General features: G+C 37.7%; 2 protein-coding genes across 3 annotated transcripts; one reads left to right on the plus strand and one right to left on the minus strand.

Moving 5' to 3' along the window:
* The first annotated feature begins 26145 nt into the window (after nucleotides 1-26145).
* LOC146526460 (uncharacterized) lies at nucleotides 26146-47480 on the plus strand. 2 transcript variants are annotated; one of them, XM_085207106.1, is made up of 2 exons: nucleotides 26146-37161; nucleotides 46129-47480. In XM_085207106.1, the coding sequence occupies exons 1-2, from the start codon at nucleotides 36912-36914 to the stop codon at nucleotides 46182-46184; spliced, it is 306 nt and encodes a 101-aa protein (XP_085063232.1). In that variant the 5' UTR covers nucleotides 26146-36911; the 3' UTR covers nucleotides 46185-47480. The 2 variants fall into 2 exon arrangements, with proteins under 2 accessions (XP_085063232.1, XP_085063233.1); XM_085207107.1 differs by having other exon boundaries at nucleotides 26146-37141.
* A 22364-nt stretch (nucleotides 47481-69844) lies between these two features.
* LOC146526461 (uncharacterized) lies at nucleotides 69845-71893 on the minus strand. The gene has a single exon (XM_085207108.1). The coding sequence runs from the start codon at nucleotides 71268-71270 to the stop codon at nucleotides 69867-69869; it is 1404 nt and encodes a 467-aa protein (XP_085063234.1). The 5' UTR covers nucleotides 71271-71893; the 3' UTR covers nucleotides 69845-69866.
* Nucleotides 71894-72089: the final 196 nt, after the last annotated feature.

Genomic DNA, 72089 nt, shown 5'->3' on the forward strand with positions numbered 1-72089 from the left:
ATTATTCAGTGCAGGTGCACTCATCATTTTATTACAATATAAAAAGTACAAGAAAACTATTGCAAAGAATGAAGAAAGCTTGGAAAATGGAGATAACCCAGAAGATCCTAAGGAAGCGAGTACTCCGGCAACTTTTTCACTCAACATTCTCAAATAGTTGCCTCTCTAGGGGTGGAGGAGTTACGGAACCCTAACCCTACGAATATGCTGACGTACCAAAGTGACTCGCCTGATCTCGGGCGACCACCCAGCGATTTCTTCGAATTGTCCAATGCACCTGTGTTTTAATTCTCGTAATTATAATATCTTATTAGAAGTTAAAAACACTCTTTATTCTCACTTCGATTAAAGCAGTCGTTAGTTTTAAGAATAATTGTATTAATATATAATTAATAAATAATTAATAATTATTTGGGTTTTTTTAATCCCTCGACTGCCGCAAACGAAATTCATGTTGGGTTGATTGTTTTGTTTCAACGGCCACTTTAGTTACAATACAAATTAAATATAGATATGAGAGTGTATTGAAATTGTAGTTATCTTTAGATTTTTTTAATTGTAAATCTGTACTTTTCCTTGAAAATAAATAAAGTAAAAAATATAATTTTATATTCAAGAGAAAATAAAGCTAAATAAATCATCAAGTTAGAGAACAAAAAACCCAATCACATACAAGCAATCTGTGCCCAAAAACGATAGTTTGCAATAGACAACAAATCAACATCCACGAGCCTCGAACCTGAACCTACCCATTCAGTTTAAACCAATGTAGAACAAAGTTTGACAACCACAGAAATACTTTGTAATAAGAAAAAACTTATTTTTCTTCTCCTATATATAGATTTTTTTAGTTCTCTGCGCGGGGAACGCGGAGAACTTAGTGCTCCACACACTTTTCTCAATTTGGTTGACTTATTTATTAGCCTTTCGAATTTTTTCTAACATTTTAAGTAAAATTCATTCATTCATTCATTGATATTAACAATAATAGAATTTAAGACCAAATAATAGACAATAAAAAACCTCACCTTTCAATTTAATCAAAGAAATAACTAAAAGAAGACAACCACTAGACTAAAAACAAAACAACAAATTTATACTTCCAATCACTTTCTGCTTTATCCAAAATAGCAACTAGACAAGACTAGTGTCATAACACTCCAATTTATTCCGCTTTAAAGATGGCGGATGGTGCAACTTAACGCTGCGGTATAATCTATTCCTTTGATAATAAGAATGGAACCTACAATCTTGAAATATTACTTAAAAGGAATCTGCCATAATCTATATATATAAAAGGACTTGTCCTCACTGACTGAGGTAAGACGCACGCACAGCCGTAACCGCTGTGCGTAGAAACGTTAAATTTGGACAAAAGTTTACTTTCGTAATCTGGACATCCACTAAGAAGGGATTTTGAAAAATTTTAACCCTAAAGGGGTGAAATAGGGGTTCAAAGTTTGTATGGAATAAAATTTAAATCGGCACCGATTTTTATAAAATTTGAAATTTAGATTTTTAAAAGTATTTCATTGAATACATGTTTCATGGGTTATTAGAATTCACCCTTAAATACGCAAGCGAAGCTGCGCGCGTCCGCTAGTGTATTCATATGCCTGCCTAACAGTCATTGTTTAATTTTTATTTTTTTAATACTTATTCTGCTATTCCGGACACCGGCTCAGCTAGTAAGATAAAAAAAGAAAAAATAAAGTGGGTAAGTCAACCATCACATTATGTTAATTTTTTTTTAAATCATTTAACATTCTTTCAAAGTATTGAGATCATGCGACATACGAATAGTTCCAAAAATTAAGCTTCTTTCATTATTTACGAGCAAGCGCGTACTTGAGACCGCTTAGCTTGCATTTCCTTTATATGACCTAAATTACGCAATCCCAATATTGTAGTACCGCGCGTGGCTCAATTTATTTTTGCATTTAGTTCATTATACTTTTAGATGCATTTAATATTATATATTTGTTAAAGAAAACTGTTTTATTTATAAACACACATATTGGTCCTCCGAACCTACATAACAACGGAACCCTAGTACATCCGCGTGTGTGCGGTTCTGTATACCGGTGTACTTGTAGAGATACAGTGCATTAACTATAATAAGTGACTTTCGTGTACTACCTGTACCTACGTTAAGAGTTCCAGTGAAAATCGCCTGAACGCTAAGGATTCAGGCGCGCAGATTCCAAGTAAGATCTGTCCATTTATTTTATATTATTTCTCTCTCAACGATGTCTTCGGTGGCGGATATTTTGGATAACCTAAAGCAGGTGGCATCGGCCATAGAAAGGGTATATACAAATTTTAAGAAAGTCGGCGCAAGTAGATACATAAATATAAGATGTTGGTCCTTCTAGACAGCTATTGGTTTGCATATGAGAGTAACTTTTCGAGACTGTTGATTAAGGAGTTAGAGAGGTTCACACTGATGAAATGGGATGATGAAAGAGAGGTATGATACTATTAAGACTCATATCCAGAGCTGTGATATTACAGCCGGAGAGAAACCACAATCTCCCCTCGGCAAACCTCCCACGTTCACACTACTGGGAGCTAGACAGCGAGCTGAACGGATCAAACGAGGAGTACGAGTGTACATTCTCAGCGTATGAATATAAGTACCAGGCCGTCAGAAAGGCCATTAATAAAAAGATGGAAATTCCTACGTTTAGCGGAAACTACAATAACTGGGTTTTATTCAAAGACTTGTCCAGTGAGACTATTCATAAAAATAATAACATGTCTGACGCACAGAAGATGCAGTATTATCATAAACCGTCCTTTATTAATAGTAAAGTAATTTCACCAGTTCTTAACAATTCGCAATAGACTCGCGCATCGACGGAAGGCGGTCATAGCGGTGAGGGCAACTCTGCTTATACAAGGGAAAATGCCAGCGCAGAAAAACAACTTCCACGTAACTCATACGTGTCAGTTCAGGAGGATCCAAACGAGATCTTACTTCCTACTACAAAAAGGCACGATGACGGTCGATACGAAGTTACGTTGCCACTGAAACCCGAGTACCAGGAGAAATTAGGGAATTCAAAACCAAAAGCAATAGCTCAATTTTATAATTTAGAAAGACGACTTCAATTAAATAAACCAATTAAAAATGATTATTCGCAATTCATTCAAGAATTTTGTCGCTCGGACATATGACACCAGCGGCGGTCGACCGTAATGCATTCCAGCAGATGTTATTTACCTCCCCATTGTGTCACCCGAAACTTTTTTACTTTAATTACTTCAACAAGAATTATGGATCTCATTCTGAAGTTGTGACAATTTAAATATGCATTTACTGCCGATATCGAAAAAATGTTTAGGCAAATATGGGTTAGTAATAAAGATCAGAATTTGCAAATGATTCTTTAACCCATTTAGACCCATAGCCAAACTAGCAGTAAATAAAAGGTTTTTTAGGTAATAATTGCTAGATATCGATGTAAGAAAATAAAAAACGTAAAAAAAATTTTTTTTTTTTTTTATTTAAATATAAAAAAAATGCCGTCCTTAAATGGGGCCAATGGGCACATTAGTAGTAGTATCTAAATTTTCGAAACTATTTTTGCGACATGAAATGTTTTATAACACTTTTTACACTATCAACGCGTTTTTAGGCAGGCATATGAATACATTATGGCAGATTCCTTTTAAGTAATATTTCAAGATTGTAGGTTCCATTCTTATTATCAAAAGAATAGATTATACCGCAGCGTTAAGTTGCACCATCCGCCATCTTTAAAGCGGAATAAATTGGAGTGTTATGACACTAGTCTTGTCTAGTTGCTATTTTGGATAAAGCAGAAAGTGATTGGAAGTATAAATTTGTTGTTTTGTTTTTAGTCTAGTGGTTGTCTTCTTTTAGTTATTTCTTTGATTAAATTGAAAGGTGAGGTTTTTTATTGTCTATTATTTGGTCTTAAATTCTATTATTGTTAATATCAATGAATGAATGAATGAATTTTACTTAAAATGTTGGAAAAAATTCGAAAGGCTAATAAATAAGTCAACCAAATTGAGAAAAGTGTGTGGAGCACTAAGTTCTCCGCGTTCCCCGCGCAGAGAACTAAAAAAATCTATATATAGGAGAAGAAAAATAAGTTTTTTCTTATTACAAAGTATTTCTGTGGTTGTCAAACTTTGTTCTACATTGGTTTAAACTGAATGGGTAGGTTCAGGTTCGAGGCTCGTGGATGTTGATTTGTTGTCTATTGCAAACTATCGTTTTTGGGCACAGATTGCTTGTATGTGATTGGGTTTTTTGTTCTCTAACTTGATGATTTATTTAGCTTTATTTTCTCTTGAATATAAAATTATATTTTTTACTTTATTTATTTTCAAGGAAAAGTACAGATTTACAATTAAAAAAATCTAAAGATAACTACAATTTCAATACACTCTCATATCTATATTTAATTTGTATTGTAACTAAAGTGGCCGTTGAAACAAAACAATCAACCCAACATGAATTACACACGGTAGCCCTTGCCCACTTGTCGCAGGTGTAGGGCGATGTGCCTGCGCTTCGTTTTGCGGCGACGCCCTAGCCGTACCCAGTCTTGTGTTTCGTTGTCGGTCCATTTAAGTGGCGGTTGGCGGTTTTTAAATGGAGCGACTGCCGTCTGACCTCCAAAACCTCTTCGTGGGGAAAAACCGAAGGGAGAGGAAAATAGAAGGGGTAGGATAGGTAAAAGGAGGCAGCTAAGGAAAAGAGGAGGGGAAGGGGGGGGGGAGTTAGGACACCATTCTTACGGACTGGATGAGGATGTAAGAGTGGCGGCTCGAGGATCCGGGGTCGCGTACCCGTATGTCCACAAACAAATATCGGACAGATATTAGTCAGGACATCCTCTGGATTGTTCGTCCATAAATTTGTCTATAGTAGCTATAATCCCCCGGCACTGGCGGCGGTGGTCCGCCTTCTGTTCATATAGATTTTTGTGGGCGTCGACGAGAATGCTGACTAATTTTTTATTTGAATCATGCTGTGTTTCGACGTGCGTAGTGTCCAATTTCTCCTTAATATGTTTGAAGAGATCCCTCAGTAACTGTATTTCCGTGGGTTTTTCGCGATCGTTTCGGCTAAGCCAATCTTGTATATTAGAACTGATTACAGAACCAATATTTTCAATATTACTTCTGCTATCCACTTTTCGAGTTGGCAGCCATTTTCTAATTTCATCCGATGATGATTCTATTGTTATTAGTGTCTCCGGTGAATTATTATTTATTTTTTGTATTAATTTTCTTTGTGTGTAAATTATTAGACATAATGTCAGAATAAATTGCAATGTCAGTCTGCTCAATAGAAGCAGTTGAAGTAGTAGCCATGAACTGACGTATCATAATTAAAATATTGGTATTGAGTAATTTAGGTCATATAAATAAATGCTAGCTAAGCGCGACATGTACGCGCTTGCTCGTACATATTCCCGGGCGGGAAAGATGAGGGTTAGTAGAAGAGATGATATGCTGCGATGATAACAAGGTAGGTGATTATTACAAAATTGCTTAACTGCCATGAACTCCGTGATTAGTAATAATGATAACTAGATGATTACATTTTTTCTTAACATCTAACTTATACTGAAGAAGTGTTCAAATATCCCTCGGGAACACTTAGTCTAGGTGTCTCTTTCACTAAGACATTTGCACTTGTAGACTGAGTCGACGGGGGCGCCTCTCGGGTCGGGGCCGCCTGTGGTCCTCGCTCCGGCGCCCATTACGCTCGCCTGCTGCTGCAATTGTAAACCTATACTGCTCCACCGAGGCCCACTAAAGCGAATAACATGTATATCGCAGCATAGTGGTGGACGTCGTGAAAATACATTTCTGCTAAGGGTTCGGTATTTTTCATTAATTCGATATTTCTCAGTGCGTTTTATTAAATTAAACTCTGCTTCTACCACCGACGTCTGATTCTTCCATAGCTTACAGTGACGTCACCTCATGCCGTAGCTGCAATGTGATCGTGATTGTATTTTTTCACAAATATTTTCCAGGTACTTATGTATTTCCCAAATAGCCTTAATGCCTTCTGAATACGGTTGAGTATCGTAATACACTACTAGCCGCCAGTCGTCTCTAATTATTTGCATGTCTTTAATGTGGTCGAAATAAATACTATTGTTACTTGGTAAGGGATTTATATTATAAAAGGACTGACCTAGTGGGATATTTATAAAAAATAATAAAGAAAGTGCTACGGAGGCAAAGTTAACAGTTTTATTTTCCGTTACAGATTTAATAGAATTTTGTTCGTTATTTTCGGGAAGCCTACATAATTTTATAACTGGCCTTTTCATGAACCCGTCTTTAGGTCTAAGTTGAATTTGTCCTATTACGACTCTTCTTTTCTAATCAAATGTAATTATATTACATAGAATACTAAGTACTTAAGTATGTTTTGTACCAAAAGAAATGTATTTAGAAGAAAAAATTAAAAATAAATATACTTACATTTTGCCTTCACAGATTTCGTGAAACAGCTTTACAAAAGGCACGAAATGAACGATTGTAAAAAAATTTTAATTGGATTTTACGGCTACAACATAAGTATATACTACTTATCTTTTCAATCCTAGACATAAACTGCATAAAAATAAAAATATAAAAAAAACAAGGGTACTATTGTAGGTGTACCCATTTGGGCACGGCGGGTCTATATGGGTTAATCATCTCTTATAATGGAGAGATAATCCAAATAAAATATTGCTTGAATATTACTTAGCTACAATTTCATATGAAACTAAAGCGGCTCCATTCCTTGCAATGATGACGCTTCAACGATTAGCTCACGACGAGAGGCCGAACTTTCAAGATAGTTTAGCGCCTAGCGTACTAGAAGAATCCTTTTACTTGGTTGACCTCATTCATGATGCCCACTCGCTTCAAGCTGCCAAACAGCTACAAACAGACATGACTAACTTAATGAAGAAGGGTGGTTTTCACTTAAGAAAATGGAATAGGTGGCCCCAGGAATATTTAACTTCACTTACCGCTCGTAGTAAATAAAGGGAGCCTAAATCAAATGTAAAATGAGACGATATTGTCATCAGTAAGTAAGGAAGACAATCTCCCGCCGGGGAAATGGGCCTTAGGTCGCGTACTAGAGCTACACCCCGGTAGCGACGGCTACGTAAAAGTTGTGACGCTTAGACCTAAAGACGGGTTCATGAAAAGGCCAGTTATAAAATTATGTAGGCTTCCCGAAAATAACGAACAAAATTCTATTAAATCTGTAACGGAAAATAAAACCGTTAACTTTGCCTCCGTAGCACTTTCTTTATTATTTTTTATAAATATCCCACTAGGTCAGTCCTTTTATAATATAAATCCCTTACCAAGTAACAATAGTATTTATTTCGACCACATTAAAGACATGCAAATAATTAGAGACGACTGGCGGCTAGTAGTGTATTACGATACTCAACCGTATTCAGAAGGCATTAAGGCTATTTGGGAAATACATAAGTACCTGGAAAATATTTGTGAAAAAATACAATCACGATCACATTGCAGCTACGGCATGAGGTGACGTCACTGGAAGCTATGGAAGAATCAGACGTCGGTGGTAGAAGCAGAGTTTAATTTAATAAAACGCACTGAGAAATATCGAATTAATGAAAAATACCGAACCCTTAGCAGAAATGTATTTTCACGACGTCCACCACTATGCTGCGATATACATGTTATTCGCTTTAGTGGGCCTCGGTGGAGCAGTATAGGTTTACAATTGCAGCAGCAGGCGAGCGTAATGGGCGCCGGAGCGAGGACCACAGGCGGCCCCGACCCGAGAGGCGCCCCCGTCGACTCAGTCTACAAGTGCAAATGTCTTAGTGAAAGAGACACCTAGACTAAGTGTTCCCGAGGGATATTTGAACACTTCTTCAGTATAAGTTAGATGTTAAGAAAAAATGTACTCATCTAGTTATCATTATTACTAATCACGGAGTTCATGGCAGTTAAGCAATTTTGTAATAATCACCTACCTTGTTATCATCGCAGCATATCATCTCTTCTACTAACCCTCATCTTTCCCGCCCGGGAATATGTACGAGCAAGCGCGTACATGTCGCGCTTAGCTAGCATTTATTTATATGACCTAAATTACTCAATACCAATATTTTAATTATGATACGTCAGTTCATGGCTACTACTTCAACTGCTTCTATTGAGCAGACTGACATTGCAATTTATTCTGACATTATGTCTAATAATTTACACACAAAGAAAATTAATACAAAAAATAAATAATAATTCACCGGAGACACTAATAACAATAGAATCATCATCGGATGAAATTAGAAAATGGCTGCCAACTCGAAAAGTGGATAGCAGAAGTAATATTGAAAATATTGGTTCTGTAATCAGTTCTAATATACAAGATTGGCTTAGCCGAAACGATCGCGAAAAACCCACGGAAATACAGTTACTGAGGGATCTCTTCAAACATATTAAGGAGAAATTGGACACTACGCACGTCGAAACACAGCATGATTCAAATAAAAAATTAGTCAGCATTCTCGTCGACGCCCACAAAAATCTATATGAACAGAAGGCGGACCACCGCCGCCAGTGCCGGGGGATTATAGCTACTATAGACAAATTTATGGACGAACAATCCAGAGGATGTCCTGACTAATATCTGTCCGATATTTGTTTGTGGACATACGGGTACGCGACCCCGGATCCTCGAGCCGCCACTCTTACATCCTCATCCAGTCCGTAAGAATGGTGTCCTAACTCCCCCCCCCCTTCCCCTCCTCTTTTCCTTAGCTGCCTCCTTTTACCTATCCTACCCCTTCTATTTTCCTCTCCCTTCGGTTTTTCCCCACGAAGGGGTTTTGGAGGTCAGACGGCAGTCGCTCCATTTAAAAACCGCCAACCGCCACTTAAATGGACCGACAACGAAACACAAGACTGGGTACGGCTAGGGCGTCGCCGCAAAACGAAGCGCAGGCACATCGCCCTACACCTGCGACAAGTGGGCAAGGGCTACCGTGTCATGTACGGGCACGACCAAAGACGCTAGTACCCAGAAAGAAACTCCGCTTTGCAACGTGGAATATTGGCTCTCTGACCGGACGATGCAGGGAACTCGCAGATGTACTCATGAGACGTCGGGTCCAGTGTGCTTTCCTCCAGGAAACACGCTGGAAGGGCAATAAGTTCCGTAACATCGGACAGAGTTACCGGCTTATCTACACTGGGTCACCTTCGGGTAGAAACGGTGTAGCGGTAGTGCTTTCTGAAGAGCTTCAGAATGGGCTCCTTGAAGTTGACCGTCGCTCCGACCGCTTGATGCGAGTGAGGGTACTGATTGAGGGCGTTATCACAAACTTAATCAGTGCCTATGCTCCCCAGGCGGGATGTAGCGCGGCCGAAAAGGAGACATTCTGGGAGCAGTATGAAGGGGTGCTACTTGCTGTGCCGTCTACCGAAGTGGTCTTAGTTGGGGGGGACTTGAACGGGCACGTCGGTAGGGCTGCTGAGCCGTATGAACGTGTTCACGGGGGTTTTGGGCACGGTCTTCGCAATGCAGAGGGAGAAAACATTCTGAGAACCTGTATTGCGTCTGATCTGGCCGTCGTGAATACGTTCTTCCAAAAGAATTCTCAGCACCTTATCACGTATAAGTGCGGGTCCCACTCAACTCAAATAGACTACTTATTGACCAGACGGTGTCATATGGGCAGGGTAACTAACTGTAAGGTCATTCCAGGCGAAAGCCTAACGGCCCAACATCGACTTCTTGTCATGGACTTTAACGTCACTCCGAAGAAGAAAGTAGCCGAGAAACGTAGGCCTCGGATCAAGTGGTGGTTGCTGAATGGACCGATGCAGACCGACTTCCTGGCAGAGGTGAAAAGTCATAATCTTTCGACTGACACCGAGACTGCTCAGGATGCTTGGGATCGGGCTCAGTCGGCAATCATTGCGGCGGGCAGGCGAGTTCTTGGCGTTTCTAGGGGACGACGTGTCATCGACAAGGAGACATGGTGGTGGAATGACGAGTTCCAGGAGGTGACTCGTGAAAAGAAGGCTGCCTTTAAGAAGTGGCAGGAATCCAACTCTCCTGAAGACAGACTGGAGTACACAGTAGCTAAACGTGTCAGTAAAAGAGCTGTAGCCAGAGCCCGCAGTGAGAGTTTGTCACCATTGTATGATAAACTTGAAACTGTGGAGGGGCAGAAGCTCATTTAAAAACTGGCACGTTCCGGGGATAAAGTGACGCAAGATATCGCAAAATGTCTTTGCGTCAGAGATTCCCAGGGCACGCTGCTCTGTAATCATGACTCTGTGAAGGAGAGGTGGCGAAGCTACTTCCAGGAGTTGCTGAATACTCAGCATCCATGCAGTCTTCATCACGACCCACCGCCTAACCTCGGACTTATTGCCCCAATAACCCTTGACGAAACACGTAATTGCCTTCGACGCATGAAGAACGGAAAAGCGGTGGGACCTGACGACATTCCGATCGAAGCGTGGAAATCGTTGGGCTCTCTTGGTGTGCTCATGCTTACTGACCTTTTTAACCATATCTTGAACACTGGTAAGATGCCGCATCAGTGGCGGCTTAGCTTTATTACCCCTATTTACAAGGGAAGGGGCAGTGTTCAAGATTGTGGTAGTTATAGGGGCATTAAGCTTATGAGTCATATCATGAAGCTCTTCGAGCGCATGATCGACCTCAGGCTCCGCCGAGAGTGTACTGTCTCTGAGTCTCAATATGGATTTCAGCCAGGATCGGGCACCATGGACGCCATTTTCGCCCTCAGAACTTTGATGGAGGCATACAGGGAAAAAAGGAGAGCTCTGCACGTGGCCTTTTTAGATCTGCAGAAGGCCTTTGACTGTGTGCCTCGTCAGTGTATCTGGTGGGCATTGCGATCCAAAGGGATCCCTGAGGCCTATATTGAGATTATCAGAGACATGTACCACGATTCCGCTTCTATGGTTAGGACTGCTGTTGGCGACACTAGACCCTTCCCGATTACAGTGGGGGTTCACCAGGGCTCGGCTCTTATGCCGTTCTTATTCAATGTAGTGCTCGATACTGTCTCGGCTCACATCCAGGACCAGCCTCCATGGCTGATGATGTATGCCGACGACATAGCACTCATTGCCGAGAACCGACTGACGCTGGAGCGTAAAGTGAACCTCTTCTAAGTCTTAAACTAAATGTGTCGAAGACAGAGTACATGGCCTGCGGGAGCCGGGACTCGAGCACCATCCTTATAGGTCCTGAGCCAGCCGTTAAGTCGGAGAAGTTCAGGTACCTTGGATCTGTTATGCACGAGTCTGGAGGCATCGACCACGATGTCCATGGCCGGATAAGCGCTGCCTGGGCCAAATGGCGGGAGGACCACTGGTGTGGTCTGCGACCGCAGAATACCGCCCAAGCTCAAGGGGCTGATGTACAAGAGCATCGTCCGACCGGTTCTTTTATACGGCAGCGAATGTTGGCCAGCACTATCTCGGCACACTCAGGAGCTTCACGTCACGGAAATGAAGATGCTGAGGTGGATGTGCGGCGTAACGCGGTCTGACCGCATGCGCAACACATTCATTCGAGGTAGTCTTGGGGTCCGTGACGTAGCGGATAAGCTCCAAGAGCGTCGCTTGAGATGGTTTGGCCACGTTACGCGCCGGCCTAAGAACTATGTCGGACGCAAGTGCCTTGCTATACCAGTTCCTGGGGCGCGACCTCCCGGACGCCCAAGGAAGCGCTGGTTGGATGTCGTGATGCAGGACATGAGAGCCAATGGTCTAACCACCGAGGACGCAAAAGATCGTGCAAAGTGGAGTAGGTTAAGTAGGAAGGCAGACCCTGGTAATAGCCGGGATTAATGCCAGGAAGAAGAAGAAGAATTTACACTCTGTTGACATTTCTCAACATTTAAATTAATTTCTCAGACAACAGAGGTAGCAACCTCTAGCTCTAATTTATTATTAAATATCCCTTTGAGCTCTTCCCTCCAGCTAGCTTTACAATTAAATTACAACAATAATAACGCACACTGCACATCATCACAATATCCATGCAAAAATAATAATAAAAATGTTAAGTCTATTAGATTAGTTCATCAGAACATCCGTTGCTTGACGGGGGGCAAGCAGCTAGAGCTGGAATTATTCATGAACTCGGAGGAAATTAGTATTTTGTGTATTACTGAACATTGGTTAAAGGTAAACCAGCTCATGTTTAATTTCAGAAACCACCGGGTAGGAAGCTCATTCTGCAGAATCAACACAATACACGGGGGGTCGCTTATTATATTAAACAAGAACCTTAAGTTCAAGGAACGGAAAGATATTGTGTCCCTTTCTGTAGAATGTTCTATCGAATTAGCGTGTGTTCAACTAGAGCAATTCATTGTTATATGTGTATACAGACCTCCCTCTGCCAATTTAAAATTATTTTTAGAAGTAATGGATGAGGCCTTAAGCAAACTTACCAAGTCGGGTAAGCCTTTGTTAGTGTGTGGGGACTTTAATGTTAATATTTTGGAAAGTTTAAGCCCCACCATAAATTTATTAAGTCTTTTTAAGTCACACAATTTACTTAATTTATTTATGGAGCCAACCAGAATAACTCCTACGACTAGTACTTGTATAGATAACATATTTACTGACATTATTCCATGCTACAAAAGCATTATTAATAAATTGGATTCTGACCACTCTGGTCAGCTAGTAGAATTCTCTAGTAAGAAAAAACAGGTGGCTAAGAGAAAAATTGCTTTTGTACCTGTCACAGCTAGTCGTTTGGAACGTATGAGAGTTAGTTTACTAACTAATTTACCAGTTTTAGATATAACTTTACCTCCCAATTCTTTGTACAATTCTTTTTTTACTCTTTTATTAATAAATTTCATTCAATATTTACTCCCAAAGAGATTACAATTACCGATAGTCCTATCTTTGGTGACTGGGCCACAGCAGGTATTTATAAGAGTAGGGAGACACTGTATATGTTATATTATGAAAAACAGTTTAATAGTGGTGAAGAGTTTAAAGAGTACTTAAAATCTTGCTCTAAAATTTTCAAAAGTGTTTGCAAAATTGCAAAATCTTTATTTATTAAACAAAATCTGAAATAGTAATAATAAAATTGAAGCCACTTGGAAGGTTGTTAATGCCGAGACTGGGAGAACTAGGGTGAAAGATTCTAATTTTAAACTTAGTATTGACGGTCACATTGTTGATTCCGATTTGGAAGTGGCCATTGCATTTGAAAAGTTTTTCTCTACTTTCCCAGTCAGTCTAACAAACGATTTAGGTTCTTCTACCACTATTGCAGAATCGTTAATTAAAGACAATGTTCCCGAATTTTATAATGGTTTCGTTTTCCGTCATGTAAATTATTCAGACATTAGTGTAGCTTTCAAATCAATTAGTATGAAAAAGACAGCCGACTTGCGGGGTGTCTCAGTTAATATCATAAATTCTTTAATTGATATTTTCATTCCTGATTTAGTTACAATTTTTAATAGATGTATTGATTGTGGAGTGTTTCCTGATTTGATGAAATATAGTAAAATAACTTCATTGTTTAAATCAGGTAGTACGCAAGACCCTACAAATTTCAGACCGATTTCAGTACTACCTACGTTTAGTAAAATTTTTGAAAAGCTGATACTCAGTCAGCTTCTTACTTATTTTAATAAAAAATAAATTACTGCACACAGGTCAATTTGGTTTCACTCGTGGAAGGTCAACATCTGATGCTGGGGTCAAATTATTAGAGAGTGTATTCGCGGCTTGGGAGGAGTCACGTGATGCCTTTGGGGTGTTTTGTGACTTGTCCAAAGCATTTGATTGTGTGCAGCATAAAACTCTTATCAGGAAGCTACACCACTATGGTATAAGAGGCATTGCTTTGGATCTTCTCACTTCTTATTTAAGTGATAGGATTCAAAAAGTAAATGTCAACGGGAAACTATCACACGGGTCACCTGTAGCATTGGGGGTGCCACAAGGCTCTATTCTGGGTCCGTTTTTGTTCCTTTTGTACATTAATGACTTACCTCACCTTATGAGAGATATCTGAGAAATAGTGTTGTTTGCAGATGATACATCTTTAGTTTTTAAGGTTAATAGACGGCAATTGGAAATTGACGATGTAAACAGTGCTCTTTCTAGGATATTACACTGGTTTAGTGCCAATAACTTGCTTTTAAATAGTAGTAAAACTAAATGTATCAGGTTCTTTGATAAGACAAAGAATGTGCAACAAGCAGAAACCAGGGTTTTGATGAAATGAGTTGCTCTATTTCTAAGTTAAAATTGTTAATTGTAATTTGTAACAAATGTTGGCATTTAAAAAGAGTGGCCATGAGTTTTCATTTATAAACACTCATCCCGTACTACATATTAATATAATATGACGTTCAAAGTAGAAAATATAAAAACATATTCATTTCAATAGAGATTTCTAACATAAAAATGTTGTAACACATTAAAAAGTAAAACATGTCTACTAGACTTCTAAGACGACGACGACGACGACTACTACTACTACTACTACTACTACTACTACTACTACTACTACTACTACATACATCATACCTATAAATAATAAAAAATAATGTTAAAAACTTCTATAGTTCTAAGAGGTGCGGGACTCAACAACAGGAAAATTAAATAATAGTTATTTCTCGTATATGGGAATTATATCTAAAGATGTCTTTAAAAAAAATCTGTTTTTTTTAATACTTTAATTCCTTCATAAAAAAAAATTACAGTATAATAATACTTAGGTATAAAAGTTGCATTTCATTATTTACTAATAATTAAAGATTATAGAAATTGCAAATGGGAACACAACCCACAACCGACTTACAAATTTATATTAACACTAGAAGTGCCGAAGATTGAACCGCCGTCGTGTCAAATTTGTCCGATTCTACTTATTATGTTAATTGTTGGTATAATACAAAAAATATTATAAAAATAATTCGTAAAATATGTAGACCATCTTTAATAATCAATTCTTATTATTTAACCAAGAAAGAATAAAATATTTCTAATACGTTCTAAGGTCGTGACAACTAACTGAATAACTCTTACAAAATTATAAATTATTGAAATTACTTAATATTATTAGTAGGCCAAGTAATGCATTAATATATTCTTCATCAGTGATACATCACAGATGATTTATAATATTGCGTGGTAACGCCTCCAGAATTCGGCGGAAAATGCCAGCGGAGTGCATAGCACTAGGTTCCCAGGTTCCCTCTACCTACCCTACAATTGCCCACATTTGGTATCAAGTGTTTTTCTGAAATTGAAGCCTAGCTTAGTCATCCTTTCATCTAATACCTCACATGGACTAGCGGCAAAATTTTGTATTGACACCAATTTCACCCCACTTTTTAGGCTATTATTTTTTAAGATTTATACATAAATGTATAGTTTTCAGATTTTTTCCTGTACTAGTACTACATGTAGATGCTAGCTGCCAAGTTTCATAATTCTAAGTTAACTGAAAGTACCTTATTAATTTGATTCCCTTTATAGTGTCGAAATACACGTTTTTTACTATATAAATGGCCATATGTTTTTTTAAGGGCGCTTTTTCAGGAAATCAAGGGACTGTAGATCGTCATATAGTTGATATTCATATACTCATATCAATATCAACTCGATTTCTCCAAGCATTCCTGAGATAAAGGCACAGACAGACGGATGGACAAAAAAATGATCTTATAAGGGTTTTTTTTTCCTTAAAAGCTACAGAACCCTAAAAACTTAGGCATTGACTGCTAAAACTACTGATGTGTTGGCATTACTAGGTAAACGCAATTGTGCATAGCCAGTCTTGCAATAAACGTTAATTGGGAAGCACGTCTTTGATTTACTAGTGGCGACGAGGACAAACCGGTTTAATATATTAAAAATGTCGGTCGGTAAAATCAGTGAATTTAATTTAACAACCGGGAACTGGTTAGCATATACAGAAAGAATGGAAATGTATTTTGTGGCAAACAATATTAAGGAGGAATTAAAATTACCAACGCTTATATCGTTAATGGGCGAGGCAGCCTACGAGCTGTTGTCGAGTTTAGCGTGTCCGTTAAAACCATCAGCGTTAAAATATTCGGAAGCTATAAATCTTCTGCAAGAACATTTACAGCCGAAGCCTTCAGTAATGGCGGAGAGGTATAGATTTAGACAACGGAGACAGTTGACGGGGGAGTCCATTGCGGAGTACGTGGAAAAAATTATTAGAAAATTCTCAACAAGCGAGGCAGGCCGTGCAATTAACGGAAAAATCATTTCTTTTAAAAAATAAGAACGTTTTAACGCCACGTGGAGAATGGCGGGACAGCGCGGGGAGCCGCGGCGGGCGGGGTGACGCCAGCGCACGTGGTCGTGGAGGCCATTCGTATGGCAGGTCGGCCAGTACCTACTGGGTGACGCAATCTGAGGATGACTCGTTGAAGATGCATGCAGCGTCAGAAAAGGTAGGACGGAGTCACTATAGGGCACAGAGTAGTGACCTTCAATTCTGTGAAGAAGGTGACGAGCCAATGTATCAAATGTCGCTAACGCAATACAAGCCGGTACATATCACTATTTTAGTTAATGATATTTTTTAAAAAATGGAAATAGATACGGGAGCTCCGTTGTCGTGTATTAGTTTTGATATTTATAATAAACATTTTAATAATATTATGATAAAACCGTGCCGTATCAAATTGAGTTTTTACGACGGATCCCTTGTAAAACCATTAGTTTATATAGAAGTAAATGTGAAGTATAAAAATGTAACGAAAATGTTAGATTTGTACATTTTTATTAATGGAACAACTAATTTACTAGGGCGGCAATGGCTAGCCGAGTTAGGTATTGAAATACCTAAATTGTGTGTAAATTCTCTAAAAACAAATGTTTATGATAAAGATAAAATTATTAATTCTATAATTTCCAGACATAAAGCATTATTTGATGACACGTTGGGGCGGTTCAATGGTGGAACGGTGAGCCTATGTGTGCGGGCGGGAGCGCAACCCGTATACTGTCGCGCGCGAGCGCTGCCGTACGCGGTGCGCGACCGGGTCGACACCGAGTTAGATGGCATGCTGGCCGCCAACGTCATCGAGCCGGTTGACCACTCCGACTGGGCCACGCCTCTAGTCATAGCTCGTAAGGCGGACGGGGGCATTAGCATATGCGCCGACTATAAGGTAACGCTCAATCGTGTTTTAATGGTTGACAGGTACCCGGTTCCAAAATTAGATGATTTATTTAGCGAACTGTCGGGGCAAGTTTGGTATACAAAGCTAGATCTCTCACAAGCGTATAATCAGCTGGAGCTCGATGAGTCATCTAGGGATTATACGGTCATAAACACGCATCGTGGATTATTTAAATATAAACGTTTGGTATACGGGCTATCTTCGAGTCCCGGTATTTTTCAAAAATTCATGTCAAATCTTTTAAAAAATATACCTAACACGCTTATATTTTATGACGATATTTTAATTACAAATAAGGACTTGAAAACGCATTTAGAAACCATAGATAAGGTATTGCACATTTTAGAAACTAACGGGTTGAAAATTAAGCGCAATAAGTGTAAATTTCTTGCAAATGATGTCAAGTATTTAGGTTTTATAATAAGTAAAAACGGACTTGAAGTCGATAAAGACAAAATAGAAGCTATTGTTTCAATGCCGCCTCCTACTAACATTAGTGAACTTAAATCTTTTTTAGGGATGGTCAATTTTTAAGGTAAATTTTTAAAAAATCTGAGTTCGTATTTAAGTCCATTGTATGGGTTGCTCAAAAAGGGGAAACATTTCATATGGGGTAAAAGTCAGAATATAGCTTTTGAACGAGTTAAGAAAATGTTATGTAGCACCGAAGTATTGGCACACTATGACATGAATTTAGAAACAATTCTCACATGCGACGCGAGCGAACACGGCATTGGTGCCATTCTAGCACTGCGTGAATCGGGAGGACGGGAACGAGTCGTTGCGTATGCGTCACGAGTCCTCACATGCGCGGAAAAACATTACAGTCAAATACATAAAGAGGCGTTAGCTATTATATTTGCGGTGGATAAGTTTCATCAATATCTATACGGTCGTAAATTTACCCTACAGACCGATCACAAGCCGTTAGTGAGCATATTTGGACCTAACATGGGTATCCCGAGTACAGCTGCGAGTCGTTTACAGAGGTGGGCAATTAAATTGTCAGCGTATGATTTTAAAATAGAATTTGTGAATACGAGTAGGAATGTAGCTGATGTACTCTCACGTTTGATTAGATCGCATAAGGAGAACACAGTAAATACTGAAGAATTACCAGAACAGACATACCTTCATTTTGCAACCGTAGCTCTTCTGTTAGATTATAGACTTTTAAAAAAAGAGACTTCCTCCAATCCGATTTTGAGTCGTGTTTTGAGTTTTATTCAAGACGGGTGGCCACACGAAGTAGACATAAGAGAATTAAAACCGTTTTTTAATCGTAAAGAAGAATTATATACCGAGTTAGGGTGTATTTTATGGGGACATAGAATAGTAATACCTTCTAACTGCAGGGACAGAGTTCTGAGGGAATTACACGAACCCCACATGGGAATAGTGAAAACTGAAGCGTTAGCTAGGAGTTATGTTTGGTGGCCGGGAGTGGATGAACAGGTGGAGGCAGTGTGCCGTGCTTGCGAAGTATGCGCCACCGCGGCGGAGGCACCGCGCCAACAGGCACCACACTCCTGGCCTTACCCTAACCGACCCTGGTCAAGATTACACTTAGATTTTTTAGGTCCTATAGCGGGTTTAAATTATTTAATCATTGTTGATTCTTGTTCTAAGTGGATCGAAGCTATAAATATGACACGGACAACTTCGCATGCCGTGATAGCCGTATTAAGAAACATATGGGCGAGATTCGGTCTTCCCCGTCAAGTAGTCAGCGATAACGCTACCGTATTCTCGAGTGATGAATTTCGAACATTCCTACGTAGTAATGGTATTGAACAATTATTCTCCGCACCTTATCATCCAGCTTCTAACGGAGCTGCAGAAAATGCCGTAAAAATTTGCAAACGTGTTATTAAAAAAGCTCTGTTACAGAAATTAAATCCTGATACAGCTTTGTGTAGATTCTTGTTATCTTATCGGAATACAGAGCACTATACAACGGGTGAGAGTCCTGCAAAGATTTTACTAGGTAGGAAATTAAGAATGAGATTAGACGTGTTAAAACCGGATCGGGAAGCGCGTGTTCAGACTCAACAGGCTCGAATTGAGAACGCATTAGGCGGAGCGCACCGACAGATGGCACCAGATGATGCAGTATGGTACAGAAATTATAGGGGTCCTAACAAATGGGTGGCAGGACGGGTAGAGAGCAAATTAGGTAGTTCGGATTACACAATTAGATCGGAATTTGGAACCGACGTACATAGGCATGTTGATCAATTGAAGCGCAGATATGAGCTGCCGGTAGCAAGGCAATCACGGGTAAGTAGCTTTGGGGGGTGCTGTGACTAGAGAGGTGGTGTCGGAAGGCGGCACGGCCGACAGTCAAGTGGTGCACGAACAAAATGAGGTTCAGTCGTCGGACTCGCCCGGTTCGGATGATAAGAACCAATCGGTGGAATTACCAACACCGAGCCCCGATGCATCATGTAATAAAAATAGTAGCGATATTCCTCAATGTTCACGGGAATCACCTAAGGCCATTAGAAACCGTAAACCTCCCCAACGTTACGGCTTTGAATTGATTAATATCTCTAATTAATTTAAGTATTTATTAAGTATTAATTAAGTATTAGTTGTAATTTAAGTAAGTATTAATTTAAGTATTCATTGTTATATGTCTTTAATTTAGGGTGAAGGTGATGTGTTGGCATAACTAGGTAAACGCAATTGTGCATAGCCAGTCTTGCAATAAACGTTAATTGGGAAGCACGTCTTTGATTTACTAACTACTATTCAATTTTTTCCCGCCCCCGCATTGCCTCCCTCAAATAATAAAATCAATTATACCCTCAAATAATAAAATAATAATGGCGGGACAAAAATGACCCAGCGGCAGCTCTAGGTAATCTCATTTTTTTTCAAAAAGTATGACTGCTATAAAATTATTTATATTTTTAATTAAATAAAGGTGTAAAAATGGTAATAGTAAAAAAATTTCATCTTCATAAATTAACAAATAAAAAAGTTATATACAATCAACCTTGCGTTTGGGTCAAAAATGGGACGGCGGCGCTTCTAGTGTTAATGATAATAATACTATTTATAACTATAACTAAAATACGATTACTAGTACGTTTAATTAATTAATCATAATAGAACAATCTCAGTAATCTAAATAAAAAATGTAAGTTATTCCAACTCAAGCAAAGGTTAAGTTAAAAATAATATATTTCTTAAATTAATGACATAAGAGAAAACAATAAAGAAATGTTCACTGGTGAAAGTTATTAGGCTCTAGCCAACAGCCTACTTCCATAAACAGACTATTCATAAAGTAGTTCCTGGGATTACTGAGATTGTACTACATGTGCTATAAATAATTGTTAATATATTTTTTACATCTTATCTTGGTTATATCTTCAGAGGCGCCTCTCGTACAACGCCGCATATCTTTAATATAAATAATAAACAAACATTATTATTTATGAAAAACTGATTAATTATCAGTATCACGCTGTATCCCGCACACAGCAGGTAGGCAAAAGGAACCTAGTGTTAAGACACTCCCTTCCCTACTTTCTGCCAAATTGTACAGATATTGCGAGTTAGTGCTTTGCCTCGATACCAGGGCGAAGAAGTGGTTGGTGGTTTTTTCAGGAAATCAAATTTAAATTTCAACTCTATATTTCCAAGCATTTCTGAGATAAAGACTCTTGACAAAAAGACAGACAGACAACAAAGTGATCTTTATAAGATCACTTTGTTCCTTTTTTCCTTTAAATATACGAAACCTTAAAAAACAACATTTACACGAACATATCTGTTCAAAGCTGAAGTCCAGGCCAGAAAATATTTTCCAGATACTCTACTAATAGCACAGTAGCTAAGGGAGGGCAACTTCATTTATCATGCACCATTTTATTTTCAATACATAACTATCAAACCGATAAATATAATACCGTATTTAATGAAACATCCACATAATATAATAAGAGAAAGTAATTATGAATAAGCTTACCAGATGTTCGCGGCGGTCCCTTCTCCCCTCGCCCGCTCCCGTCCTCGTCGCTCTCTGTAATTAGGAACCAGGAAAAAATACAATCTGTAATCTCAAATTGTATTTTTTCCTGTAATAACGTTAAATAAGCATTTATTACTTTTCGGTTGAGGGGGTGGACAGCCTCAATCCAATGTTTTTATCAAAAAATTTTAGGTAATTAAATATATATATATATATGCACAATGCATACATGAACTTACAAAATATGAATACATGGAACTCAACTTTTTGTTAAGCTGAGTTCCCAGGTTCTCTTGCCACCCTGTTGAGTGTGGGAACACTCAACACACACTGAAAGTAAAAAGACATTTTATATACCTTTCACAGTTCCTTTTGTTCCTTCGCACATCAGAATCACTGTGAAGAACTATTTTTGTCAACTTTTTTGAAGATTTTTGATAGTTTCGACATTTGACATAGACATATTAGATGCAGGAAGCAGCCGGTACGATGAGTCGCGAGCAGCGCCGGACAATAGCATTTGTATGCTTCAATACACTCTCCGTCACCGCCAACTGCAAAACGTATGTGTTTAATTTTTAATTTTAATTTATAACCATGATTACACAGTTCTAGCACCACTTTCTGTTCCAATGTAAGATATTTCACATTAAGTGGCAAATCTTGTCCCCGCTCCCTCCAGGTTACCCGAGCAAGAAAATTTAAACAATCCATCACCAGAAGTAGGAATCAAACCCATGACCATCACATATCAGACTGTACTACTACACCACTTGATTAGAATGCAGCTAATAATATAGAAATTAGTCATTAGTTTTTATAGGCATTCTTTGCTTACATTATTAGTAGGAAGTATAAAGGTAATAGGGTCCCGTTGTACTCCTTCTAAGTCAAATAATTTTATTTACAATGTAAATTAACCAATGTTGATTAATTTACCACTCTTTCAATAGTTGCTGTCTAAGAACTGAGAAGAAACAGCACAGGAAATTCAAAGGGAAGTCAAGTTATAAATAATAATGGAGTGAGCATTTAATTTCAAAGTAATTCTATCATTTATGAAATAATTCGTTTAGAAATAACACTAAATACACGTCGTCAGCTTGGATGGCTTCCTATCAGACATCGCCGTAACTTCCGGATGCTTACTCTCCTCTATTCAATCCTTTATAATCCTCTCTATCCTGCTTATTTAAAAAATCGTTTCTGCTTCCGCGGCTCCGATTCTAGCCTACGCCTTGAACTTAGGTCCAGGAGCGATAATATTCTTAAATTTCCAACTTGCCGTACCCAATTCTATTCCAATTCCTTCACTGTAAAATCTGCTATTCTCTGGAATGAACTTCCTTCCGAAATACGTCATTCTAAATCGCTTAATATTTTTAAGAATCGGTTAAAAAAGTATCTTTTCAAAATATAACTAGTTTATCTTTAGTCGTTATATATATATATATATATAACGACTAAAGATATATATATATATATATACATATAATATATATATTAAAAAAATACTGTATTTTTTTTGCACTATAACATTATTCACATTTCTTTATTTTTAGTCCTTTATTTTACAAGGGTTGCCTGGAAGAGATTGCTTGAAGCAATAAGGCCGCCTTTGCAATACATTTTATAAAAATATATTGTTTCTTTTTATGTTATATGTATTTTTGTGTGCAATAAAGTTTTTTTCTATTCTATTCTTTCTAAATACATATACATCTTTTTCCAACTCTTAAATTGTGATATAGAACATTCTCTTCACTCAAATCACTCACTTCAAATTCAAAATATTCTTTATTCAAATAAACTATAAAAGCACTTTTGAATCGTTGAATGTACATGTCAACTAAAAGCTACCAACGGTTTGAAGGTAGTTCTGCTGAGAAGAGCCGGCAAGAAACTCAACAGTTACAACAGGTAAAAGCATACATATTGTCCCATACAAGAATTATGGACTTTATGCAATCCAATTACAAGTGTGATAAGTTTAAGCCTATTTCTAGTACCGATTAATATTATGTACACCACCCATTTTGATAAAATTATTAATATTTCTTAACATACATAACATTTTCAAATTGGTAAATTTTAGGGCTTAAGTTATATGGAGATAGCATGAATCCCTTGCTTTTGCAAGACAAAATGCAATTGATGTAATAATATATAATTAATACCATAAATAGGTCAAAGTAGCCAAAAGAAGAAAGGCAAGCTGTTTCCACAGCAGCAGCAGTGATAGACAACAATATCAAATATCTTTTAATGGAAAAACGTCACTATACTTAACAATGAGTTAAAAGTTATGTTTTGGTTTTCTCCATACCTACACGAGGTCTTCATGTATGTATTTCTATCTTTGAGTCCACTTGAGACATGTAGTGTTGGGCTATAAGACCACAACATCCCACAAAAAGTGAGAAGCTCATATACAAACCAGTAATTGTTTCCAATTGACCAAGCGGACAAAATAAAAACTACTATTAAATTTATTTACTCTCACTAGTTTTCAATATTCTAGTTCGACATTAATGTAGCTGAATGACAATCATTTTAAAGTCAGCAATATAAAGATGGGATGTAATATTGTTTATATAATTTTATAAACTATATATATAATAACACAGTGAAAATATTTTGTCTGTACATTTAATATTTTTGACTGAAATGGATAGAGGAACACTTAAAGAGCAAAAATATTTTTTTTAATTTCTTGTCTGTCTGTCTGTATGTATTACGGTAATGCGATAACTAACTCAACATTAAAGTTTGTTTCATCTAAATCTGTTCATTAAAAAAAGTTATCGGCATTTGAATGAACTCCAAGGCATGAGTTTGTCTGCAAATATAAAGCAATCCATATCCATACTTATATTTATAATAAATCTGTATTTTAAACCATCTTTTAAAGCAAGGAGGAGGAGGAAATATTTTGAATTGAAAATATTTCCTAGGTTCCTTAGGTTCATTAAATTATTTGGAATTTGATTTTGATATTGGATTATTTGATTCAATCAATAACATTACATTTAAGGCTGTTTCTGAACGAGTTACTTAAATTAGTCATTGACATCAACACATATGGCTGTCAGTCGATTCTGTTTTTCAAAGCTTTTATTTAACTTGCAATGTAATTTAAACGAATAATCAATCATCTAGTAGATTAATGTTATTTCTTGTTTTAGTAAAAGTAAGCCAAAAGATTTTCCAAAGTAACTATGGAATTTATACCACCATTATAAACCAAATAGAATTGCAAATTAAATAAGAATAGTTGAGAAACTATTCTAAAAATTCAATGAACTTGAGGAATAATCAAGTGACAAATTTCCCCATAGGGTTACATGTCTCCTTTAACGGGGTAATGCTGAGCGCCTGCTATAGATACCGGTCAGGTCATTAATGCAACTATAATTGAGTTTAGAAAACAATTGATGCTCGCTTCGCTCAACATGTGAACACTACCGCAGCGAGTCAACATTGAGGTCCGATTCGCGCCCCCTAGTTAATGTTATTATAACAGCTTAAAATTACCCTTTATACCCAAATAAAACTGTCACACTGTGCCCCTGCGCCAGATTGGCCTCAATCATTAATTTCTTATTTCTTAAAATATCATAAATAATAAAATACTCACTTTAGAAACTGCTCGAATGTGCTTACACTTACTTTTAGAAGACTGACGACACAGCATGACAGCACGTGGCGGCGATACATTTTGAAATTACAACTGGAAATGAAATAAGTAATTGTCAAACACTAATATGGAATAAGCTAGAGAATATTTAAGTATTTGTAGCTAAGTTATGATAACTTGAAATCTTAACAATTGCAATGAGCATAGTCCGCCATTACCGTAGGTAGGTACTATTAAAATAAATATAATATATTGTATTGCTGAACTAATTTTATTAGCTTCGTTTGTAATAATTACTTTAAATATTTATATAAATGTAATTAAAGATCACATTTCAAAACTGACACGACAAACACTAAAGTTTTTTTCGTCGCCATCTTTATAAATTGAAATTTACGAAATAATTATTCATAACTTATACAATAACACAAAGCAACGTGAAATTACCAAATAAAGTAAATACACAAACAAATGAAGTTAAATTTATGTTTTAAATGAATATAAAAAAAAAAAGTACATTACATTACCCGTTAGCGTCGTTCAGAGGACACAGGGAAAGGTAGAAACAAGAAGATATTCAAGATTACTGATGACGATTGTCCGCACAGATAATTAATGCTTCAATATAAGCATATTATCACAGGTTATAAATCATTTATCTAAAATATTATTGTATCATTATTTTTTTTACCTAAAATAGTGAATATTTCAAAGATTAATTTGTTAAAATTTGTATGTAATATTTATAAATTTATACGCTTAAAACCTTTTTTGAATATTATTATAATATGTGCTTCATACGCTTGTGATGGCTCGGCAAATGCTTACAAACTCCTAGGCTTCACAAACGTTTAGCCTTCATTTATGGCAAAGAGTTAAGTAATACATAATGTACAGATAAAACATACTTGCTAAAAGTAAAGAACCGATTCCAAAATCAGCACAAACAAATCCGAAGGTGTTTTTAAAATTTTCAACATTGAAGTAGTCTCCTAGACGAGAAATGATTTTTAATACTCCCATACAATATCAAAGATCCTACAGGCCAACTATCAGTTATACACCGCGTAAATATAATGCGAATTTTGTATTGTCTCTCAATCATTCTATAATGGAACAATAAATAATACATTTGTTAAAGTAAATCTACAAAATGCTATTCTTTTTTTGTCTATCTTTCTTATTTCTTTATATTTTTACCAAAAATTGTGGAAAGGTGTTCCATAAATTTTAGTTTTTGTAAAGTGTTTAATTTTATGTACTTGCTCGATATAATAATATTACAAATAAAATAAAATATAGTTAGGAGACTTCTGTGCTACAAATGTCAACTGTCAAATATAGTACTGCAATATGTCAATGTCACTGTCAATATCAAAAAGCCCGCTCTTTTCATTTGTTATTAAGTTACTAATTTTAGCGGGAAGACATATTTGGCCCTCATATACTTGAGGTTACACGTGTTGTAGTCGATGTGATTTGTTATTAGGTTGTTAATAGATCATTATTAGCAAGTTATAAAGTAATTTAAATGTTTTAATTAATAAATAATGTGAATTGGTCAAAAGAGCTGCTATAATTAACACTGAGTAAATACCTATATGTGTTTTCGAATGTTGTTGGTGTTTTTTATAAGTTTCTAGTTATTTATACTTCAGTTTATAGTTATTTAGATTTTTAATAAATAAGATTGTATTTGTAACATTAGTGTTGTATAGTTTTATTTTCATATTTCACTTCTGAAACCTAATTTCAGAAGTGGGATACCTATCTAAGCCCATCAGGCCAGATCCTTGTACTTTATAATTTTGTTATTTTTGTGAAAGCAAATAAAACACCAGTTTCATCATTTCTCTTTTCTTAAATTATTTATTGCTTATATAGAAATACAGTGTTAAATATGGGTGATGCTGGAAGTAAATCACAAAACAAATCACGTCGACCGGACACGACACGTGGTCGCGGTTAGCGAGATAGGTTAAGTCATTTGAAAGCCATGTTACGAGACTTGAGCGCTAAGGGTGTCTCGAGCGCTCGTGCTGGTGCTTTCATGGTTCTGTTGCAGGACATTCATGCCGCCGCCGTGCCGCTATGAGGTGCTTCTGCTCCCACGACAAGTGACGCGTCCCCGCGCGTCTCTGTGTTCCTCTGCCGGCGACGTGCAACGCTTACCTGGGCGTCTTGGTGTGCCTCTGCACGCCCTCAGCTCGCGATGTACGACGCATTCCTGCGCATCTTGATGTGCGTCTGCACACCCTCTGCTCGCAATGTGCGATGCGTTTGCGAGACTGCTCGCGATGCGCAACAAGTTCCTGAGCGCCACTGCTCTCGATGCGGTTCCCGCGCGTGTCTGCGCGCCTCTGATACTGATGAGCGACGCGTCCCCGCACGTGTATGCGCGCTTCTGCTTGCAATGCGCGACGCGTCTTTGTGTGTCTCCAGGTATCTGAGTGCCTCTACTGGTGAGCGTTACAATGCATTTCTTTGGAGATTAGACAAACTTGAAAAAGGTACACAAAATAATATTCCTTCTCATAATTCAACCTGTCATGCTAGTTGGTTAAAAACAAATTTAAATGATTAACAGTTAGATTTGATACTTTTCCCAAAGGTGCATTATCTGAAAGTATGGCCTCTGATACCTCATCACCTTCTCAATGTACTTCAGGGGTTACCAAGTTAGCCCGTAATCTTTCTGATGCAATATCTTCTTTAAATATTGGAATAATACAAAACTATTTTATATCAAACTGACTCTGTTGTCAATAATATTGAGCTATAGTGTGAGGAGGTGGAGAGGTTTAGAAGTGCTAATAACCGGAATGATTCAGACTGTTTATCACATGACTTTGGGCGCCTTAAGGGTGATGTTCATGGTTGAATGAGTGAGTGAGTGATTACTGGTGATCATAGGTGGTTGATGTTCTATGCAGGCTGATTCTGAAGAGTTCTGTGGTTGTGCTTAGTGTGCTAGAGGAGAGACGGGTGCCAGTTTGCCTTGAGATGATTCTTGTCAATGTATATAGGGCTTAGTGAATTTGAAATTGAATTAGATTCTTGATATATGGCGTTTCGAGCATGCCAGTTGAGCATAATTCATAGTGACAAAAAAAAAGAAAGAAGAGATTCATAGCTTAATAATTGGGCATTCGTTACACAATTCTTTTCGATTAGAACAATTTTATGGTTGGTGAAGGGGGTGTGAGTAACATTGGATAAGGAAACCTAGAAATGGTAGCAGTATGACTTGTAACCTTTGTTTGTTTTGAAATGTTAGTTGTGTGAGGGAGAATCAATAAACTGTACCTTAGAGGAACTGTACCTTAGGATTATTAATATTTTTAATTTACGTGCAATTGCAACAATTGTCTGCTATAAGATTGAAATCAGAATGAGTAGAATTTAATTTAATTGTTGGATTAATTGAACTAATAAATTTTACATAACAAGTAAATATAAAAATTGTAAATTTTATGTTAATAAAATCAAATGTAATATTTTCATGCCTAATGGTAGAATGTATATGGAGACTAAATATTAATAATTAATTAATTACATCTGTAACATATGTTGTAGGTAACATCTGAGTAAATAAATTCAGCTTCAAAGTTAAAATACCAGTGTCAAATAAAGTTACATTGAAATCATTGTTATTACAATTAACATGCAATTTAGTAGATTTGAATAAATAAAGACCCATCAGTTATTACCTAGTGATTGACAAAAATGTAAATTTCCTAAAATAAAATTTGTTTTACAAATAGTAGGAAGTGAATTAAAAGCCATAACGTACATAGACATAATTTCAGTTTCACAAATAAGATTATCGATTACATCAAGTTCATTAAGATTACTACATAAATAATTTTTGCTAAGACTAAGTTTACAACTATTACTTATATAACTGAGGATACAATATTTAGACTTACCTCTATTAATAGCTATATAAATAATTAGCGGGAGGGATTATTGTAGCAAAAGATTTCTGTGTACTACTATTAATTTGACTGTCCCTTATTCGAAGCTTATTAAATGAGATAGGCACTACGTTTCCCGCCTGTACTTCCTTCTTAGGCCACGCCTTTTTCCCCTGACGTCACTTCCACTTGGCAGCCCCTTCCTTTTGACAGCCGTGTGTAAAAATATTCATTGGCGTTTTATTTTCCCGCCGAGTCGGTCGTCGTCCGAGTTACTTATTCCGACTCTTCAAAGATATTATACAAGTAAGTTTTTACATTATTATAATAATGTATATTTTTTCTTTTCATTTCACATTTCATTTATTAAATGTTTAGTTGAATAGTGAAATTATATGGCTAAGTAGGCCGATATAATTTGTTAATCTACCTTCACATTTTTTAATTTTATATTTTATTAACGTTTTACTTTCGTAAATGTTAACGGTTTTGTTTCATGTGACTAATTGATAAATTTAATAAAAGTTAATGGTTCTCTCATCTTTTTCGGAGGATAGTGTTTCTTTTTTGTGTATTGGAATTTAGCATGGAAAACAATATAGTGTCAGTGGTTCCGGGAACTTCTTCCTCACCGAATCAGCAGTGGCGGAGGTCCTTAAGTTCAAGTAGTTCTTCGTCGTCAAATGATTCGAAGAGTAAACACCGTAGAAATATAAAGAATAGAATGTGGAAAGATCGTGTTCCAAAGAAATCGCCATTGTCACGTGAGTGCTGATTTTAAGTGAGTGCAGATTTTAATGATCGTGTCACATCGCTTATGGCAAGGTACGCTTATACTGTATCGATGATGAGATCGTTCATGATAATTCTGGAAGATCTGTTAATTGTAAGAAAGATTTGACTCTCCCTTTTGAAATTCTTTAATTCCTAAGGCTTCAACGGCCTTCAATGCTTATTGATCATCCACATTTGGATAAAGATGATTGGTCTGATGTCAGATACGCGGACTGTCAATAAATTGTACAATTTTTCTCCGGGCTTTACGGAACTTGAAACAGGTTCTTATGAAACCCCTCGGAATCTCAATCACGCCGACAAGACATATGCTGTCTTAACCATGTATATATTTTAAGCAAATGGAAGCTTTACAAAATGGTTTACGGGATCTACTGTCGTGGGCGAAAGATTGCGTCCTGTCGAACTATGACGTTTAAATAAGCGCTCTTTGATCATCTGGCGTTTTTCATAAAAGCTCCACAGATCTAATTCAATTAATCTGTGGCCGTCGGCTGAGGATTTGGCTGCTAAATCCGGTCTTCGCAAGGTTCCTCCGTCAGCTACTAATTTTTTCAGCGCAGAAAAGTTTACTGTAGTTTAGAACGTGCTAGTGGAATTAAGAAGTGTTTCTGGCCTGTCCAGAAAACAAATGTGACTTCTGCCTCGCAGGCAGTTCTAAAAAAGTCACACGGCCCCTCGCAGGGGCCCAATCGAAATTTTAAGCCCTCGCAGGGTTCAGCTTGGTGTAACCGCAGTTACCCGCGTCCGCATTGCCCTCATGCAGCCTGCCCAGAAAACAAATGTGACTTCTGCCTCGAAGGCAGCTCTAAAAAGTCACACGGCCCCTTGCAGGGGCTCAATCGAAATTTTTAGCTCTCGCAGGGTTTAGCTTGGTGTAACCGCAGTTACCCGCATCCACATTGCTCTCATGCAGCCCCTCCGCAAGGTGATTGTCAAGTTACCAGCTACATGCTACCTTGTTGCTCATTTCAATTCGGCCGCACCGAATAATCGCAATTTTCAAAGTTGTTATAAGGGAAGTTCCCTTCGACAAAACACGAGACAACGTGATCAAGGTAAGGTTGGACAAAAACGACCGTTATCACCGTCTCCTCAAAGTAAAGACAATAAAAGTCAGAGTTTCTGACTTAGTTTCTGGCGTACTGTCGAGATCAATGAGCTTGTCTAGGGGCTCCGAACCTAGTCCTAAAAATAATATTGAGGTATCGCATACCTTTCAATCTAAAGCCACCTCTGGTGTACCTCGGTACCGTCAATTCAAAATGACACGTGCCCGAATCAATTAACATGATTCAGATCATAAGCAAGATAAAAGCGCTCTCCAAGCTTTCTATCATCAATGTTTCTGGTTCCAAAAGCAACGGCTCATATCGACCAATTTTCATTTTAAAGGCTTTAAGACAATATGTCATGACGCGCTATTTCAAGCTCGTAAATGTTCAGCGCATATGAGATTTGATACAACCGAAAGATTGGTTGTTCAAAATAGACATCTCACAAGCCTATTTTCACCTTCCTATTGGGTAAAGTCACACGAGATTTCTGCGTCTCTATTATACCGAGGATCCCCTGGAGATGACCTGCTTACCATTCGGGCTGAGTATGGCTCCACAAACGTTTGCAGCAATAACGAATTGGATGACTCAAAATTCTCAGAGCAAGCAATAAGAATTATCGTCTACTGGGCGATTTTCTGTCAGCCAACCAGGACAAAAACATCCTCTCCACATCCAGGAGCATGTGCAGAAAATGATAGTTTTTCTAAAGAAACTAGGATGGGTGATAAATTTCGAAAAATCGTCCAAGGTTGCAGAGAGGAGCTTAGTGTTTTTGGGGATTCATTGGAATCCCCGGACAAACAAAGTGTCTATCTGCAGACAAATTACCCCTTTAGTATCAGCAATAAACGAAGTGTTGACGGATCAACGAACAAGCCTCGGAAATCTTCAAAGGTTTGTTAGCCAGTTTGTCGGGATTCTCAATTTTGCCAGTTTGTCGAGATTTCTCAATTTTGCCAGTACCCAGGGGCAAGCTCAACTATCGCGCACTTCTGAAATTCTTGAGCAAAATTTTTGGCTATGAACTAAAATACTTCACGCTATTCCTTTGACTGGAATGGAAAATCTGCTTTGGTGGCTACAAAATTGCAGGCGGTCAACATTTATTCATTTCGATCCACCCCTTCATTTTCTCACTACCGATGTGTTGGATGTGGCATTGGGAGCCTGCCTAAATAATATAACTCTTGCCGGCTTATGGTTACAAACAGAGCGCCGTCTCCATTGCAATCAAAAAGAAATGGAACGCAGTACTGTTCTCATTCAGATCTGTGATAGCGCATCTACGTCATGCAGGGGGAACAAAATTAGAATCTCTCATGAATCTAACATGGTGAATATCTAGAATAAGAAACACCCGATGTGTTTCTGATTCTAGATATTCACCAGATGCATATGCATTTGGTGATTATCTTTCTTATATTCACCAGAATGAATATCTTCATATGAAAGCATTTTATATTCCTAAAATTTATAACAATCACGCTGATGGATTATCAAGGCTGCAAGAGAGACCCGAGTGGCAATTGACACACGATTGCACGGACAGAATTTTCATAAATGGGGAATTTCATTTATAGACCTGTTCGCATTCAGTCGAGCTCATGTAGTGACTAATTATGTCTCACTGGATCTAAACGTCGATCAGGCTTGGTGTGCTTTTAATGAGGCGTTTTTCCCGGACTTGGAACTTCAATCTAGCGTAGTTATCCCACCGTTTTTCTTATTCCCAAGATACTGTGTCATCTAACCAGGCTCATGGAATCTATCTTTTTATAGTCCCTCGCCGGAGACGGATATCTTGGCACCCGGATGTCAAAGCTCATTCCCTAGCAGGACCATGCATGATTCCTCGCCTGGACAAAGTTCTCGTAGACATGATCACAAGCTTACCTCCTCCGAAATTGTTCGAAATGACAATGGAGGTCTGATAGTGTGGCGGTCTGCGGCACTAGATGGAAGGAACTTTAACCAGTTGAAGTTTCTGAGGAAATCTTGGCGTTCATCAACACGTAAGGTCTATCATATCGCGTGGAAACGATAAGATTTCTTAGTGTAGATCTTACAAAATAAATCACCTTAAGTTTTGCTTAAATTAGTGAATTTGCTAGTTTTTTTGTCAGATCTACATCATTAATCTTCAAATTATCATATACTTCTGTTTTGCTTCATAAATCGCATCCGAATTCATCATTTCAATTCATCCGAATTTATCAGGTCAACTTAGTTCCCATGAACTTGTAAAGCACATTTTGAAATCAATAGCGCGTGTAAGCTATCAGTCATATGAAGGCCCCAATTTGAAATAGAGACAAAACTAATGTTTTCCAAGTGCAAAGACATACAGCTGCTCTGCTATTACTTTGTTCAGGAGGAAGAATTCATGACTTGACTTTGTTAACAGTAGGTTCAGACAATTACACCCTTGACGATAATTCTATAGTTTTTTGGCCACCATTTGGGTCAAATCCGATTCTATTACGTGTCTGTACGTAATAAATCTGTAGTCAGGATGTAAATTATTGGCTAATAAGGAAAATGAGAAAATGGACCCCGTTTTCTAGAAAAAATTAACAAAATCATTACTTGAACATCGGAGAAGGCAATCGTTTAACCTTTTTATCAATATTGGAGGTGAGCCCAGACCCGCGTCACGTACATTAATAGGCGGTTAGGTCAAATCCTTGTTTAAGGATGCGGGAGTGTCAGCTATCTCCGAAAGCATTAGATCTGCGGTTGTTTCAAAAAATTGGTTTGACAATTGAACCGTCAACGAAATTCTAGCTTAAGGAAATTTGCGATCTAATAGTACTTTTCATAGTATTATTTGCGATTGAAAAATCTAATCATAAATACAGAATCAGTGACACAATTGTTTGATCCTATCGTGTGATTGATAAATTTAGGTGATTTATTGCCTGAATAATTATGTTTATTATATTTTGATGATAAATGTATGAATAATTGTAATAAAAAATTCTCATTAAAATGAGAAAGTTTTATAATAACAATTTTTCTTTTTATTTATTTCTCATAAAATTTGCTTTCACACAGAGTTCAATGTTTGTGATTTCATATAAAAGTAGATTTGTTAGAATACGCCTTATGACATTTTCTAGTTTATATTGCATTCAATATACCTATACTATGTACTACTCTAGTATTACAGTCTTCAAGTGATCTATACTGCTATCACATTGGCGTTCGTCACTTCCACCAGGCGATCACAAACACGTCTCATTTAATAAGCTTCGAATAAGGGACAGTCAAATTAATAGCAGCGTTTTACCTGAAATAAAACGTTTATTAATTTACTTACCTTATTCGAAGCTTACGATTAATCGCTACCTGGTGTTTACTAAAACGCAATGAATATTTTTACACACGGCTGTCAAAAGGAAGGGGCTGCCAAGTGGAAGTGACGTCAGGGGAAAAAGGCGTGGCCTAAGAAGGAAGTACAGGCGGGAAACGTAGTGCCTATCTCATTTAATAAGCTTCGAATAAGGTAAGTAAATTAATAAACGTTTTATTTCAGGTAAAACGCTGCTATTATGAGGTTAAGGAGTTTGAATTATTTTAAACAAATTAAAATGGGAAATTGAAACCAGAAGAATGTTTATAGTAAATAATAATTTATCGTTTATGATATAGGAGACAATTTCAGACAACTTAATTAGTGAGGAGTAAACAATGCCTAGGAATGTCTATTGAAGTGTCTGTCCTGGTCTGAAGTGTGAAATGTGTCTGAAGTGTGTGTCTGTATTGAAGTGTCTGTCAGCACATTCAGCGTTTGGCAACACATTAATGTACCACTTAAGTTATTAGCTGGATTCTCTTATGTACATAATAAATAAATTTTCACATTATTCGGTCGCCAGTACCATTAAATGTGCAAACAACGGTAAATATGGGAAAATGCTTATCTTCTATATGGGGTGGGGAAAAGCTTAAAGTACATGAAATTGTCAGCTATCTTGAAGAGAGGAGTGTAGTATGTGTGTTGGAGGGTGCAATCCAAAGTGTGTATGACTGGATATGTGTTGATTGTGGGGCACTGAAAGGGTTGAATGTCGGAGGAAGCTATCTTCTCCCTTTGATTGATGATCACACACGGATAATTTGGTGGTGGTGGTGGTTATGAATATTTTATGTAAACATATGTTGAATGTTGTCATATTTTATGTAAACACATATTGAATGTGGTCATGTTTTAGAATATGTTGATGACGTGTTGATAATGCGTTATGATGGGATTCAGTTACTATTAACACTCAAACAAAAAAAAAACCGATTTTCCCATAAAATTTCGAATGTTTATTACTTCAACAGAAATTGAACATGTTGGTTGAATTATAAATAGAGGTCAGGTTAGGCCGAGCTTCTATAAGACTGAGGCAATTAATTATTGAGTGGTGGTAGTTAAACCACTCGAGGAGCTCTAACATGGTACAATGGCATGGGGATTAGTAACTGGAAATTTGTACTGCCTTTTTTGTTGTCAAGTTATTTTAACTGTATTGCACTAATTCTTGCTTTGTTGTCTAGCACAATTTCTTTCTAAATCATTACATGCTTACATACATACAGACCGACATTTTATTTTTCTCTTCCTCCATTAATTCTTTTTCTAAATGTTTAATTTTTGTTTGACAACCAAGGTGGGGCTTAGTGTACAATACTGGTGTAATGTGGCAGTTTGTTTATTGAGTTCAATTGGATGTGTGGTCCCTTTGGGCACAGACATGGGGTTGGGTTGGGTGTTTTGACTTTGACTTTTGACTTTGACTTGTATCAGACGTTTGGTCTGATGAGGCATATGGCCTGAGAAATTTTGACGGGTGTGTGGCCCTGAAAGATTTTGTGAAGAGCATGTGGCTCTGAAGGACGTTTGGTCCTTGTGGTCAAGGTGGACATTTGGTCCTTGCTGACATTATGGCCTTGTGGACGTTTGGTCCTTGCTGACGTTTGGTCTTTGTGGATCATGTGACATCTATGTGGACATTTGGTCCTGGCAGACAGAGGGGACGCCTTCTGACTGTTCTGTTCACAGGTTCCAGAGTTTGCTGCACCGGACTGAACATACTTGGATATGAAGATTTTACAGGGTTAAAAATGAGAGCTCTCAAAACTTTTTTATTTTTATATCTTTTGTCTGTACCTTTTGATTGCCTATTCATTTATGTTGTAATGTTTAGACATTTATTAACTTTAAATTTTAGATGATGAAGACAGCGAATATGGTACTACTGTAGAATTTTCATCAATACAGCCATGAAACGACGCCGATGACTTTGGGGCTAGTCGGGATGCACCAGCATGTGATCAGGCAACTGGATCAGCTACGTCGGGGACGACGCAGGGTCAGAATGGCCGAGTTAGGAGACTTCTGTGCTACAAATGTCAACTGTCAAATATAGTACTGCAATATGTCAATGTCACTGTCAATATCAAAAAGCCCGCTCTTTTCATTTGTTATTAAGTTACTAATTTTAGCGGGAAGACATATTTGGCCCTCATATACTTGAGGTTACACGTGTTGTAGTCGATGTGATTTGTTATTAGGTTGTTAATAGATCATTATTAGCAAGTTATAAAGTAATTTAAATGTTTTAATTAATAAATAATGTGAATTGGTCAAAAGAGCTGCTATAATTAACACTGAGTAAATACCTATATGTGTTTTCGAATGTTGTTGGTGTTTTTTATAAGTTTCTAGTTATTTATACTTCAGTTTATAGTTATTTAGATTTTTAATAAATAAGATTGTATTTGTAACATTAGTGTTGTATAGTTTTATTTTCATATTTCACTTCTGAAACCTAATTTCAGAAGTGGGATACCTATCTAAGCCCATCAGGCCAGATCCTTGTACTTTATAATTTTGTTATTTTTGTGAAAGCAAATAAAACACCAGTTTCATCATTTCTCTTTTCTTAAATTATTTATTGCTTATATAGAAATACAGTGTTAAATATGGGTGATGCTGGAAGTAAATCACAAAACAAATCACGTCGACCGGACACGACACGTGGTCGCGGTTAGCGAGATAGGTTAAGTCATTTGAAAGCCATGTTACGAGACTTGAGCGCTAAGGGTGTCTCGAGCGCTCGTGCTGGTGCTTTCATGGTTCTGTTGCAGGACATTCATGCCGCCGCCGTGCCGCTATGAGGTGCTTCTGCTCCCACGACAAGTGACGCGTCCCCGCGCGTCTCTGTGTTCCTCTGCCGGCGACGTGCAACGCTTACCTGGGCGTCTTGGTGTGCCTCTGCACGCCCTCAGCTCGCGATGTACGACGCATTCCTGCGCATCTTGATGTGCGTCTGCACACCCTCTGCTCGCAATGTGCGATGCGTTTGCGAGACTGCTCGCGATGCGCAACAAGTTCCTGAGCGCCACTGCTCTCGATGCGGTTCCCGCGCGTGTCTGCGCGCCTCTGATACTGATGAGCGACGCGTCCCCGCACGTGTATGCGCGCTTCTGCTTGCAATGCGCGACGCGTCTCTGTGTGTCTCCAGGTATCTGAGTGCCTCTACTGGTGAGCGTTACAATGCATTTCTTTGGAGATTAGACAAACTTGAAAAAGGTACACAAAATAATATTCCTTCTCATAATTCAACCTGTCATGCTAGTTGGTTAAAAACAAATTTAAATGATTAACAGTTAGATTTGATACTTTTCCCAAAGGTGCATTATCTGAAAGTATGGCCTCTGATACCTCATCACCTTCTCAATGTACTTCAGGGGTTACCAAGTTAGCCCGTAATCTTTCTGATGCAATATCTTCTTTAAATATTGGAATAATACAAAACTATTTTATATCAAACTGACTCTGTTGTCAATAATATTGAGCTATAGTGTGAGGAGGTGGAGAGGTTTAGAAGTGCTAATAACCGGAATGATTCAGACTGTTTATCACATGACTTTGGGCGCCTTAAGGGTGATGTTCATGGTTGAATGAGTGAGTGAGTGATTACTGGTGATCATAGGTGGTTGATGTTCTATGCAGGCTGATTCTGAAGAGTTCTGTGGTTGTGCTTAGTGTGCTAGAGGAGAGACGGGTGCCAGTTTGCCTTGAGATGATTCTTGTCAATGTATATAGGGCTTAGTGAATTTGAAATTGAATTAGATTCTTGATATATGGCGTTTCGAGCATGCCAGTTGAGCATAATTCATAGTGACAAAAAAAAAAGAAAGAAGAGATTCATAGCTTAATAATTGGGCATTCGTTACACAATTCTTTTCGATTAGAACAATTTTATGGTTGGTGAAGGGGGTGTGAGTAACATTGGATAAGGAAACCTAGAAATGGTAGCAGTATGACTTGTAACCTTTGTTTGTTTTGAAATGTTAGTTGTGTGAGGGAGAATCAATAAACTGTACCTTAGAGGGTGAGTAATACTGTTACTTTGATGGGAGGAAATGGTTTTGTTTCCTTGGCTATTGATGAGCTCTCGCTTGGAGCTGACTTGATAGTTGTTCCGAGATTTGTACACCTGTTCTAGTTATTTTGGATGCTGATGTTATTGTATGTAGAAAGTGTGTGCTGTTATGTACATTTGGCTTTAAGTTGTTTTAAAAAAAAAAAGATTAATCAATTAAAAAGAGATTTGGTAATAATTTAAAACATATTAATTAGTCTCAATCATAAAACAAATAGAATTGAGTCACAGTGGAAATAGAAAAATGTGTGGCTGTTAGGAGAGTTTCAGGTAGACTAACTATGTTTTATACTAATGACTTATTAATGCATGCATAGTATTGAAGTGATGCAATGCTGCAGATAAGGGTGCAGACTTTGTATATAACTTAGGATTTATTAAATTAAACAAATTAGGATTATTAATATTTTTAATTTACGTGCAATTGCAACAATTGTCTGCTATAAGATTGAAATCAGAATGAGTAGAATTTAATTTAATTGTTGGATTAATTGAACTAATAAATTTTACATAACAAGTAAATATAAAAATTGTAAATTTTATGTTAATAAAATCAAATGTAATATTTTCATGCCTAATGGTAGAATGTATATGGAGACTAAATATTAATAATTAATTAATTACATCTGTAACATATGTTGTAGGTAACATCTGAGTAAATAAATTCAGCTTCAAAGTTAAAATACCAGTGTCAAATAAAGTTACATTGAAATCATTGTTATTACAATTAACATGCAATTTAGTAGATTTGAATAAATAAAGACCCATCAGTTATTACCTAGTGATTGACAAAAATGTAAATTTCCTAAAATAAAATTTGTTTTACAAATAGTAGGAAGTGAATTAAAAGCCATAACGTACATAGACATAATTTCAGTTTCACAAATAAGATTATCGATTACATCAAGTTCATTAAGATTACTACATAAATAATTTTTGCTAAGACTAAGTTTACAACTATTACTTATATAACTGAGGATACAATATTTAGACTTACCTCTATTAATAGCTATATAAATAATTAGCGGGAGGGATTATTGTAGCAAAAGATTTCTGTGTACTACTATTAATTTGACTGTCCCTTATTCGAAGCTTATTAAATGAGATAGGCACTACGTTTCCCGCCTGTACTTCCTTCTTAGGCCACGCCTTTTTCCCCTGACGTCACTTCCACTTGGCAGCCCCTTCCTTTTGACAGCCGTGTGTAAAAATATTCATTGGCGTTTTATTTTCCCGCCGAGTCGGTCGTCGTCCGAGTTACTTATTCCGACTCTTCAAAGATATTATACAAGTAAGTTTTTACATTATTATAATAATGTATATTTTTTCTTTTCATTTCACATTTCATTTATTAAATGTTTAGTTGAATAGTGAAATTATATGGCTAAGTAGGCCGATATAATTTGTTAATCTACCTTCACATTTTTTAATTTTATATTTTATTAACGTTTTACTTTCGTAAATGTTAACGGTTTTGTTTCATGTGACTAATTGATAAATTTAATAAAAGTTAATGGTTCTCTCATCTTTTTCGGAGGATAGTGTTTCTTTTTTGTGTATTGGAATTTAGCATGGAAAACAATATAGTGTCAGTGGTTCCGGGAACTTCTTCCTCACCGAATCAGCAGTGGCGGAGGTCCTTAAGTTCAAGTAGTTCTTCGTCGTCAAATGATTCGAAGAGTAAACACCGTAGAAATATAAAGAATAGAATGTGGAAAGATCGTGTTCCAAAGAAATCGCCATTGTCACGTGAGTGCTGATTTTAAGTGAGTGCAGATTTTAATGATCGTGTCACATCGCTTATGGCAAGGTACGCTTATACTGTATCGATGATGAGATCGTTCATGATAATTCTGGAAGATCTGTTAATTGTAAGAAAGATTTGACTCTCCCTTTTGAAATTCTTTAATTCCTAAGGCTTCAACGGCCTTCAATGCTTATTGATCATCCACATTTGGATAAAGATGATTGGTCTGATGTCAGATACGCGGACTGTCAATAAATTGTACAATTTTTCTCCGGGCTTTACGGAACTTGAAACAGGTTCTTATGAAACCCCTCGGAATCTCAATCACGCCGACAAGACATATGCTGTCTTAACCATGTATATATTTTAAGCAAATGGAAGCTTTACAAAATGGTTTACGGGATCTACTGTCGTGGGCGAAAGATTGCGTCCTGTCGAACTATGACGTTTAAATAAGCGCTCTTTGATCATCTGGCGTTTTTCATAAAAGCTCCACAGATCTAATTCAATTAATCTGTGGCCGTCGGCTGAGGATTTGGCTGCTAAATCCGGTCTTCGCAAGGTTCCTCCGTCAGCTACTAATTTTTTCAGCGCAGAAAAGTTTACTGTAGTTTAGAACGTGCTGGTGGAATTAAGAAGTGTTTCTGGCCTGTCCAGAAAACAAATGTGACTTCTGCCTCGCAGGCAGTTCTAAAAAAGTCACACGGCCCCTCGCAGGGGCCCAATCGAAATTTTAAGCCCTCGCAGGGTTCAGCTTGGTGTAACCGCAGTTACCCGCGTCCGCATTGCCCTCATGCAGCCTGCCCAGAAAACAAATGTGACTTCTGCCTCGAAGGCAGCTCTAAAAAGTCACACGGCCCCTTGCAGGGGCTCAATCGAAATTTTTAGCTCTCGCAGGGTTTAGCTTGGTGTAACCGCAGTTACCCGCATCCACATTGCTCTCATGCAGCCCCTCCGCAAGGTGATTGTCAAGTTACCAGCTACATGCTACCTTGTTGCTCATTTCAATTCGGCCGCACCGAATAATCGCAATTTTCAAAGTTGTTATAAGGGAAGTTCCCTTCGACAAAACACTAGACAACGTGATCAAGGTAAGGTTGGACAAAAACGACCGTTATCACCGTCTCCTCAAAGTAAAGACAATAAAAGTCTGAGTTTCTGACTTAGTTTCTGGCGTACTGTCGAGATCAATGAGCTTGTCTAGGGGCTCCGAACCTAGTCCTAAAAATAATATTGAGGTATCGCATACCTTTCAATCTAAAGCCACCTCTGGTGTACCTCGGTACCGTCAATTCAAAATGACACGTGCCCGAATCAATTAACATGATTCAGATCATAAGCAAGATAAAAGCGCTCTCCAAGCTTTCTATCATCAATGTTTCTGGTTCCAAAAGCAACGGCTCATATCGACCAATTTTCATTTTAAAGGCTTTAAGACAATATGTCATGACGCGCTATTTCAAGCTCGTAAATGTTCAGCGCATATGAGATTTGATACAACCGAAAGATTGGTTGTTCAAAATAGACATCTCACAAGCCTATTTTCACCTTCCTATTGGGTAAAGTCACACGAGATTTCTGCGTCTCTATTATACCGAGGATCCCCTGGAGATGACCTGCTTACCATTCGGGCTGAGTATGGCTCCACAAACGTTTGCAGCAATAACGAATTGGATGACTCGAAATTCTCAGAGAGCAAGCAATAAGAATTATCGTCTACTGGGCGATTTTCTGTCAGCCAACCAGGACAAAAACATCCTCTCCACATCCAGGAGCATGTGCAGAAAATGATAGTTTTTCTAAAGAAACTAGGATGGGTGATAAATTTCGAAAAATCGTCCAAGGTTGCAGAGAGGAGCTTAGTGTTTTTGGGGATTCATTGGAATCCCTGGACAAACAAAGTGTCTATCTGCAGACAAATTACCCCTTTAGTATCAGCAATAAACGAAGTGTTGACGGATCAACGAACAAGCCTCAGAAATCTTCAAAGGTTTGTTAGCCAGTTTGTCGGGATTCTCAATTTTGCCAGTTTGTCGAGATTTCTCAATTTTGCCAGTACCCAGGGGCAAGCTCAACTATCGCGCACTTCTGAAATTCTTGAGCAAAATTTTTGGCTATGAACTAAAACACTTCACGCTATTCCTTTGACTGGAATGGAAAATCTGCTTTGGTGGCTATAAAATTGCAGGCGGTCAACATTTATTCATTTCGATCCACCCCTTCATTTTCTCACTACCGATGTGTTGGATGTGGCATTGGGAGCCTGCCTAAATAATATAACTCTTGCCGGCTTATGGTTACAAACAGAGCGCCGTCTCCATTGCAATCAAAAAGAAATGGAACGCAGTACTGTTCTCATTCAGATCTGTGATAGCGCATCTACGTCATGCAGGGGGAACAAAATTAGAATCTCTCATGAATCTAACATGGTGAATATCTAGAATAAGAAACACCCGATGTGTTTCTGATTCTAGATATTCACCAGATGCATATGCATTTGGTGATTATCTTTCTTATATTCACCAGAATGAATATCTTCATATGAAAGCATTTTATATTCCTAAAATTTATAACAATCACGCTGATGGATTATCAAGGCTGCAAGAGAGACCCGAGTGGCAATTGACACACGATTGCACGGACAGAATTTTCATAAATGGGGAATTTCATTTATAGACCTGTTCGCATTCAGTCGAGCTCATGTAGTGACTAATTACGTCTCACTGGATCTAAACGTCGATCAGGCTTGGTGTGCTTTTCATGAGGCGTTTTTCCCGGACTTGGAACTTCAATCTAGCGTAGTTATCCCACCGTTTTTCTTATTCCCAAGATACTGTGTCATCTAACCAGGCTCATGGAATCTATCTTTTTATAGTCCCTCGCCGGAGACGGATATCTTGGCACCCGGATGTCAAAGCTCATTCCCTAGCAGGACCATGCATGATTCCTCGCCTGGACAAAGTTCTCGTAGACATGATCACAAGCTTACCTCCTCCGAAATTGTTCGAAATGACAATGGAGGTCTGATAGTGTGGCGGTCTGCGGCACTAGATGGAAGGAACTTTAACCAGTTGAAGTTTCTGAGGAAATCTTGGCGTTCATCAACACGTAAGGTCTATCATATCGCGTGGAAACGATAAGATTTCTTAGTGTAGATCTTACAAAATAAATCACCTTAAGTTTTGCTTAAATTAGTGAATTTGCTAGTCTTTTTGTCAGATCTACATCATTAATCTTCAAATTATCATATACTTCTGTTTTGCTTCATAAATCGCATCCGAATTCATCATTTCAATTCATCCGAATTTATCAGGTCAACTTAGTTCCCATGAACTTGTAAAGCACATTTTGAAATCAATAGCGCGTGTAAGCTATCAGTCATATGAAGGCCCCAATTTGAAATAGAGACAAAACTAATGTTTTCCAAGTGCAAAGACATACAGCTGCTCTGCTATTACTTTGTTCAGGAGGAAGAATTCATGACTTGACTTTGTTAACAGTAGGTTCAGACAATTACACCCTTGACGATAATTCTATAGTTTTTTGGCCACCATTTGGGTCAAATCCGATTCTATTACGTGTCTGTACGTAATAAATCTGTAGTCAGGATGTAAATTATTGGCTAATAAGGAAAATGAGAAAATGGACCCCGTTTTCTAGAAAAAATTAACAAAATCATTACTTGAACATCGGAGAAGGCAATCGTTTAACCTTTTTATCAATATTGGAGGTGAGCCCAGACCCGCGTCACGTACATTAATAGGCGGTTAGGTCAAATCCTTGTTTAAGGATGCGGGAGTGTCAGCTATCTCCGAAAGCATTAGATCTGCGGTTGTTTCAAAAAATTGGTTTGACAATTGAACCGTCAACGAAATTCTAGCTTAAGGAAATTTGCGATCTAATAGTACTTTTCATAGTATTATTTGCGATTGAAAAATCTAATCATAAATACAGAATCAGTGACACAATTGTTTGATCCTATCGTGTGATTGATAAATTTAGGTGATTTATTGCCTGAATAATTATGTTTATTATATTTTGATGATAAATGTATGAATAATTGTAATAAAAAATTCTCATTAAAATGAGAAAGTTTTATAATAACAATTTTTCTTTTTATTTATTTCTCATAAAATTTGCTTTCACACAGAGTTCAATGTTTGTGATTTCATATAAAAGTAGATTTGTTAGAATACGCCTTATGACATTTTCTAGTTTATATTGCATTCAATATACCTATACTATGTACTACTCTAGTATTACAGTCTTCAAGTGATCTATACTGCTATCACATTGGCGTTCGTCACTTCCACCAGGCGATCACAAACACGTCTCATTTAATAAGCTTCGAATAAGGGACAGTCAAATTAATAGCAGCGTTTTACCTGAAATAAAACGTTTATTAATTTACTTACCTTATTCGAAGCTTACGATTAATCGCTACCTGGTGTTTACTAAAACGCAATGAATATTTTTACACACGGCTGTCAAAAGGAAGGGGCTGCCAAGTGGAAGTGACGTCAGGGGAAAAAGGCGTGGCCTAAGAAGGAAGTACAGGCGGGAAACGTAGTGCCTATCTCATTTAATAAGCTTCGAATAAGGTAAGTAAATTAATAAACGTTTTATTTCAGTTAAAACGCTGCTATTATGAGGTTAAGGAGTTTGAATTATTTTAAACAAATTAAAATGGGAAATTGAAACCAGAAGAATGTTTATAGTAAATAATAATTTATCGTTTATGATATAGGAGACAATTTCAGACAACTTAATTAGTGAGGAGTAAACAATGCCTAGGAATGTCTATTGAAGTGTCTGTCCTGGTCTGAAGTGTGAAATGTGTCTGAAGTGTGTGTCTGTATTGAAGTGTCTGTCAGCACATTCAGCGTTTGGCAACACATTAATGTACCACTTAAGTTATTAGCTGGATTCTCTTATGTACATAATAAATAAATTTTCACATTATTCGGTCGCCAGTACCATTAAATGTGCAAACAACGGTAAATATGGGAAAATGCTTATCTTCTATATGGGGTGGGGAAAAGCTTAAAGTACATGAAATTGTCAGCTATCTTGAAGAGAGGAGTGTAGTATGTGTGTTGGAGGGTGCAATCCAAAGTGTGTATGACTGGATATGTGTTGATTGTGGGGCACTGAAAGGGTTGAATGTCGGAGGAAGCTATCTTCTCCCTTTGATTGATGATCACACACGGATAATTTGGTGGTGGTGGTGGTTATGAATATTTTATGTAAACATATGTTGAATGTTGTCATATTTTATGTAAACACATATTGAATGTGGTCATGTTTTAGAATATGTTGATGACGTGTTGATAATGCGTTATGATGGGATTCAGTTACTATTAATACTCAAACAAAAAAAAAACCGATTTTCCCATAAAATTTCGAATATGTTTATTACTTCAACAGAAATTGAACATGTTGGTTGAATTATAAATAGAGGTCAGGTTAGGCCGAGCTTCTATAAGACTGAGGCAATTAATTATTGAGTGGTGGTAGTTAAACCACTCGAGGAGCTCTACATGGTACAATGGCATGGGGATTAGTAACTGGAAATTTGTACTGCCTTTTTTGTTGTCAAGTTATTTTAACTGTATTGCACTAATTCTTGCTTTGTTGTCTAGCACAATTTCTTTCTAAATCATTACATGCTTACATACATACAGACCGACATTTTATTTTTCTCTTCCTCCATTAATTCTTTTTCTAAATGTTTAATTTTTGTCTGACAACCACGGTGGGGCTTAGTGTACAATACTGGTGTAATGTGGCAGTTTGTTTATTGAGTTCAATTGGATGTGTGGTCCCTTTGGGCACAGACATGGGGTTGGGTTGGGTGTTTTGACTTTGACTTTTGACTTTGACTTGTATCAGACGTTTGGTCTGATGAGGCATATGGCCTGAGAAATTTTGACGGGTGTGTGGCCCTGAAAGATTTTGTGAAGAGCATGTGGCTCTGAAGGACGTTTGGTCCTTGTGGTCAAGGTGGACATTTGGTCCTTGCTGACATTATGGCCTTGTGGACGTTTGGTCCTTGCTGACGTTTGGTCTTTGTGGATCATGTGACGTCTATGTGGACATTTGGTCCTGGCAGACAGAGGGGACGCCTTCTGACTGTTCTGTTCACAGGTTCCAGAGTTTGCTGCACCGGACTGAACATACTTGGATATGAAGATTTTACAGGGTTAAAAATGAGAGCTCTCAAAACTTTTTTATTTTTATATCTTTTGTCTGTACCTTTTGATTGCCTATTCATTTATGTTGTAATGTTTAGACATTTATTAACTTTAAATTTTAGATGATGAAGACAGCGAATATGGTACTACTGTAGAATTTTCATCAATACAGCCATGAAACGACGCCGATGACTTTGGGGCTAGTCGGGATGCACCAGCATGTGATCAGGCAACTGGATCAGCTACGTCGGGGACGACGCAGGGTCAGAATGGCCGAGTTAGGAGACTTCTGTGCTACAAATGTCAACTGTCAAATATAGTACTGCAATATGTCAATGTCACTGTCAATATCAAAAAGCCCGCTAAAACAATCAGCATCTCTTAAGACTTTATATAGTGTATATTATGCTATTTGTCAGTCTATAATTGTCTACTGCATAAGCTCCTGGGGTAGTGCTTTAAAATCTCATTTGATTCAGCTCGAAAGAGCTCAAAGATCGGTACTCAAGGTGATGCTTAATAAACCTTTCATTTACCCAACCGTTATGCTCTATCAGGAAAGTAACGTCCTTACCGTACGTCAATTATTTTACTTAAAAATGGCACTGAAAGCACATCGAAGAATAGCGTCCTCAGAAGAGTATAATGATCTGATTAATCGTAGAAACTTTAATGTTCCACTGCCTAGAATAAGGTCTTGTTTTGCTAGGCGTTTCAGTCCTTACGTTGAATTATTTATTTATAATAAAATTGCTAGTGCTTGTGATATTAAGCTTTGCTCGTTAAAAAAAGCTAGAACTAAAATTTCGTCATGGCTCGCTACCTTAGACTATAAAACCACTGAAAATATTTTATCACATATACAATAGTACCTATCATTATTCATTTTATTAATACTAACTGAAATTACAATAAAAAAAAAAAAAAAAAAAAAAACAAAATTTAACTGTTTTAAAATTTAAATTTATTTTTGTTATGATTATTTACCTCTTTACTGTTTTCTTGTTAAACGAGTGTCAACATTAGTCGTAAATTGTTAAGTCATATATTGGAACCCACGATACAGGAATACCTAGTGTGGGTACCACCAGAAGTAACAAAAATTGTGTATGTTATTTGTTAATAAATATCTTTTATTTTTTTTATTTTTTTTTTATTTCATTTGTTATTAAGTTACTAATTTTAGCGGGAAGACATATTTGGCCCTCATATACTTGAGGTTACACGTGTTGTAGTCGATGTGATTTGTTATTAGGTTGTTAATAGATCATTATTAGCAAGTTATAAAGTAATTTAAATGTTTTAATTAATAAATAATGTGAATTGGTCAAAAGAGCTGCTATAATTAACACTGAGTAAATACCTATATGTGTTTTCGAATGTTGTTGGTGTTTTATATTAAGTTTCTAGTTATTTATACTTCAGTTTATAGTTATTTAGATTTTTAATAAATAAGATTGTATTTGTAACATTAGTGTTGTATAGTTTTATTTTCATATTTCACTTCTGAAACCTAATTATATTTTATTATGTTGGTGACCAGTGTTGCCAACCTCAGGAAACCAACAAACAGCATATTATGGAACTAAAAAAACAGTAGAAAACAGTAAAATAAAATTTCTCTCTAAGCTGGTTACCACAAGATCGAGTATCGGATATGTTAAGCTGAAATGAATATCAAATAACCAGAATTACGAATCTAATTGAATCCCTTGGAGCTCAGAAAATGAAAAGTCATGTAATCTAAAAATACGAGTGATTATAGTTTTTGCTGCATTTTGTATAAAATTCACCTCGTGCAAACTCTTTATGGTACTTTCTGTGGAGGTCCACAATTCTGAAATTTGACTAAAAGTGAAAACTTACAATACATCGAAGTTATGAAATGAGTGCAAACTTATACACATTTGTCAACTTTAATAAGCAAAGTTCCTGTTGCACTACAATCATAATTATTTTTACGCCTTTCAAAAAACAGTAGATATGAGGACTTAAACAGAAAATAAAAAAAAATGTATCCCTGATACAAGGCAAAAAATAGTCAATCTACTGTTAAAACAGTAGGGTTGGCAGCACTGTTGGTGACATAAGCTCAGTGTTGCCGACCCTACTGTTTGATTTGAACAGTAGATTTGATATTTACACAAAAAAGCCTCTTGTTATCTGTTTTCTGTTTCATTCCAAAATTTAACTGTTTTTCAACTAGTGTTCTGCGCCACCTACAATATGCAAATATTTTTGTTAACCACTGTCCACAATAAAATGCAAGAACTACTATATGGCAATATTAACTTTTGCTGTGCTTCGATGACATTACCTCGAATTCAAGGGCAGATTAAACAGTCATATTTTTATGCACGGGGAAATCCCTGTGTAAGAATGACAGCTTCAATGGAGAATAATCACTAACTTTAAATTCTAGCTCATCGTATTGTCTTTTGAAAACAAAAAATACTTGTGAAAGAATTATTTTGATACGTCTATTAGTTTTTGAGATATTGTCCTTTAAAGTAAGCGTGCGACGCGAGATTCCGTCGGGCCGTAACCGACTCGCGTGACGTCACACGTCTAGCAAAACTCGCTCGCTCAGTTCGTCTTCGTTCACTCGCAGTTCGCGCTCTTCTTCAGCTGGCGTTCAATCACAAATTTAGTTTCGTTTAATAAATAATATATAGGTATATTTTGAAAATCTTTTTTTTTTTCACATACATAATGTAATAGCGAGCATTGTATTTTAAAATATTGAAGTTTTGATAGTACTTTGTACAAAAAAACAGTTCTATCCTGCTCGCTTTCATGGCGTGTTGTACCAAAATCTTTTGATTATTTTTATTGTGGTATCCATACTAGAAAGCTTGAATTTTTTCCAACAACACTTGGCTTGGCTTGGGCGTTACCACAAACTTAATCAGTACTTTAATAGAGGCATACAGGAAAAAAAGGAGAGCTCTGCATTAGATTTGCGGCCTTTTTAGATTTGCAGAAGGCCTTTAACTGTGTGCCTCGTCAATGTATTTGGAGGGCATTGCGATCCAAAGGGATCCCTGAGGCCTATTTTGAGATTATCAGAGATATGTACCACGATCCCGCTTTGCGATTCGCAATGGTTAGGACTGCTGATGGCGATACAAAACCCTTTAGATCACAGTAGGCGGTTCACTAAGACTCGGCTTTTAGTTCGTTCTTATTTATTGTAGTGTACTGTCACGGCTCACATCCAGGACCAGCCTCCATGGCTGATGATGTATGCCGATGACGTTACACTCATTGAAGAGAAGCAACTAATGCTGGAGCGTAAAGTGAACCTCTGGAAGGGTGCGCTTGAGAACGGCGGTCTTAAATAAAATGTGTCGAAGACCGAATACATAGCCTGGGGGAGCCCAGACTCGAGCACTGTCCTTATAGGTTCTGAGCCAGCCGTTAAGTTGGAAAAGTTTCAAGTACCTTGGATCCGTTATGCATGAGTCTGGAGGCATCGATCACGATGTCCATGGCTGGATAAGCGCTGCCTGGGCCAAATGGTGGGAGGTTATTGATGTGGTCTGCGACCGCAGAATACCACCCAAGCTCAACGGGCTGATATATAAGAGCATCTGACTGGTTCTATTATACGGCAGCGAATGTTGGCCAGCTCGGCACGCTGAGGAGCTTCACGTCACGGAAATGAAGATGCTGCGGTCTGACGCATTCGAGGTAGTCTTGGGGTCCATGACGTAGCGGATAAGCTCCAAGAGCGTCGCTTGAGATGGTTTGGCCACGTTACGCGCCGGCCTAAGAACTATGTCGGACGCAAGTGCCTTGCTATACCAGTTCCTGGGGCGCGACCTCCCGGACGCCCAAGGAAGCGCTGGTTGGATGTCGTGATGCAGGACATGAGAGCCAATGGTCTAACCACCGAGGACGCAAAAGATCGTGCAAAGTGGAGTAGGTTAAGTAGGAAGGCAGACCCTGGTAATAGCCGGGATTAATGCCAGGAAGAAGTGTTGTATAGTTTTCTTTTGATATTTCACTTCTGAAACCTAATTATATGTATTATTTATTATCGCCATATATCAATTCAATTCAATTATTTATTATTTAATTACCATTAGCTTTATGAGGCTATTAAATGTAAATATCGTTCACCATTTTATTTGAATTTTGAACGTCCATTTCATTCGCTCAGAGTTTTGTTAGCTTATGCAGTGTTGCCAACCCCGAGAAACGAGAAAACAGTAGTTTCATAAAAAAAATCAGGAGAAAACGGTAGATTAAGTAAAAAAATGCAAATTTCATACTGTATTCGTATAATTAAAACAATCACATACTTTTATTAGTTATCACACATTGGTATATAATCATATTTAACACAAAATAGAACTTAAAAGAGAAATCAAACGAAATAAAAGACTTATTATTTTGTTTGAAAAAATAACTTTTTCATTTTTGGGAATGTGTATACAACACTATTGTTACAAATACAATCTTATTTATGTAAGACAATTGTCAGTGTGAGGGCAATTTTACAGAAAATAAAATAATAATACCCACATAATTATTTATAAAAGAGGAAGGGAACGGCTATAAAAAGTGACGTTTTTGAAGGATTGAGTCAGTGCAGTCGTTATTCTGCCTGTCGTAAGGTGTAAAATTGTGACAGTGTTCAAGTATTTAAAATCAGTGTCATTGTTGGAACTATGCGTTTTAAAACGTGTATAAGTGTAAAGTGTTATATAGAAACAGTGTTAGAAGTGTGTATATGTAAAAGAGGAACAATAAATTGTGGTTATTAAGTATTTTATTATACTTAGCACCTGACATTTTTACAAATGTCAGAAGTGGGATCCAACACCTAAAGATAACTGGTGTTGTTACTACGCCCAAAGCAGACCAACCGGCGCACGACGACGAACACGGTACGTCTGCGACGGTGATCGTAGACAGAATAGACGCGGAGATAATAAGCGGAAGCGATCACAGCAACCGGGATAACCGAAGTTGTAGTCAAAAGCATAGTTATGGTCGCCGTCCAAGTAGCAGAAGGTACAGTCGAAATCGCAGAAGACGTGAACGTGAGGAACAAGGTAGGTGCGTGGTAGCAGGCGTGCCCGTAGTAGTGTTCAACAAAGCAACAGTGACCATGTTTATAAGCCGAAGCGTGAACAGTATGTTTGCCGCTAGCGTGACAGCCGTGCAGATGGCTCTTCTAAAGAAGACAATGAAAATCGTCTTCCTTGAAGTAAGCATCGTTATGAAGGTACGAGCATTTTATTAATAGTAACAGTAATATTAATCAAGTAGAAGTGCAGAAGCGGCACAATATGATAACAAAATTTTAATAAGATATTAAGATGCAAAAGTCAAAGTAGTCGCTATAATTAAAGTCTCCTTTATAACAAATCTAACAGTGTGCTAAAGGTCATCTTTTAGTTTACTTGGTTAAAGTCTGTAGAAAAGTAAATCGCGTAAATGAACTAAGTGAAAATGTAATCGAAAGAAAAAGTAATACAACTAACAGTAACGTGTTCTCAGTAAACGGCATTGTTTTGAATTCTTTCATTAAACTAGGAAGAACTTTAAGTGAAATAAAAGGTCAGAAGTATATTAAATGAAATAAGGATGAAATGGAGCCTTCAATAGGTTTTGGTAACTCGACAGTTACACCCGTAGATAGTTATGATATTTAATTATTATTGATGGCATTTTGGCAATAACGGAAGTGCTTAGTGTCTACTGAATATTTACTTAGGTTATGTTGTTACGGAACAAACATTTATAATGTTTAAGACTTACGATACTTTTAAAATAATAGCTAAATAAAATTATAATTCCCGCAGTATTATCATTTAGTAGAATTGAAGAAAAAAAAGTCTTATAAAGTCAAAGCATCAAACAACGGTTTAACAATGGTTAGTGTATACCATTACAGTATACATATGTGTTAGGGTAGATGTAATAAACTTATAGACGTGTAAAGAATATTTTGTTTTATAAGAATTAAATGAATTTAACGATAAAAATGGTAAACTTATTCTAAAATAACTTGTTGAAGACAAAAAGAAATAAGCTGTTAAAATATAGTTATGTGTTTCAATAATTATAAAAGTAATAATAGTAATTTAAATAAGCAGACCCAAACTTAAAGTAACTTAGAAATAGAAAATGAATAAAAAAAATAATAAGTGTTAATATAGATATTTTATTAAAGGAATACATTTTGAAATTGTTTTGCTTTTGATTCAAGAGAATTAGGTGGTGATCCAGCAAATTAAATGAATTGATATTAGTGCGGTAGTTTCTGCGTTATGGCGCTTTAGATTTTATTTACTGGTCTCAAGGTTAATTTGGTGGCTTATTGTATTCATTGCGGGCAACTTTTGAAAAACGTGTTAATTCCTCGAGTTTCTCGCTGCTAGCGCCAGATTCCATAATGTAATTTGTACATAGTAGAACAGTATGGCTAGTAAAATGAGCCACGCGGATGTTTTAAGTTTTAATCCAGTTTTAAATGATAAACAGAACACTGATGTAGTTATTTATGTTTCAAGTAAATTCAACAAAGTGCAAAAAAATACGTACGGTTATGTTTATATTGTGTTTATCACAAGGCACCTGATGCAAAACCAACCAAAGATTAGTAATAAAAATAGTTAATTGTTGTGAATCATTGACATATTTTCCTAAACTATGAAATAATACAACCAGTTAGAGGAACAGATGCTAATTATGTAATTACAATATAAAATGTTATATTTTATATTTACTACTCCAGTTAGACTGACCAGATAGTTGACTTATAAGACAGACATTTAAAAACACGATTTACGTGTTAAGCCTATTGTTACCGTAATCTCTACTCCACTATCAAATGAGCAGGTGGATATAATCGGAGGAGGATAATAATATGTTCCAGTAGTGGTTTGAATATAAGAATAGTAAGGCGAGCAGCGTCATGTTCTGTTGGACTCTCTTGGCTAAACAAATTGTTTATTTGTATATTTTCGAGCTTTTTATCGAATGAGCTACTTTTATATTTTAAATTTGTACAATATAGAAAGTAAATATATTTGTCAGAGTATTATTTACAAATCAAGGTGTCATTAATTATTAGTTATAATTGAATTGAGTATAAGACTGTTTAGAGATCTTAGAATAAAAGTTATACAATAGGAAATAGAATACGGTGTTACAAGTACTTTTTATATAGTAAATGAATCTACTTAATTTAAAGTGTCATTACTATTATTATAACAAACCCTTTTGATGTATAGAAAAGTACACGATAATAAATAGAAATATTCTGTTTAGTATTGCTAGTGCTGTTTAATACTTACTTCAATTCAATCGTTAGCAATTGCGGACAATAATTGTGTTGTTAAATAATATTCATAATAAAGGAATCGGTTGAACGCCGACTGAGGTTTAAAATGTGAGTAGCAACTCTGATAGTCTTATATTAAAGTCATTAAGCGTAGATATAAAGAATAAAATAGAGAAACAATTCGTAATAAAATTATAAATGAAGTATTTATAGAAAAGGGGGTCAAATATATAATAGCATAAAAGAACCGCCGTGTAAGTACCAAAACGAATTTTTCGTTAGTTTTTCGTAATAAAAAGGTTACAAGTTTTTAACAAAAAAAACAAATATGACATTTAAGATCTTCTCCCAAGTACAAAAGTGTAGGGGTGTTTATAAAGCAATAGTGGCCATAGATAAAGATCTTTCAGACGATAGTGATTCTCAAGCCAAATTGGGTACTCATGATGATAATGAATGTCAGTTGGGCAGATTGCCCTAGTTTCCGTTGGGCAGATTGCCCTAGTTTCAGTTGGGCAGATTGCCCTAGTTTCAGTTGGGCAGATTGCCCTAGTTTCAGTTGGGCAGATTGCCCTAGCTTCAGTTGGGCAGATTGCCCTAGCTTCAGTTGGGCAGATTGCCCTAGCTTCAGTTGGGCAGATTGCCCTAGCTTCAGTTGGGCAGATTGCCCTAGCTTCAGTTGGGCAGATTGCCCTAGCTTCAGTTGGGCAGATTGCCCTAGCTTCAGTTGGGCAGATTGCCCCAGGGTCATTTGGGCTGATTGCCCCTGTTTCAGTTGGGCAGATTGCCTCTAATGTCAGTTGGGGAGATTGCCCTAGTTTCAATTGGGCAGATTGACTCAGTTTTAGTTGGACAGATTGCGTCCAGTTTCAGTTGGGTAGATTGCCTCCAGTTTCAGTTGGGTAGATTGCCCCAGTTTCAGTTGGGCAGGTTGCTGCCAGTTTCGGTTGGGTAGATTGTCCCCAGTTTTAGTTGGGTAGATTGCCCCAGTTTCGGTTGGGTAGATTGTCCCCAGTTTCGGTTAGGTAGATTGTAGCAGTTTCATGTGGACAGATTGTCCCATTTTCATGTGGACAGATTGTTCCAGTTTCATGTGGACAGATTGTCCCAATTTCATGTGGGCAGATTGCCCCTGCTTCATGTGGGTAGATTGCCTAAGCTTCATGTGGGCAGATTGCCCCAGCTTCATGTGGGCAGATTGCCCCAGCTTCATATGGGCAGATTGCCCCAGTTTCAGGTAAACAAATTGCCGCAAAGCTGATCACCTACCAACTTGGGCCAAGTAGACGCGCAGGTAGCTGCTGCGAGCTACCTCGAGCAGACCATCATCGGTGACAACATCATCTTTGGCTCCGTAAGGTGCCTAGCAGGCTTCTGCCGCCACGTTTCACGGAGGATTATAATCTTCGCTGGCTCGCAGCCAGTGGAAGTCGAGGAGGAGTACTGTGAGGAGGGACAGATTGTCGCAAAGCTGATCACCTACCAACTTGGGCCAAGAAGACGCGCAGGTAGCTGCTGCGAGCTACCTCGAGCAGACCGTCAACGGTGACAACATCATCTTTGACTCCGTAAGGTGCCTAGCAAGCTTCTGCCGCCACGTTTCACGGAAGATTCTAATCTTCGCTGGCTCGCAGCCAGTGGGAGTCGAGGAGGAGCACTGTGAGGAGGGACATATTGCCGCAGGTTCAGGTGGACAGATTGCCGCAGGTTAAGGTAAACAGATTTCCGCAGGTTAAGGTTAGGAGATTTTTGCAGGTTTAGGTGAGCAGATTGCCACAGATTAAAATGGGCAGATTGCTGCAGCTTAAAATGTGCTGATTGCCGCAGTTTAAAATAGTCTGATGGCCGCTAGTAAAGGTGGACAGTTTTCCGCAGGTTAAGGTGAGTAGATTTTGCAGGTTTAGTTGGGCAGATTGTCGCAGTTTAATATGGGCAGATTGCTGCTACTTAAAGTGGGCAGATTGCCGCAGGTTAAGGTTAGCAGATTGCTCTAGATTCAGGTGGGCAGATTGACCCAGGTTACGTGGGTAAAAATTGGCCCTAGTTTAACATGGCAGATTGCCTTTAAATATTGTTTGTGAAAGCTGTAAATCATTTTTGTAAGAGACATTATTACAGTCGATTGTGTAAGAGTTATGAACCATAGTTATTCTCCTTTTGTTTTGTTTTTTTTGGAAACACGAGGTCGTGTTTCGGTGCAGGACGGCCGAACTGTAAGACAATTGTCAGTGTGAGGGCAATTTTACAGAAAATAAAATAATAATACCCACATAATTATTTATAAAAGAGGAAGGGAACGGCTATAAAAAGTGACGTTTTTGAAGGATTGAGTCAGTGCAGTCGTTATTCTGCCTGTCGTAAGGTGTAAAATTGTGACAGTGTTCAAGTATTTAAAATCAGTGTCATTGTTGGAACTATGCGTTTTAAAACGTGTATAAGTGTAAAGTGTTATATAGAAACAGTGTTAGAAGTGTGTATATGTTAAAGAGGAACAATAAATTGTGGTTATTAAGTATTTTATTATACTTAGCACCTGACATTTTTACATTTATTAAAAATCAAAATAACTATAAACTGAAGTTTAAATAACTAGAAACCTATATAAAACACCAACAACATTCGAAAACACATATGGGTCATAATCAGAAAAGTGGACATTTTCGAATTCGTAACGTAACTGATAAGTAACAATACTGATAATGTTTGTTACGAAACTGATGTCATAAGGCATTATACACAACAAAATATATATTATATGAATAAAACTATTGTTTTTTTTTTATTTAATGAGACACAAATTAAAATTTTAAAGATTCAATCGTTGAATTAACAGATTATAAATGTAAGAAAACATAACAAAGTGACAATATTAACAATATAATAATGCTAGTTCGTAACGTAATATACTTATATTTCTAAAGATCACAAAGTTAATGATAAAATTAAATCCACTTTAAAATATATCAAAATTTGAGTTGTTATCACGGGAATTAAGTTTAATTCTTTGTAAGTGTTTATTCCGCATATCTTCATATTTAATAGGATTGGTCTGTTTAAGACGTTTTCTATATCTTTATTGTCTTTCAGCATATGACATAGGAGCCATGGCGCTTACTGAAAATAAAAAAATATGTATCAATAGGTATTTAATAATACTTCATGTTTATTGTTTAGATCTTTAAGAACGCTAGTACAGAACGTATTTGTTTTTAAATAAAAGCCTCGCCCGCTTGAGCTACATATTTATTAATTCACTATCTCCAGAGAAAAAAATAGTAATTACAAAATCACAACTAATTTCAGGAAGAATAAAAAAATGTTTTTTACTAAATCGGTTAAGCCGTTTCTGAGATAAGCGCACGCTTACGCGCACAAACACATAGACAAACAAGCAAACAGGCAAAAAACTTAAAAATCATTATTTTTGGTCACTTTACGTTATCGAAAGTCACCAATTATTTTTTCCATATGCCAACAATTTATTTTTAATTATGAACTAGGCTTCATATTTTCTCAGTTTCGTTACGTAACAAAATATAACAAAATTGAGAATAAAGTCTGAGAAATTCTAACCTTTTTAAATATTTGCTCATAAGCCACGTGTTGCATGTGCAAGCACTGAAGTACTTTTTTGAGATTTTGTAAAAAGAAGCAAATAACATAAACAAGAAAATGAAATTATAGAATACTTACCAAAGTAAAAGCCGTTTATAACCCTGAGATGTATCTTTAGGCATTCCCCTTAAAACATTTGAACCCCTCAACTGCTGGGAGAACACTACTCGTTGTAGCTACGATAGCATTGACTTTTAGAAGTATGGTGCCACAATAAAAACTAATATTAAATACCATCCAAAATAATTGCGTTCATATTTTAATTGTACGTTACTAGCCCTGAGTAACAAAAAGACAATATTTTGGGACAAATTTAATTAATTAATATATATTATTTATTAAATAATGTATCAATAAAAATAGTTCTACTTAATATTATGCATAAAGTAAAATAATATAAACATATCTTTACTTTTTAAAAATTGATTTGTTACGAATATTTATGGTTTTATTTGATTTCAGATATCAAATCAAATCAAATAAAACCATAAATATTCGTAACAAATCAATTTTTAAAAAGTAAAGTGGTGAATGGGACACGAAAAATTGTATGGGAGCATTTTGAAAAGTTTTTTGCAACTAACATAAAATATTATTATTAGCCTTAATACATTTAAAACATTACAAAAATCTTTAAGTTAATAAGTAAATTTATCGTAAATGGCAAAATATTTAAATTATCTTTAAAATTGTATTTTTAAAACGCATTCAAAGTAGCGGGACAAGAAAAGACACAAAATGTACACTTTTTATGATTATGACCCATATAGGTATTTACTCAATGTTAATTATAGCAGCTCTTTTAACCAATTCACAATATTTATTAATTAAAACATTTAAATTACTTTATAACTTGCTAATAATGAGCTATTAATAACCTAGTAACAAATCACATCGACTACAACACGTGTAACTTCAAGTATGTGAGGGCCAAATATGTCTTCCCGCTTAAATTAGTATCTTCTGTTCTGTTCTTTCTATTATGGCGTTCTGAGCGTGCCAGTTGAGCACAAAATCACTTCACCAGTGTCACGTTGAATGGAGCACTCACGAAAGAGGTTGTACGGTAAAAAAAGTTATACAATAGAAATTTAAGTTCTGCTATCCCTGCGGCAAGCCCCACTTCACATATTGCTGCGCAGTTCAGTGCATTCCGGTCTTTTGTGTTAAGTGCACTGGAGGGTTTACAACTGCAGGTAAATATTCTGTCAAAACAGTATGACCTTGACATGAGGAGCAGAAAAAAGATACTGTTGATGCATGGTGTGCCAGAGGACAGAAACTTGAGTGATTCTGCCGCTGCAGTGAAAGTCCTATCCAATCACCTTAAAATGCCTGACCTGGAACTTAGTGACATTAGCCGATGTCAGCGCCTGGGTACCGTGGCAGCAGATAAGCCAAGACCCATTCTTGTGAAATTTCGGGAGTTACTCTTTCGGAATTCCTAACCAAATCCAGGCATGAGACCTTCATGGCAGCCCGGAAACGTCTTGGCATTAACAAATGCTGGACGAAGGAGGGCTATATCATTGTTATTGGACCTGATGGGAAGCGCCATACTATTTCTACATGCACTGAGTTGGATAACATCCGTGACGCGGCTGAGGCTCAACCTACTCTTACAGCACCTGCTGCGAGCTCAATTGCTAGTGATTCCAGGACAAAGCCAATTGCATAGGCCTCGCGAGCGAAGAGAATCATTAAGAAGTAAACTAAAGCAGTTTTGTAGGTCCTATTTTGTCTCAAGTACTGTTATAATAATGTTGTAATTCTTATGTACAATAGTTTAAGTGCTAGTATCGTTTAAAACTACTAATATTTCCACAAAATAGACATTTACCCACTATTTTCAACCTAACATTTACTATTATTATAATGTATAGTTTTTCGCTGACGTTTTGACGGCTTACTGACGTCTAACTTGTCAATGGCTAGAATAGTCTAGGCACGCTCGAAACGCCATATTTCGAGAAATCAATCAATCTAGAATAGTCTATTATTGGCTGTGGTTTTTGTCACAGATCAGTGTCTATGACGCTGTCTTAAGTGTTAAATTCAACGATAAATTTTAGATTATGGAATCGATTATCTTGTATTTTGTTTATCTTTTTTTTTTTTTCTCTGTATATATGTTTTGTTTATTATTTTATAATTGTAAGTGAATGCTGGCATGGGTGTGATGCAAATTTATTAATTCTATTACTATAACTTAACTTAACTTAACTTTATAATTAATATTATTCATAAACTTATTATTAATTCTTAATTTATATTATCTATTTACTTTCTTATATATATTTATATATAGGAAATATATTTCTTCTTATATTATTTTTATCTATTTTTATATTATTTTATCCAGGTATATATTTATTTTTATATTATTTTATCTATATAGTTTTATGCAACGGTATGCTCAATAACGCAAATTTAAATGGTAACAGCTCCGATGAGGATATATTTTGTCAATGTTCATCTACGTCGTCTAATAATAGTTTTCACAGCACTTTCTCCCAACTCAATACTAAATTGGACATGACATTTCTTAATTCTAACAAGCACTTTAATGTGATACACATAAATGCACAAAGCATTCCCGCCCACTACCCGGATCTTTTGGCTTCCTTCGATGTTAAAAACGTTCATGCAATCTTAGTCTCTGAAACGTTCCTTAAACCATGCTTACCCTCAACATCCTACGCACTACGTGGCTTCCATTTAATCCGCAATGATCGAACAGGGAAAGGTGGCGGTGGAGTAGCCATTTACCTACGTAGCCACATACCCTTTTCTATTCTTGACAAATCCCCTACATTGTACTCAAATACTTCTGAACATATTTTTATTGAAGTCATTTTCGGTACCATAAAGCTTTTATTAGGAGTATTCTACAGCCCATCGCTTCACATAAATTATTTTGATAACTTTGAAAATTTGCTAGACAAGTATGTACCGAATTTCGACCACACAATTATTATGGGTGATTTTAATACATGCATAATTAAAAATGACTGGCGTACTAAACGACTTAAAAATATAGTGAATAGTGCAAACCTCAACCTTCTTCCTACCAGTGCTACCCATTTTTTCCCAAACACTATTCCTTCACAACTGGACTTAATGATCGTGTCTTCTCATGAACGTGTCGTCACTTTCGGCCAACTGTGTGCTGAAGCCTTTTCTTATCATGATCTCGTATACTTAACCTATAAGATTCGCACACCAAAAATCAAGCCCACGGTTATCATGCGTAGAAGCTTCAAGAATTTCAATAATGAGAGTTTCATGAAAAGCTTAAGCCAGATCGATTGGGATAGTGTGTTCAATGCTCCAAGTACCAATGACAAAATTAACATATTTAACTCTCTTCTTATTGAACTTTTTGATATTTATGCTCCTCTTAGACCCGTAAAACTTAAACATCTCCCCGCTCCGTGGCTTACAGACGATATTAAGAAACTCATGGCAAAGAGGAACTCTGCTAAGTCTAAATACAAAAGAAATTGCACTGAAGAAAACCTTATTAGGTTCAAAACACTACGGAATCGATGTAGTAAGACTTGCAGAGATGCACAACGTAAATTTATCCATTCCACTATTGAAAATAACAGCCCTGCTAAAGTGTGGAAATTCCTAGATGCAATGGGTATTGGACGCACACGGAAAACTATTAATATAAGCGATAAAATAAATCTTGATGAAATTAACAAACACTTTTCAAATGTTAACTTACTGAACCAAGAAATTAAAGCCGACACTATTAAGTCAATTTCCGATATCTCCTGCCCTTCTCCTTTTTATTTCTCCTCTGTTTCTACTGATGACGTGAAGAAGCATGTGCTGGCCATTAAATCCGATGCTACTGGTAGTGATCAAATCAGTCGGAAGATGATTCTCTTAACTCTCAACCCTGTACTCCCTGTCTTATGCCACATCTTTAATCATTCCCTTTCCTCAAACTCTTTTCCCAATACCTGGCGCCAAGCTATAGTAACTCCTATTCCTAAGGTACCTAATCCTTTATCTTTTTCTGACTATCGCCCTATCTCCGTTCTCCCATTTTTGTCAAAGGTGTTAGAGCGTATAGTCCATCATCAACTTTCATCCTTCTTAGCTTTAAATAAAATCCTATCCCCCTTCCAGTCTGGATTTCGCCCTGGGCACAGCACGGTTACGGCATTAAATAAAGTAAATGACGACATTAGGTTGGGTATCGATAATCAACAAATTACTATTCTTGTACTGCTGGACTTTTCGAATGCTTTTAACACTGTTGATTTTGATATCCTCTTAGCAATTCTTAAGTCCATTAATGTATCCTCTGATGCTATTGAATGGTTTTACTCCTATCTACATGAACGAGAGCAAACTGTTCGTATTAACGATCAACGATCATCCGTATGTCGTCTTAGTGCTGGGGTTCCGCAGGGTGGCGTCCTTTCTCCTCTCCTTTTTTCCATTTTCATTAACTCCGTTACCAAGCTCCTATCCCTTTCCTTCCATTTATACGCCGATGACCTGCAAATTTATTTGACCGCGGACGTGAATGGCATTGCGAAAGCTATTGATCTAGTAAATTCCAACCTGCATACAATCAGTACCTGGAGCAAGTCATTTGGTTTGGCAATAAATCCCAAAAAGTCACAGGTGTGTTTCCTAGGCAGTCGCCAACAAATAGCTAAATTAAATTTCCCTTCCTATCCTCATATTACCCTTGACAATTGTAAGCTGGAATACAGTAACACTGTTAAAAATCTGGGTATCAAGGTGGACAGCACTCTCTCCTGGGCTCCTCACATCTCTGAACTGAGTCGTAAGATGTACTACACTATTGGTAGGCTAAAGAGATGGAAAAATCTCTTGCCCATACAAACCAAGATCTCCCTGGCGCACTCTCTCTTGCTGCCTATATTAGACTATGCTGACACCTGTTATCTGGACATTTCGCAACAATTGCTCAATACACTTGAACGCCTACAAAACCTGGTTATTAGATTCATCTTCGGACTGAGGAAATTTGATCACATCAGCCAGTATCGTGTTAGGCTGCGGTGGCTTTCTGTAGAAAACCGTCGGAACCTCCACACTGTCACGCTCCTCTATTCCATCCTTTTTCATCCCGATACTCCTTCCTACCTTAAGGAACGCTTTTCCTTCCTTGGCTCTAACTCCTGTATTCCTTCCAGTCTCCGCTCGAAACGTGATAACGTGCTCGAGTTCCCGCAGTGCCGCACTCACTGCTACAGTAAATCTTTTACTGTAGAAGCAGTGAAATTATGGAATGCGTTACCACGCGACGTGAGACGGTCTACGACTATAAATATCTTCAAGCGTAAAGTTAAGAATCATTATCTTCGGATGTAGTATATGTATACCTATTTGTATCTTTATCATTTATGTTATCTTATTTTCTCTTTCCCAATTATATATATATATTTAATGTATATGTGTATGTATATTATCTATATATTTATGTATGTGTATTGTATATATATGTATATCTATATGTATTATGTATTGTATGTACAGGTTATATATTTATTAAGTTTACTTAAGGTTTGCACCACATTTTGCCCTCTCTCTTAGATGTCCTATCCTTGGATTGGTTGCCTGGAAGAGATCACTTTTAGTGATAAGGCCGCCTTTGTGCATTTTATGTCCCAAAATTGTACTTGTGATTCTTGTAAATGTGCAATAAAGACTTTTTATCTTATCTTATCTTATAGAAGAATGCATGTTTAAGAGAGATCCAGTTAAAATACTGCCTTCACCTATAACAATTAAAAAAAATAATTATATATATATATATACAATATATAAATAAAGAGAGTTAGTAATATCTATTATTTAACACAAATGTTAGTTTATAGTTTAATTTTGTTATTCTTAATATATTTACATAAAAATTTACATAACGGACTAAACACAAACATTAACAAACACTGAACATTAAGGGGGCGGGGAACTTTATAAGGAAGGATGTCATATAATGGACGGGTCAATTTAGGACAAGAGAAAAGGATGTGAGAAGGAGAACCGTCGTCGAGGCCACATTCACACAGAGAGTGATCCCTGACCCTGATCTTAGCCAGATGAACAGGCGTACATGCATGCCCAAAACGCAAACGACAAATTGTTGATATAATTCTCCGTTCAGTAAATTTTTGAGTAAAGAACCAAGGTCGCTTTGGGATAGAAGGTTGGATAGAAGCATAGTACTTACCTTTCAGAGACTTTGATCTTTCCCAGAGTTTGCTCCAGGACTCATCTAGATGGACAGATGCAAGGGACAACAAATCCTGGGCCGAATTAGAAAAGTGATTTAATGTGCCACACTGAGTAGCTAACTTAGCGCAGGAGTCTGCCGATTCATTCCCACTAATTCCAGAATGTCCTGGAATCCAGACTAAAGTAATATCCAAACCCTTTAGATAACATGAGTACAATTCTTCACGAATCCTTAAAACAATTGAAGATCTTAATTTACTATGAAATGGGTTACCTCTTAACGCCATTAAGCAACTTAGCGAGTCAGTAAAAATAACCGTCTGTCTAAAGTCATGGGAGTGTGCAAACAGGATTGCTTCTAATAAAGCAACAGCCTCACCTGTAAACACTGAAGATTCGGGAGGACATTTAAATTGTAAAATAATTTTGAATTTTGGGATCCAGCATGCTGCACCAACACAGCCCTCTTTAGAGAGCTTTGATGCATCAGTGAAGATGATCAAACCAATTGAGTTGAATTATATCTTGAAACTTTGTGTTGGTGCCAGGATCTTCTTTGATCAAGCCAAGATCTGTTATGATACGAGGAGCATAAACCAAAGCCTTGTATGATGTACAAAACAATGGGTTAGATGGAGAGCAGGACAAAGGATGAGGAAGATTGGTAAATTTAAGAAAACTATTAAGTACATATGGTAAGGGTTTGTCACGAGGAATAAGGTCGGCTAACTCGGATAGCTTAGACCTTAAAGGATCATCGGAGTCCAGGCAGTTAGAGATAATGGAGGCTTAACAATGACACCCATACGAGTTTTCCAAGCCAACATAAATCACTGCCGTAATGCTCAGCATCTCCTTATGCAGAGTATTAGGGAGTGGTCTGTTGGGCTTGCTGTGGTTGCAGAACCATACAATATACCCAATCACCCTCGCTGGTTTGGGGATGAATTAGGTACTGTAGGTATATTTTGGGGTGCTGGAGAACGGGTTCCACCTTGTTCACTTCTAGAAAAAGGTCAAGGATATGTAGCAGTACAGTGGGGTATTTTGGCAGTAGTAGGGTGTTATATCTCCCCTAACATACCTCTTTCCGATTACGAGGAGTATCTAGATAGACTGGTCAGCTGCGTTCACAGATGCCTACCCCGTCCGTTGATTGTCTTGGGAGACTTTAATGCCCATGCTAGGGCGTGGGGAAATAATAGAGATGACGCAAGAGGAGAAGTAACTCTTGAATGGGCAGCAAGTCTAGATTTACGGCTTTTAAACCGAGGGACAGAAAGCACTTGTGTGCGGTGGCAAGGAGAGTCCATCGTTGATCTAACTTGGGCAACTCCTGCAGCCATTCGCTTCCTGTCGAATTGGCGTGTAGCAGAAGAACTGGTAACGCTTTCTGACCACCGCCATATAATTTTCGACGTGTCCATCCGTCGCGAATTCAACCGCTCTAATTATTTACGTAGAGCAGGCAGTGCATTGCATCGATGGTCTCTTAAGAGGCTAAATAAGGATTATTTCCAAGCTGCTGCCATTGTTGCTTCTTGGCCAGAAAATACTGAAGAAGCTTTTGTTGACGCCGAGAGTGAAGTGGCTTGGTTCAGGAGTACAATGGTGTGGATTTGTGACGCGGCGATGCCCAGAATCAAACACGTCAACTATAGAGCAGAATACTGGTGGTCATCGGAGATCGCCCAGCTACGTGAGTCTTGCTTGCGTACTTGGCGTCGGTACACCAGGAGCCGAAGACGTCAGCGAGTCACCCCAGAAGAGACAAGCCGCGATTATGAGGCGTACCGAGAGGCCACAGAGGCGCTTCAGGTGGCCATTTCAGAGGCAAAAGCGCGGTCCTGGAGAGAGCTCCTTGATGGTTTGGATCGAGATCCATGGGGGCGTCCATACCGTATGGTTCTGGGCAAACTACGGCCATGGATGCCGCCTTTGACAGAAACTCTAGACACGGATCAGTTAAGAAGTGTAATTAATACTCTGTTCCCTGTGATCCGGTCACATTCTCCAGTGGTGTTCTTTCCTCAGGCTTGGTCTGACGAGCTGTGCGTAACTGACCTGGAAATGAAGCAAGTTGTACGCCGTCTCAGTGCTCGTAATACTGCACCAGGTCCTGATGGTATACCCGGCAGAGCTTGGGTTTTGGCCCTACCCGCCCTGGGAAGCAGGCTAAGAATACTATTTAACAGTTGTCTTCGTTCTGCTACATTCCCTAGGGCCTGGAAAGAGGCAAATTTGGTGCTACTTAAGAAGAAATCTAGTAACCAGGGTGCACCCTCTTCGTATCGCCCCATATGCTTACTAGACGAGGTTGGTAAGCTCTTTGAGCGGATTATTGCCAATCGCCTCAATGAACATCTTTCATGCGACGGTCCTAATATATCGGATAATCAGTTTGGTTTTCGACAGGGGCGCTCCACTATGGAGGCTATTCTGCGTGTCCGCTCTCTTACAATGGAAGCTACATCCCAGGGTAGAATATCTCTTGCGGTAAGCTTGGATATTGTCAATGCTTTTAATTTTATCCCTTGGGATACGATTAGCGAGTCACTAAATTACCATCAGATGCCCGTATACCTGCGGGCGATTATTGGGAATTATTTGCGAGATAGATACATTTCATACACGAATCAAAACGGTTACAGAATCCATAGAAGAATGTTTTGTGGGATTCCGCAAGGATCTGTCCTAGGACCACTTTTATGGAACCTTGCCTACGACGCTGTTTTACGTGTAGTACTCCCTAGGGATGTCGAAGTTATTTGTTACGCAGATGACACGTTGGTGTTGGCAACTGGGCCTACTTTTGAGGACACTAAAAGGCTTGCAGAGATCGGTGTTGAAATGATCGTCACAAAAATATATGACCTGGGATTGCGCATAGCGGCTCACAAGACTGAAGCATTATGGTTTCACAAGCTGCCGAGAAGTAGGGATCCGCCTGACACGTATGTTCGTGTAGGTGATCATCAGGTTCACGTCGGTCGGCATATGAAATACTTAGGGCTCACTTTAGACAGTCGCTGGGGATTTGAAGAACACTTTGACCGCCTAGTCCCTCGAATAGACAAAGTAGTGGGTGCCCTGCACAGTCTACTACCTAATCTTGGAGGACCGACAGAGGAAGTTCGTTTGCTTTATGCTGGTGTTGTTCGATCAATGATCCTTTATGGTGCACCTGTCTGGTCCCACAGACTGTCAATTCGGCGCTGTAGAACTAAAATTTGTAGTCTACAGCGCAGAGTGGCTATCAGAATAGTACGTGGTTACCGTACGATATCCTATGAGGCAGCTACATTACTGGCAAATTTTCCGCCTTTAGATATTCTGGCATCTATGAATGCGAGAATATACAGTCGGATTCGAGAGACAGCTGGATCTTCACCTCTGAGCACATTTGATATCAGACGACGGGAAAGCGATGTTGCATTCCAGACGTGGCGTACACGGCTTTGCGAAGAGCGCTATGCTCGCAAGCGTGTCGTTCAAGCGATACTTCCTTCCTTCGAGGCTTGGATGAGACGAAAACGTCGAGTTACGTACCGTCTTACACAGATAATCACAGGGCACGGTTGCTTTGGTGATTATTTGTTTAAGATCGGACGTCAGACATCTCCGATTTGTCTTCACTGCGACAGAGACTCTGATACTGCCCAACATACCCTTGAATCGTGTACCACGTGGGACACGGAAAGGCGGGCTTTAGTGCAGGAAGTTGGACGTAATCTTTCCCTTCCTGTGCTTATAAGAAAAATGTTGCGCAGGGAATCAGCGTGGACAGCCGTAGTCACCTTCTGTGAGACGGTCATGTCACGGAAGGAGGCTGCTGGACGAGAACGGGAGAGGGCCAATCGTCCTGGTCCCTCCTAGTCCTCAATGAATTAGATTAGACCATTGGTGTGCAGTGTGGGGAATCTGCGCACCATATTCTGGTCTGTTGGTGAATTTAATTTTAAAATATAAGAGAGCTCCGTAGAGGAGCGCGTCATCTGAGGAGGGCTACGGACGCGGTTCTACCAATTTCCCGGGTCCTCCCATTGTGTCGAAGTCGGCAGCCGCAGGGGTTTTAGTGGGTAAAAATCCTACATAATCTGATCCTCCCCAAGGATTTGATATCTTTTGAAGATTTCCCCTGCGAAAAAAAAAAAAAAAAAAAAAAAAAAAGACCTTAAAGGATGGGAAGCAAGCTGTAACATTTTGCCCACAAATCGATCGGAGAGATATTGACGGCGGATAGGAAGAGGAGGATCAACACACTCTACCTGGAGTGCGTTAGTGGGAGTAGACCTCATTGCACCTAAAATGATTCGGAGACATTTATATTGAATTCGATTGAGTTTTTCTGACGCTACTTTGTTAAAGGGGTCTAAAACAAATAAACCATAGTCAATATGACTACGAATTATTGCATGGTATAATAATTTAAGAGTATAAGGGTGTGCACCCCACCACACACCAGACACAGTTCTTAAAGCATTTATGCCTTTTTCACATTTTTTGCTGAGATACTCAGCATGTGCAATTCCGTTCAATCGTTTGTCGAGTATTAAACCTAAGAACTTTACACTTTCCGAAAAATTAATGGGAATATTATCATATAAAATGTTAAAATTTGGAATTAGTCTCTTTTTTGTAAATACCACCGCTTGACATTTAGCCACTGATAATGCCAGGCCATGATCAGAAAGCCATTGGTTAAGATAGTGCAAAGCAGTATTCAAACGAAAAGTTATGTCCTCCACAGATTTTGAGCTGTAGTAGAGAACGATATCATCAGCGTATTGAAGTATGTTGCAAAAACTATTGACAGACAGTTCGAGGTCATGTGTGTATAAATTATACAACAGAGGACTCAGAGCCGAACCTTGAGGAAGACCCTTCCAGACGAGTCTGGGAGGTACAGTAAGAAGCGGGTGCTTAACAGATACCGTTCTACCGGTCAGCAAATTGCATATGTAATGAAATATCCTCGGCGGAATACTCAGCTGTCGAAGTTTCTGCCTGAGTACCGGGAGAAGAACACCATCATATGCAGATGCAACATCCAGAAAAACACCAACTAGATACTCTCCTTTGGCATAAGCCCGTCGAATGTCTGTAGTTAAAATACTGAGACTATCTATGGTACCTAACCCCTTTCTGAAACCAAATTGAGAGGGCGCTAGTATATTCCTGCTTTCCACTAACCATTCCAAACGGTTTTTCAAAAGCCGTTCAACAATTTTTGATAAAGTAGATGAAAGAGCAATGGGTCTATAGGAATTAGGATCGGAAGAACATTTTCCTGGTTTAAGTAAAGGAATAATAATTTGGGATTTCCATGAGATGGGAGTATTGCCTGATTGAAATATAATATTTACCAGATTTAAAAAATGGCGCTTAGCTTGTTCACTTAATCTAGTAATAAAAGAATAAGAGACACCATCCTCTCCTGGACTAGTGTCCTTTAGATCCGTTAAGACGTTATTGAGCTCTTCAAAGGAAAAAGGACAATCCATTTCCTCTGAAGATTCAACCGGCGAGGATATAAAAAGGTCATAGGATGGTACAGAAGGAGGGGCCAATTTGTCAGCAAAATCATTAAGCCAAATGGAAGGATTATTGGAGTTCGGAGAGTTGACATTGTTAAGTGATCTGCGAAATCTCTTAACGTTTGTCCACACAAGAGAGGAAGAGGAGCGGGGACTTAGGGATTCACAGAAATTGACCCAGCCAAGTTTTTTCTTTTTACAAATGCATTTTCTAAACTTCGCATCACTGCGTAGGTACTCAATAAAATTCTCCATTGACATACAGGCCGCGTATGTCACCTCGGCAGACTTTCGCCGATCGACAGAATCAGAGCATTCCTGATCCCACCAGGGATTGAACTGCATCCAATTCTGAATGGAGCGCTTTTTAGGAATATGTGAGTCAGCTGCAGATAAAATGACAGAAATAAACCTATCATAGCAAAGAACGACATTCTCATAATTATCAGACTCAGGAAGATTGCCCAACATACAATCCACAGAGTCAGCATACTCAGACCAGTTTGCTTTTTTTAAATTATATTTAACAGTCGAATAGGGATTAAAAGTAGGAGAGTGTGTATTATTGCAGGATAACAGAATTGGGAAGTGATCACTACCATGGGTGGAGGGAAGTACAGACCATGATAGTTGGGAAGCTAGGGAAGGAGAACATAAGGAAAGGTCAATAGCAGTCCTAGGATTCTGATTAGGATTAACCCTGCGAGTCGGTGAGCCATCATTGAGAATGCAGAGATCCACATCGTCAATTATGTCTACCAACGAAGGAGAAAATCTATCACAGTAATAACACCCCCACATAGTGTGGTGAGTGTTAAAATCACCCAGGACCAGCACAGGGCTAGGAAGCGCAGAGATAATAGACTTCAGCTCAAGGAAGAGGGAAGAGGAAGGATGAGGAATATAAGCGGAAAGAAAGGAGATATTAAAAGCCCTCACAGCAACAGCATTAATCTGTTGACTGTGAGGTGGAAGAGGAATACGGGAATAGGAAGAGGAGTGCCGGATAAGAAGAGCACTACCCCCATACCCGTCACTTCTGTCCTCCCGTAAACAGGAGAAACCTGACACCCTAAAATGGGAATCAGGCAACAACCATGTCTCCGAGAGGGCAACAATGACAGGCTGATAAAGTGAAATAATATTCAGTAATTCATGCCTTTTGGGCCGAATACTGTTACTATTCCACTGGAGGAACTTCAATGGATCCATTATTAAGGATTTTATTATAAATTTTAGTAAGGTTCTGGGCAACGTGGGACGGTAAAGGAAATTCATCAGAGGAAGAGATTATGCTCACAAGGGTCTCTGTTAGAACAACTAACAGATCCTTTCTTGACATTGCTGAATTGTCAATGCCCTGATTAAGAGCACAACCATTAGGGAGGGAAGAGGAACAATTACCAGTTATTGCCTGGTGAGCTGACCTATCATATCCCTTTGCTAAAGGAGCGCGGGGACGGGGAGATTGGAACACAGTCTTACGGTAGGATTTGTTAGGACCGACTGGAACACTGGAATGAGGTAAAAGGGATTTATTATTAGGAATTGGTTGGTATGAGGGGATAGGATGGGAGAACACTTCTTTTGCCATATCAGCATAAGAGCGTTGGGAAGAAGGGAAACGTGATGACGCCTCCATATAGGATATGCACTCCTGTGACATTAAAAGTTTGATTGACTGTTGTCTTAAAAATTCGGGGCAGTCTTTGTCAGTGGCAAAATGTTTACTACCACAATACATACATTTAGAATCCTCCTTGGCTATGTCACATGCATCACCAGTATGCAACTGGGAACACCTGTAACATCTAAGCTTTGACCTACACTGTGCTTTAACATGGCCAAACCGACAACAATTTAAACATTGAATGGTAGGAAACTTGTAGGGCTCTACAGGGAGGGAAGAGTGATAGGAAAAGACCCTATCAGGCAACATCTGTCCACGGAACGTAACTACAACCGACTGTGTCGGAATCCATGTAGTTACCCCCTCACTTACATTCTTCCTATTCAATCTCCTGGCTTTCAATACTAAACCACACCCAGAGGGAAATACCAAGGACTCAACTAGCTCATCTAATGAGAAGTCAACGGGAACATCTCTTACTATACCCATTCTAGTGATGTTAAAGGTTGGTATAACAGCAACATATTTACATAGACTCAATAATGGGTTAGTCAAAAATAAATTCGCTGCAGTAGCATTTGAGAACTCAACGCTAATCTTATTGCGACCAATGTTTTTAATACCACCATCAATGATGTCGTTAATTTTATTCTTGTGCAGAAACTGGCCAAATCTGATAGCTCTAATAGAGGTACCAGCTGCCGGGTCAGGAATTTCCCTCGACACATACACAATGAAAGGGCCTTTATCGGACTCAAGGTATGACTTAGCATTTTCGGAAAGGGAGGGGTGAGTGTAAATATTTTGAATTGAAGGAGTTGCAGTGGAAGGATCGATTATGGTTTTTTTAACCATATCAACATCAGGATGAGAATCTACGCTTTGCCTTTTTCTGTTTATCTGTGCTTCTATACCACCCGGATCAGGGGGATCAGGCGGGGGGTCTGGATCCATTTTAAATCCTAACCTACAAACTTAAATATATATAATAACACCAATCTAACTACTAACAACACAAACACTTACTAAAACCAAACACCTTGATAATATGGAACCTCTAAAAACTTAAACTTTTCCACTTAAACTAATAAACAACACTAAATTAAATACAATCCTCACTGACACGTGTGTAAACCAAAACAAACGTTAGCGAAGTCAAAATTAGTATCTTAATAACAAAATGAAAAGAGCGGGCATTTTGACATTGACACATTGCAGTACTATATTTGACAGTTGACATTTGTAGCACGAAAGTCTCCTAACTATATATGTCGGAACGCTAGATTTAAAGAACCATACCATACCAACTATATATGATTGTTATCATAGATTGATTTCTCGATATATGGCGTTTCGAGCGTGCCAGTTGAGCACAATTCAATTGTTATCATAAATAATGTTTGTAATTGACATTTGACACTTGTCATTGATTTGGCGTTTAAAATATCCTGAAACTCTACGGTTCTCCTTCTCACATCCTTTTCTCTTGTCCTAAATTGACCTGTCCCTTATATGACATCCTTCCTTATAAAGTTCCCCGCCCCCTTAATGTTCAGTGTTTGTTAATGTTTGTGTTTAGTCCGTTATGTAAATTTTTATGTAAATATATTAAGAATAACAAAATTAAACTATAAACTAACATTTGTGTTAAATAGTAGATATTACTAACTGTTCAAGACCAAATAATAATTTTAAAATAATAGTTATTTTTCTTAATTTAAATAATTAACTTTATTATACATTATAATTAACATATTTTAAGTAGCAACATTT

The sequence above is a fragment of the Heliconius melpomene genome, unplaced genomic scaffold (genome assembly GCF_056956725.1).
Source record: "Heliconius melpomene rosina isolate 202511_hmr_F unplaced genomic scaffold, ASM5695672v1 ptg000033l, whole genome shotgun sequence".
NCBI classification, from domain to species: Eukaryota; Metazoa; Arthropoda; class Insecta; order Lepidoptera; family Nymphalidae; genus Heliconius; species Heliconius melpomene.

Bases quoted from the DNA above. Each gene is read 5' to 3' on its own strand.
- LOC146526460 (XM_085207106.1), top strand. From the start codon at position 36,912: ATGTACGACGCATTCCTGCGCATCTTGATGTGCGTCTGCACACCCTCT. The intron at 37,162-46,128 runs GTGAGCGTTACA...TTTAAATTTTAG, and splicing joins GTATCTGAGTGCCTCTACTG to ATGATGAAGACAGCGAATAT.
- LOC146526461 (XM_085207108.1), bottom strand. From the start codon at position 71,270: ATGGATCCAGACCCCCCGCCTGATCCCCCTGATCCGGGTGGTATAGAA.